Here is a 72,089-nt window from a genome sequence, read left to right as displayed (position 1 = left end):
CCCACCTGCTCCCCATTCACACCTGAGACCTTGTAACACTAGCAAGCCACCAGACATCGGGGAGGGAAAATGGCTAATTGGGCCCAATTTGGACATTTTCACCTAGAAGTGTACTTACTTTCGTTGCCAACGGTTTAGACATTAATGGCTGTGTATTGAGTTATTTTGAGGGGACAGCAAATTTACACTGTTATACAAGCTGTACACTCACTACTTTACATTGTAGCAAAGTGTAATTTCTTTATTGTTGTCACATGAAAAGATGGTATAAAATATTTACAAAAATTTTAGGGTTGACCCTAGCCTAATTGATTGAAGGCAAACAGACAAGAACTGTTGTTCAATGTTAAGCCTCGTACACACGATCGGACATCAAACAAACTTTCCCTTGGATTTTTGTCTGAAGGGAGTTGTCCGGTCACATCCATAGCATACACACGCTCTGACTTTTTCGGCAACAAACACGAACATAGTGACGTTTCAACGTACTGACGTGAGTTTAAAAGAGGAAGTTCAATTCTCCAGCGTCACCCTTTGGGCTCCTTCTGCTTATTGAGAATTAGTAGCGGTTTCGTCTGTGTGCATTCACGATTTTCAGTTTTGTGCAATTTTGTTTGTTTCTGAACGTTCGTTCATCAAGCAGACATGTTGCGCAATGGGGTTGTGATAACTTGACCCACAAAAAAATATATAAAAATATGTTTAATTCATATAACCAAAATACACTAATGCAAAGTAAAGACATTTGTTTTTACTCCATCAGTATCACCAGCAAAGCAGCTTTTAGTATTATCACATTATAAAGAAGAAGAGAATGTGCGCTGCTTTTCTTGATTTCAGAACTTGCCGCATCACGAATGTGCTCTTTAAAATACGAACGCTAGTTCTACCAGACAGAACGCTTCCGGCTGGTCTTTGCTTCTGAGCATGCACATTTGTACTTTGTAAAAAGTCCGATTGCTTGCTGTACACATGGTCGGACTAGGCACCATCGGACTTTTGTTGACGTAAAGTTTGTCCGTTTGCAGACCGAACTTTTTGTCCGATGAAACCCGAAAAAGTTTGTCCGATGGAGCGTACACACGGTCGGACTATTTTGAAAACTTGCTCATTTTGAAGTTTGTTGGCAAAAAGTCTGACCGTGTGTATGGGCCTTTACACTTTAAGGTCATCTAAACAAGATTTGTTTTAATCTGTTACATGTATGGCCTTTAGACACACCACAGCTTTGGAAAAATGTCCTTACCTAAAAACGTAAGGTTGATGGTAAAGTGGGTTTCATAGCACAAATTGCTTACCACTTTTATGTTATCAATATAACAGGCAGCTAACATTCAAAGCCGATTTTAGCCATAGATTACATCATAATGTATGTAGATTTGACCTTTTTTCCCACCCCATGTCAGCTTCTGTGTTGCCATTACATATTTTTTGGTATTTTAAATGCACACCTTTGTTAGTTTGGTTGAATTTACAAAACCTGTTGATAATAATGATACTATATACAATCCGAATAGTTGTTTTTTAATATATTGTATTCTTCATTATAAAGATTTTCATGAAAATTATGTATAGGAGAAAGAAGAAAAAGGATGATGCCTGAATGGATTGCTCAATAATTAATCACCCATTTGCTGTTCTTCAGTTGTTCTTTAAAATGTTTGTTTATTTTTTTAAATCAGTTGGTACATTGAACGATCATATTGTAACTTGCATTTGAAGAATTAGAATGCTGTCTTTGTTCCATATTTATCCTTTAAAGTGTGATAGGATTGATCTCCCTAATGAATCAGCCCTCTTTTACACACAATAAATATTTGCAATTGGTTTACTACCACTGGGCTCTATTGTTATTGTTGTTAAAAAGCCCTCTCAAATCCTTTTCTAACAATGTGAATACTGTGAATCAATAGTAGAAAGTAATATGATTGTTCGTGCACAACTGCTTAACCACTTCAGCCTCGCTTCATTTGGCTGGCCAAAGACCAGAGCACTTTTTGCAATTACGCACTGCGTCGCTTTAACTCACAATTGCGCGGTCGTGTGAAGTGGCTCCGAAACAAAATGTACGTCCTTTTTTCCTACAAATAGAGTTTTCTTTTGGTGGTATTTGATCACCTCTGCGGTTTTTATTTTTTGCACTATAAACAAAAATAGAGTGACAATTTTTAAAAAACGCAATATTTTTTACTTTTTGCTATAATAAATATCCCCCAATTTTTAAAAAAAAATATATATATTTTTTCCTCAGTTTAGGTCGATACGTATTCTTCTACATATTTTTGGTAAAAAAAATCGCAATAAGCGTTTGTTGATTGGTTTGGGCAAAAGTTATAGCATCTACAAAATAGGTGATAGTTTTATGGCATTTTTATTATTTATTTTTTTACTAGTATTGGAGGCGATCATCGATTTTTATCATGACTGCGACACTATGGCGGACACATTGGACACTTTTGGCGCTGTTTTGGGACCATTCCCATTTATACAGAAATCAGTGCTATAAATAATGCACTGATTACTGTGTAAATGTGACAGGCAGTGAAGGGGTTAACCACTAGGGGGGCTATGAAGGGGTAAGTGTGTCCTAGAAAGTGATTTTAACTATTAGGGGGCGTGACTACGAGTGACACGTCACTTCCGATGAGAGGGAGCAGACAATCAGTGACCTGTCACTATGAAGAACGGGGAGACATTGAGTCCATGGGTCCCACATAGATTTTTATTGAAAAAAAAGTAGAAAAATGTACAAGAGGTAAAAAGCAATTTTCATCAAAGCAAAGTTTACATCTCATTACAGTAGTAAAGTAATAAAGTCATTGAAGAGTGGTAAACCGTCTTCTACAATGTCAAAATCTTATCTGAGATACCCTTATACTAATAGCCATGGACCTTAACCAGAGGTAGAGCCTGTCACCCCAATTGGGTACAAACTGTGAGTAGGCTCCTGCATTGACCTGACAGAGGGTAGCCCTCCTGGGACTTTGACGAGGGTCCCAGGTGCTAAGGCATATAGTAATATTTTTTGCACTATAAACAAAAATAGAGCGACAATTTAAAAAAAAAAGTTTTACTTCACAGTACTTTTGATTATTCACACAAGGCTTTGTTCTGTATTCGTTACGCTTGCGTTGCTGCGAGTACAGTTTTTACACCAATGCCGATAGACTTGCTGCTTTGTTGCATTGTGTTTATGTCGGGCTCCCTGATGGGATGACCTGTCAATTTATAGCACTTACACCTTATTGATTCTTTCTTATTTTGTTTGGATAGCATCACTATATTTATTTGTATATGTGTGTACTTAACCTTTTCCCCACCGCGCCATAGCGATTTTACTGCTACAGCGCGGTGGAGTTATTCCGGGACGACGTCCCTGGGACGTCCTCCCAGAATGCTTCACTCGCGCGCCCCCTGCGGCGCGCTCCCGGAATCATCTGTGAGCGCTGGGTCTAGAAGACCCGGCGCTTCACAGATCGCGGTAAATCGCCGCTAATAGCGGCGGTTTACCACGTGATCGCTCCGTCAAATGACGGAGCGATCACTTGTAAACAAACCGGCGTCATGTAATGACGCCGGTTCCTCCCTCTCCTCTCTGTACCGATCGGTACAGTGTGAGAGGAGGGGGGGGGGAGCGCGGGGTGTCAGCAGCAGCTGCTGCGGGCTGGATCTGTGACACATGCAGTCACAGATCCAGCCATCCTTCCCTGCGCAAAACTCTGCAATATCACCCCTACTATGTGCAATACCCCCCATACTATGCAATACCCCCCACACTCTGCAATACCCCCCACACTCTGCAATACCCCCCCACACTCTGCAATACCCCCCCACACTCTGCAATACCCCCCCCACACTCTGCAATACCCCCCCACACTCTGCAATACCCCCCTACACTCTGCAATACCCCCCTACACTCTGCGATACCCCCCTACACTCTGCGATACCCCCCCACACGCTGCGATACCCCCCCACACGCTGCGATACCCCCCCACACGCTGCGATACCCCCCCACACGCTGCGATACCCCCCCACACTCTGCAATACCCCCCCACACTCTGCAATACCCCCCACACTCTGCAATACCCCCCACACTCTGCAATACCCCCCATACTATGCAATACCCCCCACACTCTGCAATTTTTACAGAATTTTCGGTCTTTTTTCTTTTATAGTGCAAAAAATAAAAACCGCAGAGGTGATCAAATACCACCAAAAGAAAGCTCTATTTGTGTGAAAAAAAGGACAACAATTTCAGACGGGTACAATGTTGTATGACTGAGTTATTGTCATTCAAATTGTGAGAGCACGGAAAGCTGAAAATTGGTCTGGTTAGGAAGGGGGTTTAAGTGCCCAGTGGTCAAGAGGTTAATGTTCGCTTATTAATTTACCATACATTTGATCAGTGATAATTTTTTTCTACACTTTAGGTTACAATGTAACAAGTAGACATGTGCATTCGTTTTGTCCGAATGCATTTTCGTCCTAATTTCGTGTATTTTCGTATGTACGAACGCGCAGAATCCAAAATCCGAAAGATCCATCATAAAAAAATGCTTTATTTTCATTTTCGTTGCTACAACAGTTTGATATAGATAGAAGATTCGACATGATGCTGACAATAGCAATCTGTGTCTATCGAACCTGTGGTTGAATGTGCCTAACCTAACACTATTAGTCCAAGCTTATTCTACATAGAGAGAAAAGATTTGACATTATAGAGACAGTATTGGGGTAGGCCATTCGACATGAATGACGAAGATTCGACGAAGGAGCAAAAAACATACAAGCGTCTAATCTGTCATTGAAGGCTTATGGCGTCTGTCCAAAGTTCTAAGAAGATTCGACAAGCAGCTAAACTGTACGACGCCGCAATCGTATATTTCCAGTCAAATGCTCGGCCCATAGGCTATAGAAGAATTCGAATGTTGGTTGACTAGTAATAATAATTTATAAATATAATTATTACTAGTGTCATACAACATTATATTTCTTCTATAGCTTGTAGGCAGAACATTCAACAGGAAATGTACGATTGCGATTTAGCTGTTCCATCAAATGTTCTTAGAACATTCAACAGACACCATAAGAGTAACTAAATAAATTTATTTTTCGGACGAAAACGAAATTCCAAAACAAAATATTTCAGTGTGCACATGTCTAGTAACAAGAACACAAAATGTCAAATGTTTGTACCATATATCATATACAGTGTACAAAGAGTGCTAAATAAAGTGACATATTACCTATACATGCCTGTGCAGAAGGCCTTATAGTGTTTCTTGTAATAAAGGCCCTTTGTGAAATCTCTTCAATGATTAATCATGTTTTCAACAAGTAGTAATCCAAACCGCTACCCTTAAAATGAATCAAGAGCCTCTAATCTCTACATTTACTAACCTAATCCCTAACCCTAAATAGCCTTTCTGTATATTCACCTCTTCCTGAACTGGAAGCCTCTGCTACTAAAAGCCATTCCCACAGCACCTTAAGCTATTGCTAAGTAGCTGTGTCATTAATTAGTCTAAACTTCTTCTGGTATGCTCTCAGTACACCATGATAGAGAACAGCTACCCCAAAGGGAGCTTTAATATTAGTTATTTGCATCTGGCAGCTAAAGATTATGAGCTGATCATACACAACATTATTTGTGAACTGTGCTCAGATATAAGAGTTGGGACACCGGTCTCTTTGCATAAGAGAGGTTAGCCTTTGGTGCAGATGATCGCAGCAGCAGGAAAGGTTAGCATGGAAACAAGTGATTAGCTTTAAATACAAGAGGTTTAGTATGAGGTGTTTAATATTAGGGATACAGAGATTGGTGTTAGGGTTACCGTTAGGGTAAAGGAAAATTTAGAGTGAGCGTTAGTGTTAGGCATAGTGCTACAAGGAAGGATAGTGTAAAGGGTAATGCTACAGGAATAGCTAGTTTGAGTGTTAGGCCGCATACACACGATATGTTCGCCAGAGGAGAACGGTCTGAAGGACCATTTTCATCAGTCCAAACCGATTGTGTGTAGGCCCCATCGGTTATTTAACCTTCGGTAAAAAAAATGAGAACTTGCTTTAAAATTGAACCGATGGACTGGTAACCGATAGGTCAAAACCGATCGTTAGTATAGAAAACCATTGGTTAAAAACCCGCGCATCCTCAGAATCAAGTCGACGCATGCTTGAAAGCATTGAACTTCGTTTTTTTTCAGCACGTCGTTGTGTTTTACGTCACTGCGTTCTGACACGATCGTTTTTTTAACTGATGGTGTGTATGCACGACGGACCATCAGTCAGCTTCATTGGTTAACCGATGAGAACGGTCCGAAATCGGATGGACTGATGGTGTGTACGAGGCTTTAGTCTTAGGCCCCGTACACACGACCGAGTTTCTCGGCAGAATTCAGGCAGAAACTCGATCGGAGCTGAATTCTGCCGAGAAACCCGGCCGTGTGTACACTTTTGGCCGAGGAAGCCGACGAGGATCTCGGTGAGGAAATAGAGAACATGTTCTCTATTTCCTCGTTGTTCAATGGGAAATTTCGGCTCGCCGAGATCCTCGGCAGCTTCACAAGGAACTCGACGAGCAAAACGATGTGTTTTGCCCGTCGAGTTCCTCGGACGTGTGTACGGGGCTTCAGGGTTACATGGGGCAATGGGGGGTTGGTGAAGGGGTTAGAGTTAGGTTTAGGGTAACAGGCAATTATTGTGAGCGTTGGTGGTAAGCGTTGGAATTATAGAAGATTACTGTTAGGCCCCATACACACGATAGAATCCATCCGCTGAAATTTATCCGCGGATCGGTTTCAGCGGATCGACGGATTTATCTGTTGATCCGCTGGAACGTACACACTAGCGCCCAAAAATCTCCGCGAACCAGAACGTATGCAACGTAAACCACGTAAGACGTCACTATAAAGGGGAAGACCAAAGTCAACGGCGCCGCCCTCTGTTCCGCTTTTGCTAGTTCCGTGTGACCGCGTGCTAGTGAAGGTTTGGTTAGAGCCGATTCGTGCTTTTCATTCTCCGCGTTTTGACAGTAGGTATTCTCGGGTTCAGTGCGTTTGCTTGCGGGTTTGCAGTTGGCATTCGGGCACAGGCTTTCAGCACGTTTCCGCGTACTGTGCGCTCGTATCTGTGTGTCGTGCGGGCTTAGCAGGTTGTGCTGGATTTGCGAGTGCTTTCTGTTGGAGTGTGTTCTTGACTGACCAGCCGGCCGGTTTGAATCCATGATGGAGCAGCAGCGTCGATTCTCGCGAATTGGTGCTGGTTATGGGATTGCTTATGGACAGGCTCAGCGAATCAGTTGTTTGGCCAGGAACAGTGGGAGGAGGCGTTTCTGGGCCAAGAATTGGTTGCGCCAGCGTGACCAGTTTTCTCATATGCCTCTGCTTAGGGAACTCCAGGAGAATAATCCGGATGATTTTCGAAATTTTCTCCGCATGACGGACCCCGTATTCAACCGTCTGCTGGAACTTCTGTCCCCCTATATCACGAGGCAGGACACTGTGATGCGCGATGCCATCACGGCCGAGCAGAGGCTTATTGCCACGTTGCGGTACCTGGCGACTGGGAGGAGCCTGCAGGACCTCAAGTTCTCGACAGGCATCTCTCCCCAGTCACTTGGGGTCATCATACCGGAGACGTGTACTGCCATCATACATGTTCTGCAGGAGGAGTATCTTAAGGTAAGTTCCCTAATTTGAACAACACAATTTTGTTTTTTTAAATGTGTGAGAAAGTCATTTTTTTTTTCTTCCCTAATAACCATGAGATTGTAATCTGCTGTGTGTGGGATGTTCCCTTTTCTCCCCAGGCATGTTGTTAACCTTTACATGTTTGTTTTGGGCCTAGCTGCATATTTTGTCCTTACCCACCATAAACCTGTCCAGCATGCTTTCCTAGGCCCAAACCCACCTAGCCTAAATTGTCGGTTATTTTTAGGATAATCAATTGTAGCTCTGCCCCCCCCCCCCCCCCCCAAAATAGTTTCTTGCTCTATCATCAGAGGGATGTGGAGTCTGATAATTAAGTGGGTCTATATTTTTTCCAAAAAAAAATCAATTCACAATGCTTGTGTGAAATGTGAATCCTGTTGTTGATGTTGCACAATGATGGATTTTCGATTATGTTTGCAATGTTTATGTGCCAAAGTAGTAAATCTCATTTTTTGTTTGTCCCCACAGCTACCCTCCACCCCACAGGAATGGCAGTCTGTGGCTTCCCAATTTGCCCAGCGGTGGGATTTTCCTAACTGCGGTGGAGCAATAGATGGGAAACACGTCCGCATTGTGCCCCCACGCCACTCGGGGTCCTACTATTTTAACTACAAGGGTTATCATAGTATTGTGTTGATGGCGGTGGTGTCGGCACAGTATGAGTTTCTATATGTGGACGTGGGGAAGAACGGCCGGATGTCAGATGGGGGAGTGTTCTCACGGACTGAATTCTACGATCGTCTCCAAACTGGTGATCTGGCACTGCCACCAGATGAAGACAATGTGGAAGGACTTCCGTTTGTGTTCCTAGCGGACGAGGCTTTCGGGCTTGGACCTCACCTAATGCGGCCTTTTCCCCAGAGGACCCTCACCTCAGAGAGGAGTGTGTTTAATTATCGGTTGTCCAGGGCTCGGAGGGTAGTCGAGAATGCCTTTGGGATCCTCAGCAACCGGTTCCGCCTGTTCCTGACATCGATACATTTGGCGGAATATAAATTGAACACCGTTGTATTTGCCTGCTGCATTTTGCACAACTTTTTACGCAGGCATTCCCAGACGTACCTATCCGACAGCGTTTCTGAGGCAAGACTACTCTCAGATCCTCTCCCTGGGCTGGTCACTGGTCGCGCTGGCACTGGCACCCAATCTGCTCGTGAGGTACGCGACAAATATGTTGAGTACTTCATGGGTCGGGGGGCCATTGCTATGCCAGATCATATTTCTTTCTAATTTGGCCCCCCAAAGAAAGGAATATTCACAGAAATAATAAATAATTAGACCATTGGACTTTATACAGTTGTTTGTCATTCCTGCTTTTTGTATTTTTTTCTGTCTTCCTGGTTAGCCCAAAAAATAGTGCACTTCTAGTGCCAAATGTAGGGTTCAGGTTTTAGTAAATAAACACAATTGCACATTATTCACTCATCTCCAAACTGGGTATTCAGCATCTTAAATAATCAAGCCACTCCTTGTAATGTTTTAAAACCAACTTTTTTTATTGTCAGCTTTTTTCTGGATTTTTGCCAAAAGGTTTTTTTTTGCTCTTAAACATGCCAACATTTTTAAGTTTCACGTTGATTATTTATTTTTTATTTTTTTAGTAAGTATCCATTTTTTTTTTTTTGGTTCCAAACAATTTCTTCAATATTTTTTGGCGTAATTGTGTCTAAAAATATTTTCTAAATTTTTTAAACATATTTGTTCACCAAATAATCGTTATTTTTTTTTTTTGGGAAATATTTTATAACAATATATTTTTTTTTTTTTTGGGTGTTGTGTTTTTTGGAAATCAATTAAAAATATTGATCATATTTTTGGGATCGATGTGTTAACCAATCTTTTTTTTGTTTTTTTGGTTTAATTTTTTTTATTTTTTTACATTATTTTTTTTAATTTTTGTTTACTTTTTCTGTTTTGTATGGCTTGTTGAATGGAAGCCATTTTTAAACTATACAATAGAAAACATGTCCCAAAAAATACAAACCCAAATGTGTCACTTTTGCATTCCCAAAAACAGTCATGGTGTGAGGTCACACCGGAACACGCCAAAATTTGAAGATGCACACATTCAGTGCTTTTCGCCAAATGTCAGTTATACCACAACAAAAGACTTTAAAAAGGCGACATGTGCTATCTGCCATCATGGGTGAACAATGTCTGGGTTTTGTGGGAGCAAACCTTTCCTCGAAAATTATTTAATAATCGAGGAGGGGGTTGTACCCACAAAGCACAGATATTCTATATTCTGTGATGGCAGATAGCACATGTTGACACACTGTGTGTGCATCTTCAAATTTTGGCGTGTTGCTGAGTCAGACATAAAAACAGGTTGGGGATGGGCGGGGGGGGTTGGTTTAGTCTTTCACACGGCCCATCATGTCAATGATGTTCTTATAGTTTTGCTCTATAACCACCATTCGTTGCCGCATAGTGTCCAGCTCGGCACAGCAGTCGACTATTATATTGCGCACATTCTGTTCCATCTGAACCATCTGTTGACGCATATTTTCCATTTCGCTGCTGCACTCCATTACTTGCTGGATTATAATTCCCGCACTTGCCCGAGAAAAATGGGGAACAGCATCTTCATCCCCTACAAAATTAGTAAAAAATATAAAATTAGACATTTGACCGGCCGAGATACATCTAGGGTTGCCACCTCATCACTTTAAACCAGAACACATATTAATTACACAGGTTCTGTGGCTGATTAAAAGGTGGTAATTTTACTCACCTGGTGCCATATCAGCATTACATTAGCCACAGAACATGTGTAATCCATATGTGTTCTGGATTAAAGGGATGAGGTGGCAACCCTATCTACATCTGTTTTGCCCTATCAAGCTGGGATGACACTGACCTGATGTCGTGTTGATTTCCTCCTCCTCCACCACTTCTCCATCTTCAATAACTCCTCCTTCTTCTTCTTCCACCAATCCACCATCTTCAAAATCAGCAAAATCATCTTCTTCAATTTCATCTTCCTCCTCAACAACTACCAGATCTAAAATTACGCCATCATCCTCTCTTCCTTCCTCCTCCTCCTCCACATCCTCCTCTCTTCCTTCCACCTCCTCCTCAACATCCTCATCTCTTCCTTCCACCTCCTCCTCAACATCCTCATCTCTTCCTTCCACCTCCTCCTCAACATCCTCCTCTATTCCTTCCTCCTCCTCCACATGGCCAGATGGCAGATCCCGGGCATGTCTGGCCCTCTCTGCCTCCTCAAATTGCTGGCGTCTTCTTTCCCCTAGAAAAAAGAACAAAACAAAAGATATTGTAGAGCATAAATCGCACACATTGCATAGAAGTTTAGAGGCTTTTTTTAAAAATATTTAGTTGTCTTATGAACACAAACCTATATTTTAGGATGACTTCTAGGCCAAGCTCTGATTAATTCCATTTTTAGCAAAGTGACACACATGGATGTCCCCCCCTTATAATTTAGAGCAGAGACCATCCAAATTTTCTGGTAAGATTTTGAGGGAGACACAGGTGCTATGGATTACAGATATGGAAACACCTGCTTAGTAGCACTGTTTGCATTTCCCATTCTTGGATTTAATTGTTCAATTAATAAATTTGACCACAATGTTTACAAACAATGTTTTTGGCAAGAGAGGCATGTCCAGGTGTGTTGTTCCTGGGCCAACATCGTATTTTTGCGAAGCAACCTGATGTGAACAAGGTTTCCTATTAACAGTCGTTGGCCAAGCAAATGAGATTTTGAGAAATACAATTATTTAAACATATTTTCAGAAGTACAACCAGGCCAAGGATACAGATGTAGAAATGTACCTGACCAAACATTCAAAGAATAAAATTGTCCCCACCCCTCAAAACAAAAAATAACTTACGTTTTTTGAGTATTTTTTTTATTTTCTTTAGTTGATGTGGCTCACGAAGCTTTAAGTCGGACCACCGCTTCCGTAGCTGCTCCTTGGACCTTGCGATGCCAAACATCCTCTGCATTTTACGTGCCACCTTCTCCATAATTTTCCCCTTCCTGCGGTTGGGGGTCTTGTATGGGCCATATTGCCCATCATAGTCCTTCCTCCGCATAATGTCTACCAGCTCCACCATTTCGTCAAAGGACATATTAGTTGCCTTATAACGTTTAGGCCGGGATCGGGACGTTCCTGCCTCTGTCCACTCACTTCTGGCCTGAGAGCTCCGTGCATGCTCGCCTGTCATCGCCATCTTTCATCCCCACAGAGATTAGGGGCGTGGAAATCTGGAAATGTCCCGTCATGGGCGGGGACCAGGGTGGCGGGTACTACATACGCGGGGTCTAGAGAATGAATAAGACGTGATTACGTAGGTTACGCAGAGATTATGCGCCCGTTTCTGCTCAGTTGCTTACGCGGAGATTAGTAAAACATTTGACTGCAGTAACACAGTTAACGCCAGACTTACAGAATTAACATTGAGTAGGGGGCATGACGAGGTGTCACGCACACGCGGAGTCTATAAAAGGGAACCAACGTGATTACGTAGGTTACGCGGAGATTATGCGCCCGTTTCTGCTCAGTTGCTTACGCGGAGATTAGTAAAACATTTGACTGCAGTAACACAGTTAACGCCAGATTTACAGAATTAACATTGAGTAGGGGGCATGACGAGGTGTCACGCACACGCGGAGTCTATAAAAGGGAACCGACGTGATTACGTAGGTTACGCGGAGATTATGCGCCCGTTTCTGCTCAGTTGCTTACGCGGAGATTAGTAAAACATTTGACTGCAGTAACACAGTTAACGCCAGATTTACAGAATTAACATTGATTAGGGGGCATGGCAATGGTGACGATGTGTCACGCACACGCGGAGTCTTTTAAAGGGAACCTACGTGATTACGTTGCTTACGCGGAGATTTGTAGAACATTTGACAGCAGTAACACAGTTAACGCCAGATTTTGAGAATTAACATTGATTAGGGGGCATGGCAATGGTGACGATGTGTCACGCACACGCGGAGTCTTTTAAAGGGAACCTACGTGATTACGTTGCTTACGCGGAGATTTGTAGAACATTTGACAGCAGTAACACAGTTAACGCCAGATTTTGAGAATTAACATTGATTAGGGGGCATGGCAATGGTGACGATGTGTCACGCACACGCGGAGTCTTTTAAAGGGAACCGACGTGATTACGTTGCTTACGCGGAGATTTGTAGAACATTTGACAGCAGTAACACAGTTAACGCCAGATTTTGAGAATTAACATTGATTAGGGGGCATGGCAATGGTGACGATGTGTCACGCACACGCGGAGTCTATAAAAGGGAACCGACGTGATTACGTTGCTTACGCGGAGATTATTTCATTGAGCTGCACGAGGAGCTAGAGATAAGGTACAAACTTGAAACATGGGATCAGCAGAGGCCTAGAAACTTGAGAGCCATGGGATTGTGGTTTTGTCTGTTGTTTGCAGCCTTTTAACGCAAATTAGTATGTTTATTGTGTCCCCCCAAACTGAATTAAATTCTCACAATGCTTTTACACATCACTTAAATCTAGATGTGAAGAATGCTCTACCTAGTTTTACTTTTTGCCAGGTGTATTGTGATCATGCAAGTATTGTTCTGTGTTGGTTGGCCAGAGGTTATTAGGAAGTGTATTTAGATTTCCGGAATGATGAGTGGCAGGCTAAGTACACATTAAATACTGCCTTCATGAAAGGTCTCAATCTGTAAATTTGTGGATGGGTCTAGATTACACGTATTTAGCAAAATGATTTTAAAAAGGGTCTGCATGTGAACTAATTTTGGGTCACAACAATGGGGCAGAGCTGGCCAGCATTTTGGCTGCAGGAGACACTGTGTTTGCATAGTACAAGATCAATCTGGGGCCACATATGAATACAATGTGAATGATGGGCATTTTCTAATTTTTTAAATTTTTGGTTTAACAGTGTTCATCAGAAATTTACATTCTAAAACTCACAAATGGAAAATATCGTGGGAAAGGAGATCATTTCTCGTCTCATAGAGAAGTTTAGGGAAATGCCCCTACTTTGGGATTCAAAACATCCTCATTATTCAAACCGGGACCAACGAAAGGCAGCACTTGCTGAAATAGCTAGATATATGCAGACATGGGTTCCCGGCTGCACAGGCAACATGGTGAAGAACAAAATGAATAACCTGAGGGCCGCATACAGAGCAAAAAGAAGAGAACTTCGGGAGCAAAGATCAGGAGCAGCAGCAAGACAGTCCACGTTGCCAAGTCTGTGGTACTACCAGGAGATGGAGTTTTTGGGGGATCAAATAGAGGGCCGGCAATCAATGTCAAGCCTTCCACCCAGACAGCAGGGCAGCAGACCTTCCACAGATCACCCCAGCCAGGAGGAGGACGGTGAGGGGCTGGCTGGCAGGCCGGAAAATCTGCGACTCTCCACTTCTGATGAGGTAGAGTATTTTAAAAAATGTTTTTGGCCTGCTAATTCTTGTTTGTTTATTGAGTTGATATTGTAATCCCAAACAAAAAAATGGACTTGAAAAGTCATGGTCATAAAAATAGGGGTGATGGATGCCAAGTGCAGGGATCAGAAGGAGAGTCTATTCAAGTTTAAAGTAAGATAAAACAAACCAGTCTAGAGCATGAAAATGTGTGTGATTTGCTTGTGCCAAATTTTTAAACATGTCACTTTTTTTTACACAGGAAAGATTGGCTCATGATGCTGAGCTGCCTGCCAGCCAGGAGGAAGGGGTCATTGTCAGCCAGGAGGAGGAGGCCGGGCCCAGCACCAGCCAGGAGGGCCCCAGGCCCACGGTCAGCCCCACCAGGCAACTCCCTCCCCCCAGGGTCAGGCAAACTGGCCTAATGAGGCGCAGGAGGCAGGTGGAGGATGAGAGCCTCCGAATGATTAGGGAAGCTAGCGCCTTAATGAGGGCCCCCCTCAACCCCACTGAGGCCTACAGTGCCTATGTGGCCCATGAATTGTCCCAAGCGGGGGAGGACGGTCAGAGGCGTGCCAGGAACCTCATGAACCAGGTGCTTTTATGGCTGCACCAGGGCTGGCTGACCGATGACACTGAGCTGAGTGACCCGGCCTATCCTGCACAACACCTGCTAACTCCTCCTGCTGCCACATCATCCCGACCTGCAAGGGGCCGTGGACGGGTCCGTGGAAGATCTGCTGCAAGGAGTGTTCCAAGGAACAGGAGAAGATGATTGCCGGCCTTCCATTTGATCCCCCAAAAACTTCATGTTTTTTGGAGTACCACAGCCTGGGCTCCATTGGCTCACTTGCTGCTGCTCCTGGTTTTTGTTTTTGTTGTTCTTTTTTAGTTCTCGGTATGCGGTCCTCAAGGTTCTTCATTTTGTCCTTGACTATGTTGCCTGTGCAGTCTGGAACACAAGTCTGCATGTATGTTGCTATCTCAGCAAGTGCTGCCCTTCTTGGTAATTTAATTTTGTTTATGTACCAAATAAATGGTTATTTGATTTACTGAAAGACCTTGTCTATTGTGTTTTAATACTGTGGTGATTAGGCATGAAACATTTTAGCAAATAATATGTGTCATTTAGAAAGGACACCAACTCCTTGGGGGGGGGGGGGAATTTGGCGTACCAACTTGGGAAAACAAAAGAGGAAAAACACACGCCTACATAAAATGGTGACATAACTTTACCAAAACGAAACAAAAAAAAAGGGTAAAAAAATGGCCAAGGAAAAAGAATGGGGAAAATAATTTACTAAACATAAAAAAAAGGGTAAAAAATGGCCAAGGAAAAAGAATGGGGACATAATTAGCTAAACCCAAAAAAAAGGGTTAAAAAATGGCCAAGGAAAAAGAATGGGGACATAATTAGCTAAACCAAAAAAAAAGGGTAAAAAAATGGCCAAGGAAAAAGAATGGGGACATAAATTGGAAAACCAAAAAAAAGGGTAAAAAAATGGCCAAGGAAAAAGAATGGGGAAAATAATTTACTAAACATAAAAAAAAGGGTAAAAAAATGGCCAAGGTAAAAGAATGGGGACATAATTAGCTAAACCCAAAAAAAAGGGTTAAAAAATGGCCAAGGAAAAAGAATGGGGACATAATTAGCTAAACCAAAAAAAAAAGGGTAAAAAAATGGCCAAGGAAAAAGAATGGGGAAAATAATTTACTAAACATAAAAAAAAGGGTAAAAAAATGGCCAAGGAAAAAGAATGGGGACATAAATTGGAAAAGAAAAACAAAGACATTCACATGTGGATGCAAAAAATAAAGTTCAAACATCTGGATAGATGGCATCAGCAAGAGAACGGGTTTATTCTAGCAAGAGAACGCTGAAAAAACAAGAGGAAATAAACGACACACTATATAGTTAAAATGACGAATGTGCCATATCACAAACAAACGAGAGTTTTACCTGAACGAGTGCTCCCATCCCCTTATTTTGTCTGAGCATGCGCGTGGTTCTTATCCGCGGATAATGTGTACTAACCAACGGATCTATCCGTCGGATAGATTCGCAGCGGATAGATTTGTTTAACATCTCAACAAATATTCGATCTGCTGAAAAGCCATTCGACGGATAAATATCCGCGGAAACAGATCCGCTGGAGTGTACACACCATAGAATATATCCGCTGAAACCCATTTGCACGGATTTATCCGCGGATGGATTCTATCGTGTGTATGGGGCCTTAGGGTTAGCACTAGGTTTATGGTTATAGGAGTTAGTGTGAGGGTTAGATAAGTGTTTCTCAACTCCAGTCCTCAAAGCGCCCCAACAGGTCATGTTTTCAGGATTTCCTTCAGATGAAACAGCTGTGGTAATTTCTAAGGCAGTGGAACTGATCAAATCACCTGTGCAAAATAATGGAGAGCCTGAAAACATGACCTGTTGGGTCACCTTGAAAACTGGAGTTGAGAATGAAACACTGGGTTAGATTTAGGGTAACTGCCAATTAGTTTGCAGTGAGACCTTAGGGTGGGACATTGCTTTGTGCTGGGAGCTGCATATCTAACACTACCAGTACCAAAAGAAAAAAAGCTATCAGGTAATTCAGAACTTTAAAAATGAGTGACCAGTGATATGTGACAAAACATTGAGATATTTTCCCCATACAGTTCACTAAAATCTAGCGGTACTGTCCAATAATTTTGTTTTCAGTCTGTCTTTAATAGAGCTACACTATGTAACAATGCAAGTGTTTTCCGTCCCGTAAGCTGGCCATAGACAATTCTCTTTTTTTTTTCATTTAGTCTGTGGGCTAATGAAAAAATATTAACAGATTCCTCCATCCATCCATACATTCCTAGGACATTGTATTCTGGCAGCAGGACTTTCCACTGTCAGAATATACTGATTAGCGGCTGCAGCCAATTGACTGCAGCTGGATGATTGAGAAACATTTTCTAACAAGCCCTTTGGACAAAAGTCGATGTTAAGATTGAATTCTCTCAAGCAGACATGGCCACACATGAATCACAATTCAGACAGTCCCTGCTGAACTGGCAGAACTTTGATCAATCTATGGCCAGGTTAACGCTTTACTTGATAATGCTGCAAAATTTAACTAATCACGTTACAGGCTAAATTGCCTGTAATTTATTCTGCCAATAGTATCCCTTTACACAGTATTAACAGTTCAGTTTTTGGATGCATCATCTTCACATGTGGAAATTTACTTATATATGTTTGGACTTACTCTACACGTTGGTAGAGTTGGGCAAACAGTTTGAGCCCAGCAAAAGTTTGGCCCCAACATCGCCCGTTCACCCATTTGGGGCGAATTCAGCGCACTGCTCAGGGCATTCTAAGCCCTGATTGGGGAAAGTTATGCCCAAGCAGGGCATAGTAAATAGCTGGTTGTTAAGGAGCCCGGCTGCTGTGTCCTTAACAACGGATGAGTCATCAGCTGTCAATGGGCTTTCCCATTGACAGCTGAATGAAAAAGAAACATTGCCCTATGGCAAGGGAAAAAAACCTAGATGTCTCTTTGCTACAATCATTAAACACAAAATAGTCGGAAGAATGGAGCTCCCAGACTTACACGACTTCTATGTAGCAGTACTGCTGGACCAACTTAATTATTGGTTCACACCATTTCCTGACAAACATTGGAGAGTTATAGAACAACATTTTGTGCCCAAGGGCCCACTAAATTCATTCCTTCTAGCCCAAACATTCCTTAAACATAAAAAACAATTATACACCCACCATTTCGGCATCTGCTTATGTCTGGCTATATTTCCTTGGATCTACATCCAAATCCCCCCTGTAACAGGGGTACCAATTCAACTGGATCTTTTTCAATTACTGATCCCCAATATCTCACTTGAGAAATGGCAATCTGTGCAGGATAGCCAACCTGCGCTGTATTACGACGGTGGCTGGTCGGTAAGTGATTAATGTTTTGCTTTTTTCAATATATGTATTTGTTATAAAAACACAACAGGAAGTAAGAGGGAATCTCCCCAAAATAAGAGGAACCAGAGTGACAAGAACAATTGTCTGCATCAAGAGATTTCCTCACGCCTCCAATTATAGTGGAAATAGTAAAATTTTAGATCTAGATTTTAAAATCCTTCTCCCTCTTCCTCTCCCTCTTCCTCTTCCACTCCCTCTCCTCTCATCTCCCCTTCTTAAACTTTTAAAGAAGAGGCTTGTTGGTCTGGTTTCGCTCCATTAGCACATGCAGCCAATCGACTGCAGCGCTTCTCAGGCCCCGTACTCACGACCAAACATGTCTGCTGAAACTGGTCCGCAGACCAGTTTCAGCAGACATGTTTGGCCGTGTGTTGGCCCGAGCGGACCATTTTGGGACGGATCGGACAGGTTTCCAGCGGACAACTGTTTCCCGGACTTGTTTTAAAACAGTCCGCTGGAAACCTGTCCGCCCGGACATGTACGGTCGTCTGTACAGACCTACCGTACATGTCCTGCCGCCCGCATCCCTCGCATGCGTCGAATGACTTCGACGCATGCGTGGAAGCATATTTAAGGCGGCCCGCCCACGTCGCCGCGTCATTGTCGCGGCGACACCGCGTCATCGACGCGGCGACACCGCGGACACGCCCCGCGTAATGTTTACGCGCGGGCTTCTGTTCGATGGTGTGTATAGCCATCGAACAGAAGTCCCCGGGCAGTCCCCGGCCAGACATGTCCGATGGAAACGGTCTGCAGACCGTTTTCATCGGACATGTCCTGCCGTGAGTACAAGGCCTCAGTGTATTGTGATAGCGGGGGAGTCCCGCTTTCACAATAGAATGACACAGCAGGGAAGATTTTCCCATCCACTCTGAATGTGTGGATGGGGAAATCAGTTAATTTTTTTTTTTATTATTATTCATCCGTCTGGAAAAAAACTGAACCATGTATGGCCAGCTTTAAACTTGGATCATATTCATAAAGAATAATTACCACATAATGCTAATAAGAGCCACTCACTTAAGGCGGGGCTGCACTTGTCACAGCCATATAATCGAGCTCTTGAAGGAATACTTAGTGCTTAGAATTGTTTCACAGTATGAGCTGCAGGTTTCTAAGTTGCCTTAATAATTCATTTTAACTATTTGCAGAATGTTGTTTATTGCCATGAATATAGTTCAATTCTATTGTGGACTAGGTGTACTGTAGTAGCTTCATCGAGTAATCACAAGAAGTCAATTGTTACACTCCTTAATTACATGTTACAAGTGTCTTGTTTAACCTTACATCACTCCAACACAGTACAACACAGAGGTTACAACAAAGGACTTGCTAACTACTTAAAAAGAGGACATGGGAAATATAGCACTACCGGGATTTTTTAAATGCTGTAAGAAAAAAGCAACGGAGGAAACTAATGTAAGTCATTTTCAAATAATTTATTTTCTATGCATTCTTTTAGAGCATTTATTAGAATTTGTCTAACCAGTGTAAGGATTTTATCTTTCAAAGTTATGTGAGCTATAAATATGACCTTCCTTCCTTCCTTCCTTCCCTCACTCCTTTGCTAGGATTAGAATGGAAAAAAAAGTTTTAAACTTGATTTATGAAGGAAATTTTGTTATAGTTTGTTACATTTATTTGGAACAAATATTTAACACATATTATTGTATCATTGCTATATGAATTAAATGTACTAATGGAGTCATTTGAAAAGAAAGCCATCCCAATCATATAAGATATTATATGTGGGAAATGTACTTGTCTTCAATAGAATAGAATAAAAATGGGAACGTGGAAAGTTGGGCTTTAGAGGGTAGCAACATTCAATTCTTGACTTTATGATTATGAGGTGTTTTGTTGCTGGGCAGATTTAAATTAAAGTCCTTAACTGTTTTTTTTTTTTTTTTTTTTAATTGGTCATAGATAATCTTTTTCTAAACTGTCACCACAATGGTAATAGAGTGATGGAATACTTTTGGAGAGCCATAAAATTTTTCTATGCCATTTACTGTAACACATAGCTTGATAGTTGATCTGTTTCTGTGATCATAGCTGTTAGAAATACGCATGACATAAATCTGCTATTAAGTTGAGTTTTCCCAATTATAAACTATAGGATTAATTTACTAAAGGGATTACACATGTTCACTTTGTAAATTGTATGTACACTTAGCTTGTGTTTAAATTATAATTTTTTTATACGTTTTTATTGAACAATTTACATTTGAAACATAGTTCTGCAAGTTACAAGGCAATACTGGAGGAATGCATAAAACAAAGAAATATGGCTTATACACATATAGGCACATTAGATCAAATAACTTGTTCAGATCGAACAATGGACTCACTGGGCTAGATTCAGATAGGTTAGCGGATCTTTAGATCCGCGTAACCTATCTGATTTACGTTACGCCGCCGCAATTTTTTGAGGCAAGTTCTTTTTCAGAAAGCACTTGCCTCTAAAGTTGCAGTGGCGTATCGTAAACCCCCCGGCGGAATTCAAATTCCGCGGCTAGGGGGAGTGTACTATTTAAATCAGGCAAGTCCCCGCGCCGATCGAACAGCGCATGCACCGTTCGATCAAATTTTCCCAGCGTGCATTGCTCCAAATGACGTCGCAAGGACGTCATTGGTTTCGACGTTAACGTAAATTACGTCCGGCCGTATTCGCGAATGACTTACGCAAACGACGTAAAAAATTCAAAACTTGGCGCGGGAACGACGGCCATACTTAACATAGGATACGCCACACTTACCCCTGCTATAGCAGGGGTAACTTTCCGCCGGAAAAATCCAAATGCAAACGACGTAAAAAAAAAGCGCCGGGCGGTCGTTCGTTTCTGAATCGGCGTAAATGCTCATTTTCATATTCGACGCATAAAAGATATGGAAGTGCCACCTAGCGGCCGGCCTGGAATTGCAGCCTAAGATCCGACGGTGTAAGTCACTTACACATGTAGGATCTTAGGCATATCTATGCGTAACCTGATTCTATGAATCAGGCGCATAGATACGCCATCGTATCTCTGAGTCTGGCCGTCGTATCAGGAGATACGCCGTCGTATCTTCTTTCTGAATCCGGCCCAGTAACTATAAATGAGTGGAAAATGTTAGGTCTACGCTATTCATGAGATTGTACGCTAGAAGAATTTATAGGTTTACGGACCCTCTGGCCTCGTACACACGACCGTTTTCCTCAATAGAATCCATCAAGAAACTTGGTGGGAGAGCTTTTTTGCTGAGGAAAACGGTCGTGTGTATGTTTTTCATTGAGGAAACTGTCGAGGAACTCGATGAGGAAAAAAGAGAACAAGTTCTCTTTTTCCTCGACGGGAGTCTCAATTTCCTCGTCGTGTTCCTCGTCGGGCTGGTTTTCAATGAGAAACACGATCGTGTGTATGCTTAGAAACCCACGCAAGCCTAACAAGGAACTCGTCGAGGAAAACGATGTGTCTTTTCCGACGAGTTCCTCGGTCATGTGTACGAGGCCTCAGTGCATGTGTCTGCGGACTCAAGCCATCTATCCCAGATTTTGTTGTACTTATCTGGACAATCTCTGTTAATGTATATGAACTTTTTGTAGGGAAGTGTGTTATTTACATCTAGTTTCCAGTCGTTGAAGCTGGGGGGAGTGGGTCTCATCCACTGTCTGGCTATGATCTTCCTAGCAGAAAACAATGTTTCATGCAAAAATGTTTTAGTGAATTTGTCTATTTCAGAATGGGGGGAATATCCCCAGTAAGCATTGTTTGGGGTCCAGGGTCAATGGAGATCCCATGTCATCATGGAGGAAGTCCACAATCGGCTTCCACAGACCCTGAAAGACTGGGCACGCCTAAAGTAGATGGAAGAATGTGCCCTTCGCTTGATTGCACATTGTGCACGAGGTAGAAGACTGTTGTCAAAAGCGGGCGATTCTTAGGGGAGTGAGATATGCCCGGTGTACCACATATAACTAGGTCAGCCTGTCGGAGAGCTTGGGGGATACAGTCTTGCATGCGTCAAGTGCTTCACTCCACTCCTCATCCTCCTTAGGGCCCACCTCTCTTTCCCATCTTGGTTTAAGGCTGTAAGCTAGCGTGGTAGATGATGGGGTGAGGAGCATGACGTAAAAATCTGAGATTAGTTTTCGTGGCTCCACACCCTTAACCACTGCCATGATGACATTGGGTGTAGATTGTGGCAGAGGCTGGGAAAACTGAGCTTGGGCTGCGTGACGCACTTGGAAGAATCTAAAGAGCATAGAATTAGGCAGCAGGAACTAATTTTTGAGGTCCTCAAATTAAGTGTGCCATTGGAAAGCTAGTGTTCAAACAACCAATCATGTACAAGAAAAAATACTTTTTTTTTCATTGCACATGATTGGATATTCAAAGTGAACATAGCTACACCTTTTTTGATAAGCTAAGTTAACTTTCACTTTGCAAAATAACTAACCTCTACTAATTTGGTGAAACAATCTTGAAGTCCGGTCTGATTTAGTAAAAATAAGTAGCACGCAAATGCTGTAGGTCATAACAACCAATAGTTGGCTATTATTTTCTGCATGTTACATACCGCATTTATCGGGGTATTGCGCGCTCCGGTGTATAGCACGCACCCCTAATATGGACCCGCAATTCCTGTAAAAAAAACATTTTAGTACTTACAGTTTTGGTGTCTTGCGCGGCGTCCATCGGCGGCCTCGTCTGGTCCGGCGTCCGTCTACGGCTTCGGTGGTGTCCTCCCGGCTTCTCCCGCGCTGTCTCCCCGTCGAATCGCCACTTCCCACGCTCAGTTTGAATGCCTGCGCCGACATATACCGAGTGCAGTACAGTCGGCTACATTCGGCCAGGCTCGGCTTCGCTCGTGCTCACGCTCTGTGACGTTTATGCGTGAGCACGAGCGAAGTCGAGCCTGGCCGAATGTAGCTGAGTGTACTGCACTCGGTATATGTCGGCGCAGGCATTCAAACTGAGCGCGGGAAGCGGGTATCGGCGTATATATCACGCACCCACGATTTTCCCCTTATTTTAAGGGGAAAAAAGTGCGCAGTATACGCCGATAAATACGGTATTTGAATTTAAACTTGTGCTACTTTACTGAATAAGCCTGAAAGTTGAGAGCTATGCTAGGCACCAATATTACACATTAATATGGGATAAACATGAGTGAAACCAACAAATATAATAACATGCAATGTGTCTTATTTATTTTATTTAGTACAGGTATGTATATTGTTAGGCACAGTATATGCCAAAATCATTTAGCTAATGATTACAGACACATTCTAAAACACATTCATTTAAAATCTTACAAAAAAAATGAATGTGATTTGAAGACAATGAAATAAATAGCTGCTGTCCAGGATTAGTATTTTATGTTTTATTACAATTCCCCCAAGTTTGAACAGTAATGGGGGAAACTAGCAATATTTACCATAGTGAGAACACTTTCCTAATGCTTTTGCATCATGTGATTTTCTTTATCATTTTTAAACCCCAGATAATACTATCCAGTCCTTTAGACACATTTTTTAAATGAGGTATAGTTTTTAAGATGTGTGGACATCTCTGACTAGTAGGAAGGAGGAACAAACAGCTTTAGGGGTCATATCTTTATGGGTCCTGGGAATGTTACTATATACAACGTCGTGCTGAAAAAAATGAAGTTCAATGCTTCCAAGCATGCGTCGACTTGATTCTGAGCATGCGTGGATTTTTAACCTATGGACGTGCCTACAAACGATAATTTTTTTTCTATCGGTTAGGTATCCATCGGTTACATTTAAAACAAGATTGCTTTTTTTTAACCTATGGATAAATAACCGATGGGGCCTACACACGATCGGTTGGGTCTGATGAAAATGGTCCATTAGACCGCTCTCATCGCTTTGACCGCTCGTGTGTACCCGGCATAAGGAGCACTTAAACTATTGTAGAATCATCTCTTAAAGTGCCTCCCACCCCCTATAGTTAAGCTGCCCAAACAATTTGTACAATTCTACTACTCAACCCCTGCCAAAAGAAAGGGAATCTCTCTCATCTATAATATACTACAAGAGAAACGTACCTTCTATAAATTAAAAGCCTTCAAGCAATGGGAGGAAGACCTAGGCTCTGAATTATCCCCTTCCCAATGGACCACTGCTCTGTGGTCAGTTTACAAAGCAACACATTGGTGGTTATTTACAAAGGCAAATCCACTTTTCACTACAAGTGCACTGCAGGTGCACTTGGAAGTGCAGTCACTGTAGATCTGAGGGGGACATGCAAAGAAAATAAGAAACATAATGTTCGCTTGCACATGATTGGATGATAAAATCAGCTGAGCTTCCCCTCATTTCAGAGCTTCCCCAGAGATTTACAGCGATCTACAGCACTTGCACTTTCAAGTGCACTTGACAGTGCACTTGTAGTGCACAGTGGATTTGCCTTTCGTAAATAACCCCCATTGTGTACAACATTGGGAGCTGACCCAAACAATCACCCTCTGCTGGTATCTCACTTCTCTCCGCCTGGCCCAGATCTCTTTCTCACAATCCCTTCTTTGTTGGAGGGGCTGTGGGAAGTCAGAGAACCTCATTCAAATGTTTTGGCCCTGAAAATGTATTGTGAGTTTCTGGAACAAGGTATTTTAATGCAGAGGTAACAGGGATTATTTATTATAGCACCCTCTCCACATCTGACAATCCTGAATCTAGGTCTAAAGAAGGTTCCCAGTCAGTTATGTTTGGTAGTTCTGCTTTGACTTATTGTGGCCAGACTCACAATTGCCAAAAATTGGATAGCTTAGTTTGCTCGGAACCTCTCAGAGGTAGTAGCCATCACTAAACCATTTCACCACTCTTATTAACACACTTTGGAGGTGTGGGGGGGATAACTTCATTTTATTCACTTTGGGAACCATGGTCCACTTGGATCGACAAATGTTAATGCTGAACTTGTGTACCATATTTTGAATGTTACTGATTACTGGTTTCACACTACCTGCTCCGCCCTGAGTATCACTTGTTGTGCTACTTTTTGTCACTGCTAATGTTCCTATCACAGTTATGTTACTTGTTACCCGCTACTATCTATGCATATGTATCCATCCATAGAGGCACCTTTATATATCATATAAACCTAATAACAATCTAATGAGAATAAAAATCTGTCTGAATATTGACTTCAATTATCCAAGCAAATGGGAAACAAATTCCTTTTCCCTTTAGATACACAAACATGTATACATCTATACAGGACTGAATAATTAAAGTGAATACTTACCCAATGTTCTTGCTTTTGTTTTCAGTATTTTTCTTTGTAATTATGTCATTAATTGAATATGCTTAAACATTTTTTTTTCTTTTTCAGGATAACACAAGTGTGAAAAGTACAAGTGAAAATCCAGAACGAGAGTTTTGGTCTAGCAAAACAGATTACTTGCTGTCTTTGGTGGGGTACGCCGTAGGACTTGGAAATGTCTGGAGATTTCCATATCTCGCATACAAACATGGTGGAGGTACTGTAAAGAATACACTGTCTGCAAATTCTATGACTGAGCAAATAGGTGTGACATTTGTGTACAATTTTAAAAAACTATGCACATTAAAAATTGCCTGATAAAACTATAAAAAAAGTAATTTAAGCGCAATTTATTTATTGAATACATGTATATCCATCAAAATGTATTCAATAAGAATTTTCTGCTTTTTTATCCAGAGAGGTCCTTTCATTTTTTTCACACATCACACCTAAAGAATGAAAATGAGCCATTGAATTCCCCCCTCTTAATAAGCATTGTGTTTGATATTTGCTTTGATACATAAACCTCAGAGTAAACAGGTAGGATCAATGTCTTGCCATCTTCCTTATTAGGATCATTGTAGTAAACTTTTATTGCTTTCCTGTTTGCCTTTATTCGTCTACAAAACAATTTTCTAAAATACATAATCATCACTGCTGATTTTGTTTCATGCCTCTTATATCTACTTTTTTAAATGGTGTTAAAAAAATCAAACCTGGTCCAAAACTATTAACAAATGGCCTATTTAAAGTCAGACTGTAGGCCATTAAACTAGAATTCCAGCTTTCATTTCACTTACTGTAAAACTGTTCATTGGGCCAAGCTGGCCCAAGCTAACTATTTCCATTGTTCCAGTAAAGGCGACTTCCTGTCTTCTTCTGAAATTAAAGACAGTCAGGCTAAGTGATTTTCCAACAACTAGGAGAAGCCTTGTATTTTTATCAATGAGAAGAAGGCTTCCTCTGATTGGTCAAGGTGTAGAGGAGAGCAGATGAGGTCACGATTTCCAACTTGGTACAATGTCTTAAAGAAGAACGGTAGCCAAAATGTTGTATTTGTTTTTATATAGATCAGAAAAGTGTTAGATCTTCTATAACTTCTTATCATTGCCATCAATGTCCCTATTGGAGAGATTCCCCCTTACCTCCTGCCAGGACAGAAATGATGGGAATTCTCTCCAAAGGGAATACATGCACAAATATTTTGGTACAGAGAGTGAAGCCTCGTACACACGACCGAGAAACTCGACGGGCGAAACACATCGTTTTGCTCGTCGAGTTTCTTGTTAGGCTGTCGAGGATCTCGGCGAGCCAAATTTCCCCATTCCCGTCGAGGAAAAAGAAGATATGCTCTCTTTTTGGCTCGACGAGATCCTCGACAGTTTCCTCGTCGAAAAGTGTACACACCACCGGTTTCCTCTGCAAAAAAAAAAAAATACCAGCAAGTTTCTTGCTGTTTTTTGCCAAGAAACTCGGTCGTATGTACGAGGCCTGAGGGATATCATTTCTAATAATTTTTTTATGGCTATTTGTTGATTTATGTTCTACAACACAATTTTTTGTATGGGTGTCACAAGGACAGGAAGAGAGGGAAAATTGTCTTAGTAAGGAATAACACCTGTTAACTCTTTTCCACTCGAAAAATAAAAAAATAAAAAATAAATTGGCTGGAGTTAGGCTGCATGGTCTATATCAGGGATATGCAATCAGCGGACCTTCAGCTGTTGCAAAACTACAAGTTTCATCATGTCTCTGCATCTGGGTGTCATGCTTGTGGCTGTCAGAGCCTTACTATGCCTCATGGGACTTAGTTCTGCAGCAGCTGGAGGTCCGCTAATTGCATATCCCTGATCTAGATGTTGCTATCAATGATCGAATCTGATGCATGACTATTATCAAGTCTTGTAAATGGCCACCCTAATACTACAGCTATAAATGTTACTTAACCCCGCCCACGCTATAGCAGAATCACGGCTACAGAGTGGGCTTACTTTACCGGGAGGGCATCTTTTGATGTTCTCCTGTGATCGTACTGCCTTCATGTCCTATGATTGTTAAGTCCTTCAGACGTAGCTGATCACATATCAGGGTAAAGGGCCAATTACAGCAGCCTTTTACTACGTGATCAGCTGTGTTCAATAACAGCTGATCACAGGTGTAAACACAAGCTAGTCATCAGCTTTTCTTTCTTCACGCTGACAGTGCGAGGAGAGGAGAAGAGAGCCGATAACTGGCTTGTGTTAAAGGGACATCAGCACTGATACTCAGGGCACTAAAAATGATCGCGCAATTGTCATTGAAGGTGAGAAAAAGCTGAAAGCTGAGAATTGACCTGGGCTGGAAGGGAGTGAAAGTGGTTAAACACCCAGTAAGCCTAACATACAGGTTATTATTATTTGTTTAGGTAATTCAGATGTTAAGACTCAGATACCAAAGGAACTTAAAAATCAGTAACTTTATATTTAAGTGGTTGCAATAATGTGTGTTAAAACAATTAACCTGCTGTTCTCATCTGTTTTAGGTGCCTTCCTGATCCCTTATGTAATAATGCTGGCTCTGGCAGGTTTACCTTTATTATTTTTAGAGTGCTCACTAGGCCAGTTTGCCAGCCTCGGCCCCATTGAAATATGGAGAATTACCCCCCTTTTCCAAGGTAATCTTAAATTTTTCCTCTTTTTATTATCATTAAGAGGTCCTGTTGAGTCAAGATTACTGAAGGGCACCTGACATGAAAGAAATATACTGATCTGGAAAACATTTGCAACCCGGCAAAGTGAAGCAAAATTCCAGATCTGCATCTTTGTTCCAGATTGAATCAGAATTGTGTCAGACAGTGTTACATCAAGGATAATCGACAGGCAATTAGCATTATTTGCATATATATATATATATATATATATATATATATATATATATATATATATATATATATATATATATATATATATATATACACATACACACGCACACATTTCTTAAATGACAGGTGTTCTTCAAGCAAATATAATTTATAAATATAATATATAAAAATAATGATGTAAAAGTTTATACTATGACATATATGCCTTAAAAAATCAATGCAAGTAGCTGTAATAAGCAAGCTCAATCTATCTTTATATTAGCTTTGTGTGGTCTCTTGCAGAACAGGCCTATGAGAGAGAGGGACACATCTGTGTGATAATGAGGCTGTAAAGTGTGACACAGTGGGGATCGCTCCGTTGATCCCCACTGAGCCGGCGGATGACAGGGCGGTCCCCGCACACTGTGCAGGGACCACCCTGTCTTTTCTCTGCTCTCCCCTATGGGGGGATCGGATGATCACGGACCATCTGTCCTTGTTCATCTGATCTGCAGATGGAAAAAAATAGGGTTTTCCTTCGTCTACAGAATCGGAGGAATGCAGAGGCGGGCGAGATCGGTGCCAGCAGATGTTCATCCGCTGACACCCATGATCTCATAGGGACCAATATATGTTTCCTTTTCATCCGCACACGGATGGATGAAAAAGCGGACATACGGTCCGCAAGTGTGAAAGGGGCCTAATCCAAGATTTGACCACCTGTAAGTTCTCCTGCCTGTAGCTGCGACTAGGGACCCACATGATTGCTATAATCAGACAGGAACCGTGTCACTATTTAATAATGTTTCTTCCAGCCAGATCAGGAGATTCTACTGTCCAGCATGTGAAAGTGTGGAAGAGACTTTACCTCTATACCTCAGACAAACTAGACCGCCATCTCTAAATGTTACTCAAATATTTGCTGAAAACTATCAAATGAGTAGCCATCATTATCAGAATAACTCTACCAGGTTTCATAGAGCTATGTAGATAACAATATTTTCAAAAATGCTAAATAATGTAGCAAAGGTAGTTGGATCTCAGAACGAGTGAAACTGGGAGAGTGCTTAATGATGGAGTTACAAGTGCATGGTGAGTCAGAAATAATTAACAAAGGCATTAGGAATGTGATTTTGAATGTAGGTAACCAGGACAGTACAAGGGCGGTACAGACATAGGTTGGAGCAATTCCTGCATATGAACCTGCCAGAGGCTTTTAAAATAAAAAGGAATATCAGGCCAAGCTATTAATATGAAAATTATAGTTTGGTGCATTAATAAATATTTCCTTGTTAATCATCCTCTAATTATTGTAAAAGAAAAATACGGGAAGTAAATTTATTTTTTGCTACTTCCTTAGGCCTCGTACACACGACCGAGGAACTCGGCGGGTGAAACACATCGTTTTCCTCGTCGAGTTCTTGTTAGGCTTGTCGAGAAACTCGACGAGCCAATTTTCTCCATTCCTGTGGAGGAAAAAGAGAACATGCTCTCTTTTTGGCTTGTCGAGTTCCTCGACAGTTTCCTCGCTGAAAAATGAACACACAAAAAAAATCTCCCACCAAGTTTCTTGATGGATTCTGCCGAGGAAACTGGTCGTGTGTACGAGGCCTAAGTTTTAGTCTAAGACAGGCTTACCCCACTTTTAAGTACACAATGGGGTTAATTTACTAAAGTTGTAAAGTGCAAAATCAGGCTCACTTCTGCATAGAAACCAACAAGCTTCTAACCCCAGCTTGTTCAAGTAAGCTTTGGTAATAAAACCTGGATGCTCATTGTTTTTTATGCAGAAGTGAGCCTGATTTTGAGCTTTCCAGCTTTAGTAAATAAACCCCATTGTGTACTTAAAAGTGGGGTATGCCGTATACAGCTAATGCTGGGCATGGTTAGAAATTTGTTTTATAAAAACCTTTTAATCTCTAAACCTCTAAAGATCTGTCAATACGTGCATGCAATAACGTTCTAATTTTATGTAATAATTGATCAATAACAAAAACTGAAAAATTTTGGTCGATCTACAATACAGGATTGCATTTTAACACTAGACATGTACAAGTTTTGTTCCCAATAAATGTTTCTACGAAATTCGACAAATTCATTAATTTGGAAATATTTGAATTAACTAAATACTCTTTAAACAAATTTTTCGGAAATTTGAAAATCTGAAAATTCGAAAACTCAAAAGATCAGAAATGTAAAAATCGAAAATTCAGAAATGTAATTATTCGGAAAATTTGAAAATTCGAAAGTGCGGAAATTCGAAAATCTGAAAATAAGAGCAAATATCTGAAAATTTGAAAACCCGAAAATTAAAAAATCTGAAATAACTAACTAACTAATAATAAATAGCTATTCAATTATAGGTATTGGAATTTCCTTTCAAATTTGGCTGTTAGTGAACGTAATGAATACAAATTTTCTGAAATAACAAATACCGCATCTAAATGAATAGAACATAACTAATTAATAATAATAAAAAATAATAATAATAAAAACTTTTTACTACTATTATTTATTATTAATAATTCATTGCATTCCATTTGTTTAGATGCAGGTTTCTTTATTTCTGAAAATGTGTAACTTTGGATACATTTTTCATTCACTAACAGCCAAATTCAAAAGGAAATTCCAATACCTACAATTTACCAGTTAGTTATTATTAGTTAGTCGGATTTTCAAATTCTCATATTTTCACATTTTCTTTCTTATCTTAGATTCTTTAAATTTTCAGATTTTCGAATTTTTGATTTTTAAATTTCTGTATTTATGAATTTTCATATTTCCAGATTTTCAAATTTCCCAAATTTTCACATTTTTGAATTTCCAAAGTGTCGAATTTACAAATTTACGAATTTATTCGAAATAAAGAATTTCGATCATAACGGATGACCCGGAAAAAAAAAATATGAATGAAACGAAAACTAAATTGAACAATTTGTTTGGCAGTGCCTATTTACAACGTGCATGTGCTGTAGGTTTTTTAGAACTGTTTTCGGTTTGTTTGTTTTTTTACCATAAAACTTTGCATTTCGATAATCGAAAATAGCCCACTAACGTTTCAAAAGTTGAACGATGGAGCTCATCGAACACTTTTTTAATGATTTGCTAACCATGTATGGCCAGCAATACACAGCTTCCCTCTGTTGCTTTGCAAAACCCTGGATGCCATTGCAAATTAAGAAAATCAGGATCCTTGATTTTTTGTCAACTGCTTCAAATGTAAGCATTATCTTGTTTAAACTTGTTTTAACTTTTAATAAAGTTTTCTCCTTTATTACATTGTGTCTTTTCGAATACTGCACTATTGTATTTCACAGATTATTAACGTCACTTACATACAATATGTGCACAAGAGTATAGTATCTAGCAGAGAGATGTCACAATGCAACTTTACAAACGTTGAATGCAGTGGCTGTCTGCCAGTCCACCGGCACTTACCCCATCAGCGGCAAAGATCGGCGGTCACACAGCCGCGGGGATCAACGGGCACATCGGGCAGTGTCTCCTGTGTCCTACTCTCTTCCAAGGTCACGGCGGATTCCTGCCCTCCTTCTAAGCGTTCAATAGGATCACCTGACCTTTCAGCCAATCAGTAACCGGGGACCCGCGCTTCCTGATTGGCGGAGAGATGATTCAGTGTTAGAAAAGCGAATATTAATTTGCTTTTCTAACACACCTGGATGGGCTCTGAGTGCAATGCTCTGCGCTCTGAGTCCACCCCATTTTGAAGCCTATTAGAGGCTATGGCTCTAATCAGGTGCTTAAAAAAAAAAAACCCCACTGTAATTCATGCGCACGGTATCTTGAAAGGTGCTGGACGCATGAAAAGGGCGTGGCCACGGCGGCCATGGATAGATTCATGCTATGCATGAATCTATCAATTAACCATATAAGGGGTGGCATGGATAGAGGGCACCCTTAATGGACAGGCCCCACCCCTGTTTGATTGCAAAGTGAAATCAATGTGCAGCAGTTGAAACTATGGTGTTCTTTATAGGTGCAGCCTTATACATACAAGGGATAGGCTAGGCTTTGGATGTGACTATTTCCTGTGTTAAGCTGTCACATCAGCATTCTACATTGGAAAGAACATGGTTGTTACAGGTATATGTACTGTACATGTGGAGAAATAAGTGACTGTATCTGACAGGGAGTAGAAAAATGTTTCAGATGGAGCTGCCTCAGGCCCAAATACAGCATTCTGGTATGAAGAGGTGCACAGTACACCACAAATATCTAAGGAGGAATCAAAAAATGTTTTGTTCATGGATGCTCAGGAGCCTGTTTTCTAGACCATCCTGTAATAATGTCAATCTGCAGTTGGAATTTAAAGGGGTTGTAAAGATGTGTTTTTTATTTTTTAAATAGGTTCCTTTAGGTTAGTGCATTGTTGGTTCACTTACCTTTTCCTTCGATTTCCCTTCTAAATGTTTTTTTTCTTTGTCTGAATTTCTCACTTCCTGTTTCTCCTCAGTAAACTTGCCACCATCATCCGAGCGGTGGTTAGTCAGCCAGAACAGCTTACTGAGGAGGAACAGGAAGTGAGAAATTCAGATAAAGAAAACAAATAAAAAAACATTTAGAAGGGAAATCGACGGAAAAGGTAAGTGAACCAACAATGCACTAGCTTAAAGGAACCTATTTAGAAAATAAAAAACGAACCTTTACAACCCCTTTAAGGCTAAGCTTCCCCACATTTACCCCATATTTCATAAGTTTCAGTATACTGCTTGTGTACCATACCACGCTTGCTATACACCCTTCTATCCTCATTACCTTTTTATTCATTCACTGTTCTGTTATTACAGACTATTTTATTTTCCAGTCTTCTGGAAGCAAGCAGGCTGGTAAAACTGGTTTGACGAAACAACCATTTTGAGCTGCCAAAATCAGACTTTCACATTTATAAGCATTGTGTTACGAAGTAAAACAATTTACCACTGATTGTAATTATTGAGCATTCAAGTCTATCTTGCATTTACTGTCAGTAATTGCCACATCATGTCATAAGTACCTTGTTGTACATTTTATTTTTAACTTTATTTGACCATTTAAAAGGAACCTTTCAAGACATAAATATGGGAATTGCCATTGTTGACTTGGCGAAGTGAAGATACGTTAGCTTTGCTTTTACTATTAAAGTGGATGTAAACCCAATTTTTTTGATGTCACAATGTAGAGTATACGATTTCCTATCATCTGGGCCCAGTCTTGCCACACAGAGTTAATCCAACTCTGAGCAATCCTCTTTTATTGTTCAGTGAAAATTAACAGACTTCCAGATAAAAACCTGTCTAAATAAAAAAAGTCCTTTCCTCTCTCCTTGCTTTGAGCGACAGGTTATTTACATATCTAGCTTGGACATGTTTATCATATGTTATTTTATGTTTATCATAATATGAGGTGATCCACAGTTCATTTTTATATTACCAGGATGTGTTATATGGGTGAGGGGTGGATTTCTCACTTTTTATACTGGGCACAGATGATAGGAAATCTTATACTCTACATTGTGACATCAACTTTAAGTGAGTAAGTGATCCAGAACAAGCATACGGCCAGTGGCATGTTGTTTACAAACAATTTTTATTATGGAAAAGGCCAGTGGCATGTTGGAGCTCCATATATATATATATATATATATATATATATATATATATATATATATATATATACACACACAGTACTGTTCAATAGTTTTAAACAGGTGTGAATAAAAAGGCTATATGTTAAGAATGCTTTTAGTGTTAATACTTTGGGGGTTATTTACCAAAGGCAAATCCACTTTTCACTACAAGTGTACTGCAATTGCAATTGGAAGTGCAGTCGCTGTAGATCTGAGGGGGACATGCAAGGAAAATAAAAAACAGAATTTTAGCTGTTACATGATTGGATGATAAAATCAGCAGAGCTTCCCCTCATTTCAGATCTTCCCCTCAGATCTACAGCGACTGCACTTCCAAGTGCAGTGCACTTGTAGTGCAAAGGGGATTTGCCTTTCGTAAATCAACCCCTTTGTTAGTTAGTAAAGTAAATGAGCAGAAGAGAAATCCAAATCAAATCATTATTTGGTGTGACCACCTTTTGCCTTCCAAAGGAGCATCTTCAATTCTACAATTCTTCTAGGTAAACTTGCACACAGTTTTTGAAGGAACTCAGCAGGTAGGTTGTTCCAAACATCTTGGAGAACTAACAGATCTTCTGTGGATGTAGGCTGCCTCAAATCCTTCTGCGTCTTTATGTAATCCCAGACAGACTCAATGATGTTGAGATCAGGGCTGTCAGGAGGCCAAGCTATCACTTTCAGGACTCTTCTTTATGCTGAAGATTGTTCTTAATGACATTGGCTGTATGTTTGGGGCTGTTGTCCTGCTGTAGAATAAATTAGGGCCAATCACACACCTCTCCGATAGTATGGCATGATGGATAAGTCACTATTCATCCCGACTAAATCTCTGACTTAATTTGCAGAAACGGAGCCCCAAACTTGCAAGGAACTTCCACCATGCTTCACTGTTGCCTGCAGACACTCATTATTGTACAGCTCTCCAGCCCTATGATGAACAAACTGCCTCCTACTACAGTCAAACAATTAGAATTTTGACTCATCAATCCAGAGCTCCTGCTGCCATTTTTCTGCACCCCACTTCCAATGTTTTTGTGAATAGTTGAGTCGATTAGCCTTGTTTCCATGTTGGAGGTATGGCTTTTTAGCCACAATTCTTCCATGAAGACCACTTCTGGTCTAATTTCTCCAGACAGTAGATGGGTGTACCAGGATCCCACTGGTTCTGTGCTGATGTCACTTCTGGACATTATCCAATGTCAAATTGAAGTAAGCATGATGTGTCTTTTATCTGCTGCATTGTTTCTTTGGCTGAACACTGCATCTACGGTCCTCAGCATTGCCTGATCAATGGTGCCCACAATGCTGAAAAATACAGGCAGATAATTATCCATCATGCCATACAATCAGGGAGGTGTGTGACTGGCCCAAAATCTATTCTGAAGCAGGAGAACATCTCCACACATACATCCAATGTCATTTGGAACTATCTTCAGCATAAAACAAGAACTATGGGGGTAATCCACAAAGATCCAGCGTAACGTAAATTTTCCCATTTAAGTTACACTGCCTTAAAATTTCTACCTAAGTGCCCGATCCACAAAGCACTTACCTAGAAATTTTTGGCTGTGTAACTTAAATTCCGCCGGCGCAAGGCGTTCCTCTTTTCATGGGGGCGATTCCCATTTAAATTAGGCGTGCTCCCGCGCGGGCCGTACTGCGCATTCTCGTGACGTCATTTTCCCGACATGCATAGCGCGAAATTACGTTACACGGAGCTTTGTGGATCGCGACGGGTCAATAAAGTTGCGTCTGGAAAAAAAAAGATACGGCGAAAAAAAAAATCAAAACAAAAAAAAAATCGTGTCGCTGGACAGAAGGGTCTGTTTTTACAAGGTGTAAACAGTTTACACTTTGTAAAAGCAGCCCTAATTTTGCGTTTGCAAACTAAAACTTACGGAGAAAAAACGAAGCATAAAAGCTTTGTGGATCTCCGTAAGTGCTAATTTGCATACCCGAGGCGGCATTTCGACACGAAATGCCCCCAGCGGCGGATGCGGTACTGCATCCTAAGATCCGGCAGTGTAAGTCCCTTACACATGTCGGATCTTCTGCCTAACTATGGAAAACTGATTTTGTGGATCAGTTCCATAATTAGAAACAGGGATACGACGGCGTAACAGCAGTTACGCCGGCGTATCCCTTTTGAGGATCTGGCCCAAGGAGTCTTGGAAGTGATGGTTTGGTCCCAACAGAGTTCTGATTTTAACATCATCAAGTCTGTCTGGAATTACATGAAGAGATAGAGGGATTTGAAGCAGAAGATCTGTGGTTAGTTCTCCAAGATGTTTGGAACAACATGCCTGCCAAGTTACTTCAAAAACTGTGTGCAGGTAAACCTAGAAGAATCAATGCAGGTTTTAAGCCAAAGAGTAGTCACACCAAATATGAATTTGATTTAATTCGCTCACTTTGCATTTTGTAAACTGATAAAAAAGAGCAAGAAACCCCAAACAAAAATTATAGTAGAGGTGTTTTAATTTTAAGAGGGCACTATTATACTAAAATAATATTATATTACATATCTTTTTACTTTATAGTAGATTCCCTGGTAGGTTAAATGCTATGCTATATTATATATTGATTTTATTTGAAATAACCTTAATGATAGGAAAGTAAGCTTATGAAAAGGTAACATGATCAATACAAAGGGGTTAACTTAATAAAACTGGAGAGTGCAAAATCTGGTCCAGCTGTACATGGTAGCCAATTAGCTTCTAAATTCAGCTTGTTCAATTACGTTTTAACAAAACAACCTGGAAGCTGATTGGTTACTATGCAGAGCTGTACCAGATTTTGCACTCTCCAGTTTTAGTAAATCAACTCCAAAATCTCTTATCCAAGAACATATTATCCATAGTATTTAAAAAAGCAGGTACAAGTAAGCGTTTATCACCAATAATTTTTTTTAATGGTGATCATTGAAAATAATTTCCTGGAACAATGTTAGACACTGTTGATAAGGTAAAAACAAAGAAAAAATAGTGGGGTTGAGACTTTAGATGAGGCATAGTGGTGTATAAATGGAATAAGTTAGATGTCATGGTTCCCTAAAGTACAGCATAGTTAACAAATAATAAATCAGTAACCAAAATACATTTATGACACAGAAATGTAATCATAAAAAAGCAATTCATAATAATCATCATTAATTTAATAGCACATGATCAATAAGGGAACATGATTAAAGACATACAAACATGATAATAAAAACATCATCAAATAGTAAACACATGATTCATAGATGGTCAACATATATATAATAGATACGATATAATGATGTGATATAATTGATAGAATGGGCTTATGTAGAGCATCCATGGATGTATACTCGACGCGTTTCGTAGGCCGTATGCCGCTCATCAGGAGTAAGATGCATAGAGGGATTCTAGAGTTAAATGAGTAAAGAGATATGTTTAGGTGGTTTCTGGGGATCCACTACTCTCCATAGACACAACTAAAAACGGAAAGAGGAAAGAAAAGGTATCAGTATAACTTACAAAATATCCCGTATGTTATGGCCACTGTTGGGATGATGAATAAAGAGGTGGTCCAGCATGGATGGCCCCACCCGAGGTTGAGGCGGGAGATACACAAGATAGGATGCACAGGGAGCCATGGGAGGCAGACCATACAGTCGCTGCGTGCCCTTCTCGCCGAGAGATGTGTGCATGTGTAGTTGTTGGCCAGAAAAGAAAATGTAAATAAAAATAAATAAGTGTATGAAAAAAAAAGAGATGTGTGGAGATATAAAGTGTGGCAGTGTAGTGAAGGTGTTAATAAATTGATTGATATGCATGTCAAATGCCTATAAGGGAGCATATCTGTAACAAAAAAAAATGCACCAGTGATTGGATGATGAATAAAATGAATTGGAATATGCAAAAGTGTGTGTGCACATGTCTGGATGTGTATATCTACAGTACAGACCAAAAGTTTGGACACACCTTCTCATTCAAAGAGTTTTCTTTATTTTCATGACTATGAAAATTGTAGATTCACACTGAAGGCATCACAACTATGAATTAACACATGTGGAATTATACATAACAAAAAAGTGTGAAACAACTGAAAATATATTTCATATTCTAGGTTCTTCAAAGTAGCCACCTTTTGCTTTGATTACTGCTTGGCACACTCTTGGCATTCTCTTGATGAGCTTCAAGAGGTAGTCACCTGGCGCAGCATCCCATCATTCTCCTTCTTGGTCAAATAGCCCTTACACAGCCTGGAGGTGTGTTTGCGGTCATTGTCCTGTTGAAAAATAAATGATGGTCCAACTAAACACAAACCGGCTGGAATATCATGCCGCTGCAAGATGCTGTGGTAGCCATGCCAGTTCAGTATGCCTTCAATTTTGATTAAATCCCCAACAGTGTCACCAGCAAAGCACCCCCACACCATCACACCTCCTCCTCCATGCTTCAGGGTGGGAACCAGGCATGTAGAGTCCATCCGTTCACCTTTTCTGTGTCGCACAAAGACACAGGGGTTGGAACCAAAGATCTCAAGCTTGGACTCATCAGACCAAAGCACAGATTTCCACTGGTCTAATGTCCATTTCTTGTGTTCTTTAGCCCAAACAAGTCTCTTCTGCTTGTTGCCTTCTTTAGCAGTGGTTTCCTAGCAGATATTCTACCATGAAGGCCTGATTCACACAGTCTCCTCTTAACAGTTCTAGAGATGTGTCTGCTGCAAAAGGTGGCTACTTTGAAGAACCTAGAATATGAAATATATTTTCAGTTGTTTCACACTTTTTTGTTATGTATAATTCCACATGTGTTAATTCATAGTTTTGATGCCTTCAGTGTGAATCTACAATTTTCATAGTCATGAAAATAAAGAAAACTCTTTGAATGAGAAAGTGTGTCCAAACTTTTGGTCTGTACTGTATATGTGAGTGATAGTGGATACGTATATGCATATGTGAGGTGTAATATATGTGTATGAGAATCAGTGTGAGTGTATGTGTATGGTTTTTAATGGTGATCATTAAAAATAATTTCCTGGAACAATGTTAGACACTGTTGATAAGATGTGTTAGTAATCAATTGATTACATAAATATTCATCCTGATAAGAAGTATTATAAATTATCTGTCAACTAGTGATTATTGTCTTTTTTTTCTAGGTGTCGGGTTTACTATGGTGATTATATCAACCCTTGTATCTATATATTACAATGTCATTATTGCTTACAGCTTATTTTATTTATTCGCTTCATTTCGAAGCTATCTGCCATGGGGTGATTGCTATGAATGGGCAGATAGTAGCTGTCAAGGCACCATAAATGGTAAGTGGGCCTGTTGATTAATTATATAATATACCTTTATAAATCATGAAAGTCCAGATGAGAACTGAATGTTTTGTTTTCCAGGTTTCTGCAACGTCACTTTGGACAATGCTACAATGACTATGAACATGTCTTCAGTACATGAACAAAATCTGACTTGTATTGCAGACAACACAACAGAGCTCCCAAGCAAGCAATACTGGGAGTAAGTTTAATGTATACCGGTACTTTGTTTCTTTATGTAAAGATTGGTTAAGTGACAGTAAAATTCCTCATATGAATGACAGCTATTATAATCTGATAAGCTTGACCTTTTCTCTTTCTCCCTAATGTTCCATTCTACTTTTATTAAAGTGTTGTATAGCTTTCTATGATATGGCATTTCTAGTATAAACTTCAAGACCCACTTGGCCAAAAACCTAAAAAGTTGGCTAGGACCCCAACTGTTGAAGATTGAATTGAAATTCTAAACAGGTATTTTAATTTTCCGATGCCTGCCTATCAAATACGGAACTATTAAGCCTCGTACACACGATCGGATATCTGATGGAATCTAATCCAATGGATTTTTTCGTCGGATATCCGATGAAGCCGACTTTCATCAGTCTTGCCTACACACCATCGGTCAAAAATCCGACCATGCCAAAACGCGGTGACGTAAAACACTACAATGTGCTGAGAAAAATTAAGTTCAATGCTTCTGAGCATGTGTCGACTTGATTCTGAGAATGCGTGGATTTTTGACCGATCGACTACCACACAGACGATCGTTTTTTTAAAAATTTTAAAATTTTAAAATTTAAAACATGTTCTATTTTTTTGCAACGATGGAAAACAAACCGATGGGGCCCACACGATCAGTTTGTCCGATGAAAACAGTCAATGGGTCTGTTTTCATCGGACAAACCGATTGTATGTACAGGGCTTTAGAAGTCACATATTTGTGATGCAAATAGGCAAATTCCAGCCTGAACAAATGTTCACTTTCTGTCATGAAGCAATTGATATATTTCTAACCCTATGCAAAACTTACACCAGATTTGAGATTGCAATACAATTGTACTTTACAAATGTAAAAGCTTAACTGGTTCCCCACCGACTCACGTATAAACACTGAAGCAGAATGGCACCACTGGGCGAACCACCATATGCGTACGCCTTCCCCTTAAAGAGCCACCAGAGGGCCGCTGCATGGCGGGGGACCTGATCGCTTGCATGGCTGCCAGCCACGCCCGATCGCGTGCACGAGAGCCACCACAGGGATTTGTGTGTGTAAACACACAAATCAGTGTTCTGTCAGGGGAGAGGAGACATATCGTTTGTTCCTACTAAGTATTTTTTAACCTACAAAAAAAAAAAGTAAAACATTTTTTGTTTTTAAATTGTTGCGCTTTATTTATTTATAGCAAAGAAAAAAAACCAGCAGAGGTGATCAAATACCACCAAAAGAAAGAAAAAAGGATATCAATTTTGTTTGGGTACAATGTTGCACGACCGTGCAATTGTCAGTTAGGCTGCATTCACACCTGAGAGTTTTGTCGCCTGAAGCGCGACGCTCAAAAACGCTAGAGGGGAAAAAATACATTATTCCCTATGGAGATGGTTCACATCTCCACTCCAAAACGCCTGACGCCGAACGCCTGAAGCTCAAACAAGTTCCGGGACCCTTTTTTGTCCCGCGAATCAGGCGGTTTGGGCGTTTTTGAGCATTTCTTTTTCCCATAGAAAGTAATGGAAACGCTCGATTCAAGCGACTAGCGCGACAACGAGCGTTTGCTACGGGCGTTTTGTCGCTTTAATCAATAGAACATTTCACCCAGGCAGAAGATAAAAAAAATCTACCAACATAGCAACAAGTGATGAAAAGATGATAATTTTTCCTATTGGCTAAAATAAAAAACGTCGAAGTACAAAAACGTCGGACGACCCTGTATGCAAACGCGCAAATAAGCATGAATATGGGAAAATGCAGGAAAAAACAAACAAACGACCTACGTTTAGGTGTGAATGCAGCCTTAAAGCGACACAGTGCTGTATTGCAAAAAATTGACTGGTCATTAAGGGGGTAAATCCTTCCGGGGCTGAAGTGGTTAAAGTTAAAATCCAGGCAGATTAAAAATACACAGATTAATGCAGCTCTGTGGTCAGTGATACGTCATTAAATGTATTCTCAGTGTCATCAGCCTCATGCTGTTCCTGTACAGCAGATGGAAGAAGGTTGAATTTAAGTGTGCTGCAGTGCCAGGAATGTGCTGATAGAAGGCAAAAGCAGCATGACAGAGAGATGAGTTAATCAGTCTGCTGTTTCTTCTTTCACTGTCCAATCACACACTGGGCTTGGGGGGACACAACCTGAAGCTTTTACTACAGCTTTAGGTAGAAAAAAAATGATATTTTACTCTGCCAGGCAGGTCTGTGCTGTGTGACAAAGCTGTGTGCGTTTCATAACTGGAGAGAAATGAATACAAACATTTTGGCAGGTAAACAGCTCTATATGTATTCCATCTGTATAATTACTTGTTTGCCTGGAAGGAATTTTAAGTCACGAGGAGACAGGAAGTTCTGGGAATATTTGTTCATAACATTTGATACACTGAAAGCAGGAATTACCTTATTACATAGCTTTATGTCTTTTTTATGTCACTTGAGAGATCCTTAAAGATGGATCTCTTAAGGTCATTGTCACCTTCTAGGACCAGAAAGTGAAGAGAATATTAAATTGGTTATGTACACTTTTTTTTACAACCTTATGCTACAGGTAAGCCTATATTAAGGCTTACCTGTATCTAACCAGGATATCTCCTAAACCTACACGGTTTAGGAGCTATCCCCTGTCCCCTGCATGTGCCGATGTCATCGGCACATATGCACTGGGGCAAACTGAAGCAATGGCACCTATGTGCTGTTGCTGCAGCCCCCATGCCTTTACCAGTGGCTCCTGCGCGCATGCGTGGAAGTGACGTCATCGCGGCTCCTGCACGCATGCGCTCCAGCCAATCACAGCGTCAGAGCCGTGATACCCGGAAAAAATTCTGGGATTACATGTCAGCGGCCAGAGGGGGAGACAAGGACCACTGCGGGGGCTTCGATCTGAGGTAAGTAATACATAATGAGCATGTATGCTGTGCATGGCAGCTCATTATGCCTTTGTCTTGCAGGGTTTTTTGTTTTTTTAACAAGGGTTTACTTCCTCTTTAAAAAGTAACACTAAGCGATATCCTTATTCTCCCAAAATAACCCTTATGCCGCGTATACACGACCGTTATTCATGTCATGCAAAAAAACAACGCGTTTCTCGACATGATTTGTCGTGATTCCTCTCAAGCCTGCCTTGCATACTCATGTTCATGCAGAAAAAAATGCTCAAGCAAAGCGAGGTGACGTACAACACGTAGGACAACACGTACGACGACACTATAAAGGGGAAGTTCCATTTGAATGGCGCCACCCTTTGGGCTGCTTTTGCTAATTTTGTGTTACCGCTGTTAGTAAAAGTTTGGTGAGAGACGATTCACGCTTTTCAGTCTTCGTGCCTTTACATCATGACGAATGTGCTATCTCCATTACAAACGCTAGTTTTACCAGAACGCGTGCTCCCATCTCATAACTTGCTTCTGAGAATGCGCGTTTTTTCCCCCCTCGTTAAAGTGTACACACAACCGTTTTTCACAACGTGAAAAACGCCGAGAAAAAATAGAGCAGGTTCTAAAAAAAATTATCTACGAGAAAAATGTTTTGGAGCGTACACACGGCCGTTTTTCACGACCAATTTAAAAAATAAAAATGTTCTCATCATGAAAAACGGTCATGTGAACGCGGCATTACACATCTGCTAAGTATAAATCTATATAGTGATCTCGCATAGTAATGTATTAACACTAAAAACACTAAATATGAGATCTTCCGAAAAGGTTAGTGCTCCCTTTGCGAATATTCGGCAAATGTGGAAGGAGCACTCTGATTGGCTCAGAATATTCGTGATATTTTACAATAGAAAATAATTGCGAATATTCGGCAAATGCGGAAGGAGCACTCTGATTGGCTCAGAATATTCTTGATATTTTACAATACAAAATAATTGCGAATATTCGGCAAATGCGGAAGGAGCACTCTGATTGGCTCAGAATATTCTTGATATTTTACAATAGAAAATAAAAAGTGTTTTGCATTGGTGGTGATTCTTTACTCTATCCATCTGTCACAGCCGTTTGTCAATCAAACACCTTGAAGATTGAACACGTTCATGCTGCATGCTTTGGACTTTTTTTCACTTCACATATCAAAGACATTTTTATGAAAGATTATTTTTCTATTATTGGGACTATATTTCTTTATATATTTGTTTCACTGTGTATTTCACAAGTTATTTGCGCTTGCTTATTTTATAATTTGCCCACATGTCTTGTCACTAGACATATTTTTTATTCTTGTAGAGCGACTCCATTTTCTGTCTTGTATTAATTTATGTTGTATAACATTTTTGAGTTGCTGCTGTATTCTCCCCTTTTTTTAAGGTATGCGCAATTTTTTTCTTCTTACAAAAAAAAATAATATCAAACATACAAATATTCATAACAGAAACATACACAAAGCCCCCCCCTTTTGCATCAGAGACAATCAGAGTTCTCCTACCACAGTTATCGAAAATTTGCAATCATTTTCGCATTCGCATTAGCGAAAATTCACAATTTTTTTTTTTTCAATTCGGCAACATAAAAGGATCGCCTCAGCTTAGCTACTCGGCCCAGGGTCTCTAATCATACCAGCAATGCTTTTAGACGTCGATAGGATGTGATCTGTTTTAAAAATAAAATTGAAAAAATGCGAATATTCGGAATTGCGAATATTCACCGCGAAATTCGAAATATATCGCGAATACTCGAATATGCCATATTCGAGCCGAATATTCGCAATACGAATATTCGTGAGCAACACTATTTACATATAGGGCCAGATTCACAGAGGAGATACGACGGCGTATCTCCTGTCGTATCTATGCAGCTCAGGGCCCGTACACACGACCGAGTTTCTCGGCAGAATTCAGCCAGAAACTCGGTCGGAGCTGGATTCTGCCGAGAAACTCGGTCGTGTGTACACTTTTCAGCGAGGAAGCCGACGAGGAACTCGTCGGGCCGAAAAGAGAACATGTTCTCTTTTTCCTCATTGTTCAATGAGGAAAGTCGGCCCGCCGAGCTCCTCGGCGGCTTCCACACTGAACTCGCCGAGGAACTCGATGTGTTTGGCACGTCGAGTTCCTCGGACGTGTGTACGGGGCCTGATTCATAGAATCAGTTCCGCATAGATAGCCCTAAGATCCGACAGGTGTAATTGACTTACACCGTCGGATCTTAGGATGCAATACTTCGGCCGCCGCTGGGGGAAGTTCGCGTCGTATTCCAGCGTCGGGTATGCAAATTAGCAGTTACGGCGATCCACAAAGGTTTTTCCCATCGTTACGTCGGCGCAAGTCTTTTTTTCCCGTCGCAAAGTTAGGTGTGCTTTAACATGGTGTAAAATGACTCCACCATGTTAAAGTATGCCCGTCGTTCCCGCGTCGCTTTTGAATTTTTTTCCCGGCGTAAGTACGTTACGCACGTCGCGATTCACAAACACGTCGGGCCGCCGTAAGTTTGCGCAAAGCACATCGGGAAAATTGCGAACGGAGCATGCGCAGAACGTCCGGCGCGGGAGCGCGCCTAATTTAAATGGTACCCGCCCCGTTTGAATTGGGCGGCCTTGCGCCAGACAACTTTACGTTACACCGCCGAAAGTTTCCAGGTAAGTGCTTTGAGGATCAATCACTTACACTGAAAACTTGCGGCGGTGTAACGTAAACGGGTTACGTTACACGGCCACAAATTTTCGTGAATCTGGCCCATAGTTTTTAGACTATACACATTTAATTATTATTCATATTTTTGTATTCTCTTTTATAACACACATTTTGGATTTTTATTCATCTTTTTTGAAGCACTAACCTTTTCAGAAACTCTCATATTTAGTGTTTTTAGTGTTAATACATTACTGCGCGAGATCACTTTATATATTTATACTTATTTTGTGTATTGTGAACACTATTAGATTTTTCTGAATGTTTTGAGTTACAGTGGAACCTCGGTTTAAGAGTAACTTGGTTTGAGAGCGTTTTGATTTGCGAACAACTTTTTTTTAAAATTCTGATTGCGAGTGTTGACTCGCAAGACTAGCAGAATTCAAGCTAAATATGCCTGCAGTACCTCATTTGGCCTGAGGTACGGGGACGCAGAAGCCGTACAGAGCCGAAAATAGGCATGCAGTACCTAATTTGGCCTGAGGTACGGGGGCGCAGGTGCTGAGAAAAGCCGAACATTGGCCTGCAGTACCTCATTTGTACGGGGGCGCAGGAAACGAGCCAAAGTGTCCTCGGTCCTTTTCGCCCGTTCCGGCACTCTCTGGCGCCCCCCCCACCTCTGGTCGCATTTGGTATTGCATTCCATTGAAGTCAATGTGGAACAAATTATTTTCATTTCCATTGACTTCATTGGGAAAACTCGCTTTGATATGCGAGTACTTTGGATTACGAGCATACTTCTGGAACGGATTATGCTCGTAACCCGAGATTCAACTGTATTATTATCACTTTTTCTGTCACTTTAGAACATTCTAAACACTTACTCCTAGTAGCGCGAAGGACACCTTTACACTCATACAAATCTGCTGCTTAATGGTTCTTTAACCCCTTCACGCCGACCTAATACAAATATGCAGCCTCACTGGACTGGGCTTTTTCCGTGGAGACGCATATTTTCATATCTACCTTTGTGCTGGAAGCGCACCACACGGGGTGAGCTGACAACACACAAAATTTTGGTGGATGGAATGGTGTCAGCCTTCCCAGTTGTCTTTTGTTAAACTACTCAGACCCACCCCCTCGTCTATTGTACACAACATACTGTATACACTAATCATTCTGTAATCCCAGATAATAACTAGGTGAAATCTTTGAGAATGAGTGTCAGATGACAGCTCTTTTTCTGACATTATCAAAGGATATTTTTTTTCTGTGCCTATTGAACAAATATAACAAAACAGTGTCAATTGTATATTTAACAGATCCAATAATCATTGTTAGTGTTTAGATCGGGGTGTCAAACTCAATTTCATGGCTGGTCGCATCAGAATTATAGTTCCCCTCAAAAAGCCGGTTGTATCTGTAAGACTATATGCAGTATCTCACAAAAGTAAGTACACCCCTCACATTTTTATTATATCTTTCACATAAAAAGATATAATAAAATATTTACAAAAATGTGAGGGGTGTACTCACTTTTGTGAGATACTGTACGTGTATCTAGTCTTTATCATATTAAATAAGTCTGAAAAGGAGGGTAGCACTCCACTGGTATAATCCTCAAGAAACTTTGATGGAGACTTCTCAGACAGAACATGGTTCTTTCTCTGGTGTTCTGTCTGAACAGACTCCAGTAAAGTTCTTGTGGATGATACCTACCATTTCACTACACACAGACATATTATACTACTAAAAAATAAAGAGGGAATGGCTAAATTTCAGTGCAACTGCAAAGGTTTCTTGTAACTCCTCTTAAATGCCATAGCCAGGCCCGGACTGAGACAAAAAATAGGGGGGGGGGGCGGCGGTTAATGATGGAATGTGGGGTTTCAGCACCTTGTACCTCTGGACCCCTTTACATTACACAACACCCTGCACCTCTGGACCCCTTAACATTACACAGCACCCTGCACCTCTGGACCCCTTTACATTACACAGCACCCTGTACCTCTGGACCCCTTTACATTACACAGCACCCTGCACCTCTGGACCCCTTTACATTACACAGCATCCTGCACCTCTGGACCCCTTTACATTACACAGCACCCTGCACCTCTGGGCCCCTTTACATTACACAGCACCCTGCACCTCTGGACCCTTTTACATTACACAGCACCCTGCACCTCTGGACCCTTTTACAATACACAGCACCCTGCACCTCTGGACCCCTTTACATTTCATAGCACCGCACCTCTGGACCCCTTTACATTACACAGCACCCTGCACCTCTGGACCCCTTTACATTACACAGCACCCTGCACCTATGGACCCTTTTACAATACACAGCACCCTGCACCTCTGGACCTATTTTCATTTCATAGCACAGCACCACTGGACCTATTTACATTACACATCCCCCCACAGTTTGTTACACAGACACCCCCCTAACAGTTCTGGACCCCCTGCATGTTACACAGACCTCCCTACAATACAGACCCCCTCCCTACAGTACAGACCCCCTCTCTACAGTGCAGACCCCCTCCCTACAGTACAGACCCCCCTACAGTACAGACCCCCTCTACAAAACTGACCACCCTACATTACAGACCCCCTATACAATACAGCCCCCCTACATTACAGCCCCCCTCTACAATACAGCCCATACAGACCCCCCTACATTACAGACCCCCCTACATTACAGACCCCCTCTACAATACAGACCCCCTCCCTACAGTACAGACCCCCTCCCTACCGTACAGACCCCCCTACATTACATACCCTCCTCTACAATACAGACCTCCTCTACAATACAGACCCACCCTACATTACAGACCCCCCCTACAATAGTACTGGGGAGACATGACATGTGGCCCGCAGGGTATATGCCCGGTATGCCCTATGGCCAGTGCGGGCCTGGCCGTAGCACTCCTATCCCATTCATTTCTACTCCCTAAATTCTGTTTAGTTGGTCAGGGGGGGGGGGGGTTTAAAAAGTAGAAACTCAGATATTTACTGGGAACTTTTGGGTGCAGGCTAAATACAGCAGTTTTTTTTTCCACTTTCAGTAAAGTAGCTCTGAAGCGATCAAGTGGTATGGATGAAACAGGCATAGTTGTTTGGCACTTAGCGCTCTGTCTGCTACTGGCATGGATTATAACTGCCGCTGCCCTGGTCAAAGGAATAAAATCTTCTGGAAAGGTAAAAATGTTTATTGTGCTATTGATTTGTGTACTGACAATACTGAGCTAACTGCAGGGAAAACACTGGCAAACACCAGCATTCAAAATGTGTTATCGGAAAATTTTAAAGCATGCTATTCAACATTTGTTGTCGGAAAATCCGACAACAATTGTCCGATGGAGCATACAAACGGTCCGATTTTTTTACGTCAAAAACCTGTCACACATTTGTTGTTGAAAAATAGTGTTTATTTCTGGAAAAAAATCCTACTTAGTTCTCTTTGTTTATACTGGGCTGGGAAACTGTGTTTGTGATAATTAACCATGTCTATACTGTGCTGGCAGATCTCATTATCAGTCGTACCTGATGTACCTGTGTCTGTCCTAACAATAGGTTAAAGTGTTGGTAGCTCAGCCACGCCATTGTATGTTAACCACATCATGTAGATGTATGGTGTCAGAGTTGTCTGTGCCAACTTGGTCCAACCCATCAAATACCAACTATCTACAAGTGTATCCTCCCTAGAGAAATACCAGGTTTGTTCACATGTTATCTTCCTGGTTTACTGCAGGAGTATGGAGGCTATAGCTGATCCTACCGAACATCCATTGAGCCCTAGGCTCTTTCCTATGTTGCCATTTGGATAATGCAACTCTGAATAGTATCACTGTACTATGTCTTCAAAATGTTTTGAATAAGCGCTATAAATTGTCTTTTTTTAACGCTGCAAAATACATCTTTGTCATAAAGAGTGAAAGTTTCACTGATAAATGCACATGAGTTAATTTTGGCACGCAGGTTTTCCTATGTAAATTTCTTTTGAGAACTGAAAATAACAAGGCTTGTATTGCATCACTTTTTGTTACCATATTATTTTCTCATTAATATCAATCTGAATGTATCTATTACTGTGATAAGATCGTATTTATTATTGTGATTGGAGATAAGCTCAGGCATGTTTGGGTGCACTTCCAAATTCAGAGAGGTGAGCCTGCCAAGACGCTGTCCCCTGTATGGGCCAATCATTTGCACCAAGGCATTCTCCATGTGTATACATGTGGCTGTGTACTAGACATGTGCACACTGAAATATTTTGTTTCGGAATTTTGTTTTCGTCCAAAAAATACATTTATTTAGTTACTCCCGAAATTCATTTTTATCTACTTTGTTTTGTTCTAAAATGCATTCGTCTAAAAATCCGAATTAATTAAGGTCGAAGCTGTCATTGAAGGCTTATGGCGTCTGTCGAATGTTCTAAGAAGATTAGATGGAGCAGCTAAACTGTACGACGCCGTGATCATACATTTCCGGTCGAATGTTCCGCCTACAAGCTATAGAAGAATTCTAATGTTGTATGACGAGTAATAATTATATTTATGAATTATTATTACTAGTCAACTAACATTCTAATTCTTCTATAGCCTATGGGGCGAGCATTTGACCGGAAATGTATGATTGCGGCGTCGTACAGTTTAGCTGCTTGTCGAATCTTCTTAGAACTTTCAACAGACACCATAAGCCTTCAATGACAGATTCAACGTTTTGTATGTTTTTCGCTGCTTCGTTGAATCTTCGTCATTCATGTTGAATGGTCTACCCCAACACTGTCTCTATAATGTCAAATCTTTTCTCTCCATGTCGAATCTTTCCTCTCTATGTAGAATAATCTTGGACTAATAGAGTTAAGGTTAGGCACATTCAACCACAGGCTCGATAGACACAGATTGCTATTGTCAGCGTCATGTCGAATCTCCTATCTATATCTAACTGTTGTAGCAACTAAAATGAAACTAATACCCAAAATTCGGAAGAAAACAAATGCACATGTCTACTGTGTAGTGGGAAATGCCTTGGCTGCAAATGATTTGCCCATTACAGGTGACAGCTTCCTGGTGGGCTTGGACAAATGGGTTTGGAAGTGCATCCATACATGCCAAGTTCATCTCTAGTCATGATAGTATACATTTTGCAGGAAGTGTTCCTTTTCAGGCATGCTAAGTATATAACATGATAACAGCTCTCAGTGCTGAAAAATTCCACACCACAAAACAAAGACATCAATTTTCAGAAGCCCAAAACTAACATACCAAAAAAATGACTTTACGGGTCTCTTCTGCAATAAAGCAAAACTTTAGTTCTGCTTTAATAAATAGATATAACAAAAAGCATTTTCAATGCTATATTTAACAAGAGAAATGTATTGTTCGGGCTTACAAACACTTTAATTAGCATGCTGCCAAGAGTTCTACTTGACATAGACCCAAATAGCAAAGCAAATATTTGTTACATGCCACAATAGTACAACAAAAAAAATGTCAATATTGTCACATAGTATAACTAAAAATAAAAAAATACTGTTTATTTCTGGAAAAAAAATCCTACGTAGTTCTCTGTGTTTGTGATAATTAACCATGTCTATACTGTGCTGGCAGATCTCATTATCAATCGTACCTGATGTACCTGTGTCTGTCCTAACAATAGGTTAAAGTGTTGGTAGCTCAGCCACGCCATTGTATGTTAACCACATCATGTAGATTTACGGTGGCAGAGTGGCTCTTCTGTGCCAGACCATGTACCAACAGTATTAGGTGATCTTGGACCTCCAGGGTAGGGGGCACGTGTGCCGCAGCGACCCAGCGGTGCTGTGATTAGGCACAGCACAAGCCAATCAGCGGGTGCCAGCCAATAGATGTTCGCCGTCACCCACTGATCACCGAGGACTGAGACAGGACAGAGCTCTGTTTACATTAACAAGGCAGAGCTTTGTCCTGTCAGCGGGGAAGTGGTGGATTTTTGATTCCCCTAAAGTAACACAGTGCCATATTGCAAAACAAATTGCCTGGTCATGAAAGGGGGTAAATCTATTGGTGATCAAGTGGTTAAAGAAAACTGGATTATGCCAGTCCCCAGCCTTTCTATTGAGACAGATCACAGAAAACATATTGAACAATTCTTGGAGTCTGTAATGACACCTTCTCCTCACAAATATCTAAAAGGCACGAAATATATATAACAAATGTATAGTTGGATTTTCTCAATACAAAAAACACAGTCACTTCCAGCGCTAATAGGTCTTCCAAGGTGTGGCGTAACAGATAAAATGGTGGTGTGAAAGGTATATAGGTGGGTGCTGCCTTCCACAGATGGGGTAATCCAAAAGGAACTACAAGAAAAACAGAAATGGAAGGTGCGCACACCTAGTGCATTACCAGAGATACACGGGGTAACACAGGGTGCAGCTACATGTTTCAGGCGTGCACCGCCTTCCTCAGAGCTAGAGCCTAGCTCTGAGGAAGGGGATGCGCCCCCAAAACACGTTATCTGTACTGTGTTCTGTGCATGTCCATGCACCATGTTTATGGCCTTTTGTCAGTTGCATTTTGTGAGTACCCACTTTTACACAAAAATTTCTTATTATTAAATTATCTCTGGTAATGCACTAGGTGTGCGCGCTTCCTATTTCTGTTTTTCTTGGATTTTCACGTTTGACTGCAAGAGTGAAAATACAGTTTTTTGTATGATAGTTTTCATTTCAGTATTTAAATATTTCCTGCAATACCTTGTGGTCTGATGCGAAACAAAATGATAGTAATAAAAGAGTGAAGCTGTAATAATTGTTTTTCAGGTGGTATATTTCACAGCCGTGTTTCCATATATAGTCCTCATCATACTTCTTATTAGAGGAGTCACACTGGAGGGAGCAAGGGATGGTATTGAATACTTTATTGGACAACAGTCTGATATTTCAAAGCTTTCCAATGGAGAAGTAAGTGTTTTGATTGTTTTTCCAGTCCCCCAAAGGAGTTCAATCTAACGTCCCTTCTAATATACACCTAGACAACATAGAGCCAGTTTTCAGAGGAAGCCAATTAAACTGACAGTATGTTTTTGGATTGTTGGAGGAAACTGGGGAACCCGGCGGAAATCCATGTAAACTAGGACAAAACTACAGTCAGAGCAAACCATGCAACTCTTATAGAGCACACCACTATACATTTGGATAAAAGTGGTTGTAAACCCTTTACAACCACTTTAACTTATGTAAGCCTAGATTAAGACTTACCTGTAGGTGCTTGAAATATCTCCCAGACCTACACGGTCTAGGAGATATTTGCAAATCGCCGTACAACGGTTTGTTCTGCGCATGCGCCAGAGTTAGAAAGGGCACGCTGTGCTGTTTCTAAATCAGGTCATGCCATGGAGTGATGTCACGCGACGTCACGTGAGTGACGCGACTCAGGCCACTCACAGAGCCGGAGTTCGCAGCCCCGGAAGGAAGAGGGGTAAAGAATGGCCTGCTCGCTACTCGCGAGGAAGACGGGGACATTGCAGTCTTCTCCTGCAGGTAAGTGTCACATAATGGGCTACTATGCGATGCATAGTAGCCCATTATGCTTTACCTTTGCAGGGAAACAAAGAGGAAGTAACACCCATCTGGGTTTACTTCCTCTTTAACTAATAAACACTAATAACATCTATACAGTTGTGTGTAAAATAAGGTATGACTCTATTTCTACTGATAATAGATGTTACAGCTAAAAACAGCCCCAGCCGCCACTGACCAGGCCTAAATGCACTTATAGTACACGTACAATTTTTTTGTTATTTCATTTTTTTTTTTTGAGAATAGGTTAGTGATGTAGCTGGGGGCAACGTTGTGGATGGCTTCGTAAGTTGTATTGAATTTGTTGGGTGAGTGGAAGCCAGTGTAGGAATTGTCGGAGAGGGGTAGCAGATGTTGAATGGTTGGTCTGGGTCATTATGGACTGATGCTTTGGCTTCCATACTTTCTGACCTGGAAAAGCATAACAAAATATATTCAGATTTTTTTTTCAATTGGTGCATGCGTGTTCTGGGTCTGCAATGTGGATAAAGTGGAGTGCCACCCTATTTAGCCACCATGGCTTCACTGGTAGATGATCTCTGTGCAATTAATCTTTGGATTTTTTGGGGGGTTTTGTTTAATCCCTTGGCGCCATCGGCAGACAATTATGTGACCTCTCGGCAACTGGACCTTGGCACCGAGGGACCACATGTTTGCGTGAATTGCTGTCCAAACAGCTTAGTGTGCACTCCCAACCGAAAGCTCCCAATTGCTGCTTGCGATCGGGATTTTTTGGATCACGGGACTGCCATGGCTGGTGTGATCATGTGCTCTTAAGCCCTGCCCCACCCTGTGAAAAGGTTAAATACCTCTTTTTGTTCAAAAACCCCACCTCTTCCGGCCCACCATGCCATGGCGTGATACATAATTTCTACTCTACTTTTGGCTCCTGGGATATTAGTGTCATCAATCCCAGGAGTCAATGGACATCCGCCACTTCTAGCATCGTGTTATTTCAAAACTGGAAATTACACAATGCCAGGCGGCACTTCCCTTCCTTCCGGATTGTGTTGCCATAACTATGAGAACTTCTGTTGACGTCGCCATCACTACAGCAGCCTGCAATCAACACAATGCACCGCGCTGTGTCCTGACTGCGCAGGCGCGAGATCGGGAGGTGCATGCTGGGTAGCCAGCTGCACCAAATCCTGGAAGCAAGTAAGAGCAGAGTTTCAGATTCCCAAAGTAAGAATGGCCACTGTGAGTAAATGGAGATTTATAAGCCACATTAATGATTACACTGTTAACAGTATCCACTTTCAACTGTAGCATCAAAGAAAATAAAAGGGGTGTTTTTTTAAAAGAATTCACAAGGAGATGAGAACATATATGCAATTAGCATATTCAGAAAAAGGTCATCAGCTTCAACCCTATATTTCTCTTATGATAGGTCTATAAAATACAGTACTATAGTTTGCCTTTAAATCATTCTGATGGCTAAGGGATGGGTCAACAGAGGCATGTAAACTTTAGGGTGTCAAGCAGGGGTCAAGTCCTGGGGAAAAAAGTGTGGGAACTCCCACCCAAGATCCACTCCCCCACCAAAAAAAAATTATACGCTCATTGGCTGGGGCGGCTGGGCTGCTCTCGGCTGCTCTAGTCCCTCAAAGGGAACTCAGTTCCTGCTGTGAAAAAAGTGCAGGAACTCCGTTCCCACGCGTTTCCGCAGGACTTGAGCCCTGGTGTCAAGTACAGGGCTGCATATAAGCTGTTCTGCCAAAGCTAGACCATAATTAAGAGCCTGTAAAGCCAAAACTGTTTTGGATACAGAATCGAAGAATAAAACTCCCTACCAGTTTATTTTTTATGCATCCTGTTGGGGAGTAGGGATGAGCTCACTATTTAGTCCAAACACAGTTTTGGACCAAACTTTGCTTGTTTGGGACTGGAGTATTGTTTTTTCAACTGATATTATTTATGACAGTTTCTGCTGTCAATGGTTGTTAGGAAAGCAGTAGGTGCCAGCTCCCACCATGTCCTTAGAAACCAGAGATGTCACTCAGCTCCATTCATTTGCTGTCCGGAAATCCATGGAGATTAGGAATAGCATTGACATTATGGACCAAATATCAATGATCTCCTTGCCCACTATAAAAATAAAAATAGAATGAAAAAAGAAAAAGTTCGGAGACACTTTTATTGATTTAGATATCTAACCATTTGAAATCAATACTGTTAGTTACTGTTACTATTTAGGTTAATTTAAAAGTTGTCTTTTCTTTTCTAGGTGTGGAGAGATGCTGCTACCCAAATATTTTATTCTCTTAACACAGCTTGGGGAGGATTGATTGCTCTTTCATCCTATAACAAATTCCAAAACAACTGTTACTGGGACTCCATAGTGGTTTCCGTTATAAACTGCCTGACCAGCATCCTTGCAGGATTTGCTATCTTCTCCATCCTTGGTCACATGGCCCTAGTGTCAGGCAAGAAGGTTCCTGAAGTTGTGGATGAAGGTAATTCACATTTGTATTGATTCTTAAAGCAGCAGAGTGTATATTAGCAGTAAATGGATTTTCATGCAGCAGTCCTTTTTTTGGACTGGTATTTTTCTACAAAGTGGTATATGCAAAAAGAAAAAAAAAACATACACGTCCTCAGTAATTCTTTGCCTTGAGTTCTTCTTTAATAATTTCAGCTATCCCATCCCTCATAGACCGATCCTGTTTTCCCTTTATTGAGTCATAATAAGTTTTATGGTAAATGTATTTTCTTTATTTTCTTTAATTAGATCCCCTTAACTCCCTGCCCCCTAGTGCTGCCCACTCAGTCTTAAGATGCATACACATGAACGGATTTTTCTTTGGAAAAAAATCGGATGGTTTTTCTGACGGAATTCCGCTCAAGCTTGGCTTGCATACACACATAGTCACACCAAATTCCGACCGTCAAGAACGCAGTGACGTACAACACTATGACGAGTCGAGAAAAATTAAGTGCAATGCTTCTGAGCATGCGTTGAATTGTTTCCGAGCATGCATGTTTTTTTCCGTCGGAATTACATACAGACAAACGGATTTTCCGATAGGATTTTTTTTTTTTTGGAAAAATAGAGAACCTGTTCTCCATCTAAGTCCGTCGGAATTTCCAAGGGAAAAAGTCTAATGGGGTATACACACCGTCGGAATATCCAAATAAAAGCTCCCATTGGACATTTCCATTGGAAATTCCGACCGTGTGTACAGGGCATTATACTTATCTTCATCTCCAATACAGCAATCTTCATTGTATTGTCCCACTCAGAAAGCACAGCCTTACCTCCAAAATAGTTGCTTCTCACTGCACATGTGTACATCAACCCCATTCATTCCTAGGGGAAAGCTGTACTCATGACAGGCTTATGCCGAATACACGCGGCTGGAATTTACGACAAGAAAAGTTCAATGTGAGCTTTTGGTTGAAAATTCCAACCGTGTGTAGGCTCCATCTGACTTTTTCTGTCAGAATTTCTGAAAAGCAAAAAAATTGAGTGCTAGTTCTCAATTTTTCCGACAAGAAAAGTTCTTGTCGGAAATTCCGATCGTCTGTATGCAATTTCCGAAGCGCAAAAAAACACGCATGCTTGGAATCAATTTAACGCATGCTCAGAGTCATTGAACTTAATTTTTCTCGGCCCGTTGTAGTGTTCTACGTCACTGCGTTCTTGACGGTCGGAATTTTCAAGCTGAAAGCCCCAGTCACCAATCAGTAGTTCCCATATTTACATTTTTAACGGGTTGACTTTAATACACCTAACATGCACAAGAATACATTTTATTGATTAAAAAATATATCCTCTAGTGAATGCAGCCAAATCCCTTATTCCAAGCCATTGGAATACGACTCGCTCCCCCTCTATATTAGAGTGGTTGCACAGAATTTCAGAGATCCACGAAATGGAGGACACACTCGCTCAGTCCAAGGAACTGGTAGAAGGGTTCCATGAGACTTTGCGACCCTGGATAATTTTCAGGTATTCGGAAGCCTATTCCGAAGTATCAGGTTTACAGATTGAGGATGATGAAAGTCCCACTTAATTATATGGCGTTTCAAGATAACCGACCCCCACACCTGGGTTTGATGTGCACGCCCCACGACCGATCCACATTCGAACGTAGTACTCTTTCTTTTGATCTCGCTCCTCCTCATACTCTTTCTCTAAGTTTCCAATCTTTCCCTCATCTCGTTTCTTTTTTCTCTCCCTTGATATACACTGCTTTTGTAGCAAACATAACAGGACATCATTTAAACAAATATATACATGATGATGGTCCTGTCCAGACAAGGTTATGTGCATAATTAGCCTACAGTGACTGTGTTGAAGGAATTTTTATTTTATTATTTTTTGTGTGCCCTGTTGACTTTTACCAAGTTTATCGCTGGTATGACACACGATTGTACATTATGTAGATTTGATACTACATTCTTTCTGTACGATAGTCATGCTCTGTACTGTTATGACTTGATCCTTTTTTTTTCAATAAACTTCTAATGTTAAAAAAAATATATATATCCTAATATTATCTATCATCTTACAGGATTTGGTCTGGCATTCATTGCCTACCCTGATGCATTGGCCAGGCTTCCAGTATCTCCCCTCTGGTCTATTTTGTTCTTCTGTATGCTCCTGGCATTAGGACTTGACTCTCAGTTTGCACTAATTGGTGAGTTACATAGATATTCTATGACTTTTTTTATGTAAATACTGTGTTCACTTCAATGTGATTTTCCTTCGAGTAAATAAGTCTGACCAATATGTGTGTAGCACCCACAATGCCGCTTCTTAAAGGCAACGTACCTGTACGCCCATATGCCCAGCCGAGCCATTGTGCCGACGTAGATAGTCATGCGCTGGTCAGCAAGTGGTTAAAGAGTAACATTTTGTTGAGAAAAAAACTTTCCCCTCTGGGTGATCTATGTACATAACAAGGATTTTAACAAACTTTGTTGCAGATTCCTACCTTTTGTTATTCTGAAGAAATCCCTGTGTGTTTATCTGTGTCCACATGGAAAGTTAATCTTATGGAAGTGGTTTCATAATTATCAATCAGCTGCTACACCTGCAGAGCTCTAATGAGGAAAACTGCAGGATCTGCATCCCTTTAGATGTATTTTCCTATTGGGATTGGGAAAATGAAATTTGTGTTACCTGATATCTAACTTGTATCTTAGTGTAGACTTCTGGGAAACTCAGTGAACCAATTACACAAGCAGGAAATTATGTTTCTGGGGGAGGGAGGGGGGTGTTATGTACACACTCCAGGTAGCCATATTGCATTGCATTTTACAGAAAATTACAGAGCTGTAGCTTCAAAAAGAAAGGTACTTTTTAAGAACATTAAATTACAATATGATTTGTTTCACAATTGTATATTCTATATTATTATTATTTTTTTCCCACCAAAGTGGAGTTACCCTTTAAATCTTTTTCTTTCTTGTGTTAGAACCTCTGCCAGTTTTTATGTGTATGCCTTGCGGAGATTTCTCCTCATGTCCTCTTTCAGAGACATAACAGGAAACAAGAAAGAAAGAAACAAACTGAGGGCAGATTCCAGTATTAACAGTTGTCACTGGAACAGTTTTCTCCCTCCTCTTGTTCTGGTGACAATTGTGACATTTTGGATCACCTGAATCACCTTCTCATCTGTCCTAACACTAAACCCATCTGCTCATCTGCCCCACCACTGTAACCCGCTTTCTAATCTGCCCCACCAATGTACCTCCAGCACATCGGTCTCACCTCTGTACCCCTTGCTCTTTTACCCCACCTCTGTTCCTCCTGCTCTCCTGCCCCACCACTGTAACCCCCTGCTCATCTGTCCCATCAATATACCTCCTTTCACATCTGCCTCACTGCTCTACCCACCTGCTTTTCTGTCCCACCACTGAACCCCCTTCTTAACTGCCCCAACACTAAACCCCCCTGCTCATCTGCCCCAACCCTAAACCCCCCTGTCCATCTGGCCCAATCCTAAACCCCCCTGTTCATCTGGCCCAACACTAAAAACCCCTGCTCATCAGGCCCAACAACACTGAACCCCCCCCTGCTCATCTGCCTCAAACTGTACCCCCCTGCTCTTCTGTCCCACTGCTGAACCCCCTTCTCATCTCTTCCACCATTGTACCTCCCTGCACATCTGCCCCACCGCTGTACCCTCCTGCTCATCTGTCCCACCTCGGAACCCCTCCTGCTCATCTGCTCCACCGCTTTACCCTCTTCTCATCTATGATATGCGTGATATGCAGAGTGGTGAAAGGAAGCAGAGATGAGACACATCTACCTGTCCTGGCACACTTATCCTGCTGATCCAACTCTCGCATCCAGCCCACGTGCTTGTATGGCATGTATGTGATGTCAGATACAAGCATCTGGAATAGATGCGCAATGATGAGCTCAGGTCAGAAGCATTTTCTGAAAGCAGTGGGCCTGTGTTCAGGATCATAAGTTGGGCACCCACAGCTGAGGAAAAGTACGGCGCTCTGCGCCACAGGAAAAGTTGGGTGTTATTTTCATTGCGCCGAATAACTGTCTCTGGCTTAAAGGGACACAGAGTGCAGGAGTTCAGTAGTAAGTGATGCAAAGGTTCAGGAATATTGTCAATAAAGTTCTCAGAAGCTCAACAGTAATTCCACAAACTGTCACCTAATTGTGGTTTTCTCAATCACAGTGAAATCCCTTCTTTCTGAGATTGGTAGTGGCAACCAAGCTCGTCATCTTCCTCCCAGATGGTGGACAGGGCTAGCAGGACTGTAATTGGCTTTAGCAGTGGCCAATGACAGTCCTCCTCCTCCTGGAAACAGGGACCGCCTCCCCTAGCAGAACTGCACCCAATCTCATCCCCATCACAAAAGCTGACGGTCGCAGCTACAGTAAATTTAGAGAACAAAACAATGTTTCCCATCTTTTACAATGTGTAAGGGTACAGTGCCTCCCCCTTAGTGCAGGTGCGGCATGGGGAATCCTGAAATTGGAATGCATTAGTGTATCGCTGACACTTCTCTGAACTGCTCTGCTGATGGGGAGGGAGTCGAGTTCCGGCAAAAGAGGCTTTGTGTGCCCGGGGTTGCCTACCACTGTACTATGCTATACTTAATGTTGACTAATTGGTTGGATATGGTCATGGTATGTTTAATCTACTTTTGTTTATTTCCTTATCATAGAAACTCTTACAACAACAATACAAGATGTTTTCCCAAAAGTAATGAAAAAATTGAGGATTCCCTTGACAACTGCGATATGCGCTGTGTTATTCTTACTAGGGCTCCCGTGTGTTACACAGGTAAACTTTTGCCTGACTGTTGCTGCATGTCTGAAAAACAAATTAATTTGATGATTAGTAAGACCAGGAACATTGAGAGTTGTACCAGGACCAAGAAACACTCAGGCCCCGTACACACGACCAGTTTCCTCGGCAGAATTCAGCTTCCGACCGAGTTTCTGGCTGAATTCTGCCGAGAAACCCGGCCGTGTGTACACTTTCGGCCGAGGAAGCCGACGAGGACCTCGGCGAGGAAATAGAGAACATGTTCTCTATTTCCTCGTTGTTCTATGGGAGCTCTCGGCCTGCCGAGGTCCTCGGCGGCTTCAGGGCTGAACTGGCCGAGGAACTCGATGTGTTTGGCACGTCGAGTTCCTCGGCCGTGTGTACGAGGCCTGAGGCCCAGATTCTCAAAGGAGAGCCGTCGTATCTCTGAGTCTGAGCTGTCGTATCTATGCGCGTGATTCTTAGAATCAGTTACGCATAGATTTCTATTAGATCCGACCGGCGTAAGTCTCTTACGCTGTCGGATCTTAACTGCATATTTACGCTGGCTGCTAGGGGCGTGTACGCTTATTTACGCCTAGAAATATGTAAATCAGCTAGATACGTGAATTCACGAACGTACGCCCGGCCGACGCAGTACAGATACGCCGTTTACGTTAGGCTTTTCCCGCCGTAAAGTTACCCCTGCTATATGAGGCGTACATGCGGCGTACCAATGTTAAGTATGGACGTTGTTGCCGCGTCGAATTTTGAAAATTTTACGTTGTTTGCGTAAGTCGTCCGAGAATGAGGCTGGACATCATTTACGTTCACGTCGAAACCAATACGTCCTTGCGGCGTACTTTGGAGCAATGCACACTGGGATATTTCACGGACGGTGCAAATGCGCCGTTCGTGAAAAACATCAATCACGTCGGGTCACAAGTTATTTACATAAAACACGCCCCCCTGTTCCACGCCTACTTACGGAGCAAGTGCTTTGAGAATAGGATACGTTACGCCCGCACAAAGATACGCCGATCTACGAGAATCTGGCCCTGAGAGTTGTATATATTTTTTTCTTGAAATTGTGGATTCTTTCCCATCATAAAGATCATAAATTAAAAAGATCTAAATAGATATGAATAGATCTAGATCAAACAGTTTTCTTGGTACACTAATCCTTAATCAATGTTTCCCTACGATGGTCTTACTGAATGGAAATAGCTACAAAAACCGAGGGGCAGATCCACAAAGATCTGCCCCGGCGCATCGTATCTGAGATACGCTATGCCGCCGTACCTTACTTGGCTTTGGTTCGAATCCATAAAGATTTTGCGCCGTAAGTTATGGCGGCGTAGTGTATCTCAAGCGGCTTAACGGCGCGGAATTCAAATGCGGTGAATTTAATTTAAATGAAGCGCGTCCCTGCGCCGAACGAACTGTGCATGCTCCGTTCCTAAATTTCCCACGTGCATTTCGCTAAATGACGTCGCAAGGACGTCATTTTTTGTGACGTGGACGTAAATTACGTCCATCCTGATTCACGAACGACTTACGCAAACAGAATTTTTTTTTTTATTATACGCGGGAACGACGGCCATACTTAACATTATGCTTAACTATATGCCGAAAAAAGCCGACTAGAGACGACGTAAAAGAATGCGAAGGCCGCTCGTACGTTTGCGGATCGTCAGAAATAGCTAATTTGCATACTCAACGCGGAAAACGATGTGAACGCCACCCAGCGGACGCCAAAGAATTGCTTCTTAGATCTGAAGGCGTACGAAGACGTACGCCGGTCGGATCTAACCCAGATGCCGTCGTATCTTGTATTGAGGATTCAAAACAACGATACGACACAGGAAATTTGAAAGTACGCCGGCTTATCAGTCGATACGCCGGCATACTCTCTCTGTGGATCTGCCCCCATGGGTGTGGCTTGGTTACACGGGGTGTCCTTTGATCTCATAGTTGGAAAGATTTAGCAGCATCCTTGTTTTAATCAAAGGGACAGTCCATCCCAAAAGAAATTTTTTGGTTCTAGGTGAGCTGAAATATCATTCATCTTATTGAACCTCTTGTAGAGTAATACCTCCATACCAGATTTGCCAAATACTTTACCTCCCACCTTGGAGTGTTGGGTTTTTCTTTTTGGGCAATTCCAGTCCTTTTGCATTTTTATAGAAAATAATATAAATAAAATAAAAAAAAATTAATACAGAGAGCAGAACCCCCAGACAATCGGTTCCGTAGGATTGCTAACCTGTGATCTCAAACATGAGTCTGCCAGCTTTGCCGTTCCCAAGCCATTTAATGGTTTTACTCTCCATGATTTACCAAATACTGAAATATATACGCTTTACATTAATTTAAAGTATTGAAAAAGAACATTTTTCCTCAGTTAAATTCCTATACTAAATACATTCCTGGTACAAATATATATTTTACTTTCTGTTGGTTACACTCAGGCTACATTCTATAGGTACAAAATAAATAAAATATTTAAACGAATAGCAGACAGACATTTATCTGATTATGTCTACAGGCAGGAATATATTGGGTAAACCTCATTGACTCATTTTGCGGTGGATGGGCTCTTCTATTTGCTGCCGTTTTGGAGCTGGTGGCTGTAATCTGGATATATGGTAGGTACTTTAAAATGTTCTCACCTATTAAGGCTGTGCTGTGTACATAACAACATACTAGGATCAATTCACAAAGCTGCTAATCCTTTGAGTGGATGTAATTTTGTTGGATACCACACTTTATACAGTTCATATCTCTAAAATCTCAGTTTTAAAGGTCCATAACACTGTTTAATTACTCTGCTCTGCAAGTGGTGATGAATCAACCCCTGTGTATGTTAGTATTTGTTTTGTAACAAATTCTCTAAGCAGTGATGGCAAATCTTGACACCCCAGATGTTTTGAAACTACATTTCCTATGATGCTCAACTACACTGCAGAATGCATGAACATCATGGAAAATGTAGTTCCAAAACATCTGGGGTGTCAAGGTTCGCCATCACTGCTCTAATCCTGCGTACACACCATCGTTTTTCACAACGTGATTTCTCTCCAGCCTGACTTGCATATACAAAAAAACGTCCGACCAAAGCGCGGTGACGTACAACACGTACAAAGGGAATATAAAGGGAAAGTTCCTTTCAAATGGCGCCACCTTTTGGTCTGCTTTTGGGCTGCATACTTGATTCTGAGCATGCACGTTTTTTTTCGCCACAGAAAAGCATACACACAACCGTTTTTCGCGATGAGAAAAAGACTGACGGGAAACATGACAAGAAAAAAGAGAGCTGGTTTAAAAAAATTGCGGGCAGTTTTTATATTGAGAAAACTGTTAGGGAGCATACACACGACCGGTTTTCTCGACCAATATAAAAAATGCCAGTTTTCTCGTTGTGAACACCGGTTGTGTGTACAAGGCATAAGCCATAGCTGTCCAACAGGGATGAGACACTTTTCCAAAGTGACTATTCCAAAGTGAGACAAACATAAAAATACCAATTAATAAACCAATAAACATAGATCCTGATGGAAGTCGACCACCTATATGCAAAACTAGTTATTTGTAGGAGCGTTCCACCACCATTGTTAATCTTGCCATATGTTTCCACTTGTGAATGACAATAAGGCATGGTACATGGTGCAAATTTCTTTCCTGCAACCACGAATTGCAGGAAATAAATTTGCACGATTCCCTCACCAACACAGACATTGCATACAGAGGAATCCCTCCTGCTGAGCTATTGTCTGTTCAGGCGGGGGGAAGCCATCCTTGCCAAGAGAAGACAGTGATAATTGCTAGCAGCTATTGCAGCTGCTAGTTATAATCATAAGATAATCCAGCAGGCTAGTTGTACACAAGTTGATCGATCAACTTGGTGCATTCAGCCTGCCCATTACGGGTCTAAGCAGCCTTGTGAATTGAATCCCACCATCAAGTGCAGCCTTTTACCAAATGATAAGACCCAAAATTATAGGTGGTCTTATAACATCATGTTCTCAGTAATCATACATCTACATCCTTGGAACCATATGGGATATCACGTCAACAGGTTATTCAATGGCACTTCAGGAACTCCAAAGTACATCAGCAGGAATTCCCTGTTTGCACCTTCGCTCTGTCATGTACGGTATAAGCGAGCATTCCATAGTGCAACCCACAGACTTATTGTAATACAACCACCACGAAATGGGGGATGAGCACCCCTTCATGAACCATACTAGGCCACATGCCCTCAACATGGGAGGGTGCTTTGGGACAGAGGGGGCCCTGCCCCCCCAACCCCAAAGCACCTTGACCCCATGTTTATGGGGGCAAGTGCCTCTTCCCATCTGCAGGTGGGGGGCTTATCAGAATCTGGTATCCCCCTTTAAAAAATAGGGCTCCCAGATCCAGCCCCCCCTATGTGAATGAGTATAGGGTAAAAGTGAATAAAGACAGTACAAGAGTTTTTGGCAATTCCAAAAGTGGCTTGTGTGCATTGGGGGGTCGCACACACAGGGTTTTTTTCTTTTGCCAGTGATCTGCCGATATGGTTCCGGCTATCGTGAAAGTTCCAGGCGCAATCTGATCTGCCGATATGGTTCCGGCTAACGAGAAAGTTCCTTTAAGGACTGCGCAGGCGCAAACTTGCCGACGGAAATCTCCGAACCTCGGCCGGCATCCAGGGCGACGTGGATTTCGAGGAAAGTGGCCAGTCGGCCTCACGTCCTCGCTTCGCACGAACGGCTCGCTCCGCTCGCTCGGCCTCCTGGCTCTTATTTTAACATCCTCTAATCCACGGGGATGTTAAAGAATGAGCCTGGATGCCGGGCGAGGTTCGGATATTTTCGTCGGCAAGTTTGCGCCTTGAAGGAACTTTCCCGTTAGGGGAACCTTAAGGAAAAGTCACCGGCAATGGTATTGCATTTCCAGAAATTTTAAATCCCATTTTCTTTCTTTAGAGATGTCAGTTTTCCAGCAGCAGGTTCTATACACTGTACAGATGCGCCACTTTACGGGTAGACTAAGGGGACCCCCGCCAGGCACTATATTTAAAGCAATTTTTCCTTTTTATTGTTTCACTTTATGCATCATTAAAATCACTGCAGTACCTGCAAGATTTACAATGGTGGTGAAACCCTCCTACACCTAACTATTTTATTTGGACATTTGCTTAGTTTATTGATTTATTAATTGGTATTTTTGTGTGTCACTTTGGAATAGTGGTGTCACCCTCTGAATTGTCTTATTTTTTTTCAATTGTGTTTAGATTTATGACGGTACACATATCACGTTTATTTTTGCTAATTATATGATCCTTTATAGTGGGATACATATAAATAAGACACATTTAATTTAGTAACAAAATGCAACATTTATATTCCTTTTAATGTAAAAATGTAAGTCACATCACAACTTTAGTTTGGGTAAAAGTAAAAAAATCTATCCTGATGCATACTTATTGAAAATACATTACAGTTTTTTACCTATATCTTATGATAAGACTAAAGTGGTTATAAATGCTCAAGATTTTTACCTTTACGCATTCTATGCATGAAAGTAAAAAACCCTCTGTGTGTAGCAGCCCTCTCAGCACCCACTAATACTAACCTGAACCCCCTCTCAATCCATCAATTTCCGCAAGAGCCTTGGCTCCCTGGAGACTCTTAGGCCCCGTACACACCATAGAATCCATCCGCTGAAAAATCCCAGCAGATGGGTTTCAGCGGATAGATCCTATGGTGTGTACACGCCAGCGGATCTGTTTCCGCGGATATTTCTCCCCTGGGATGGATTCCAGCAGATCGAATATTTGCTGACATGCCAAGCATATCCATCTGCTGGAATCCATCCCAACGGATGGATCCGCTGGTCTGTATAGACTCACCGGATCCATCCGTCCGAAGGGATCCCCCGCATGCGTCGTAATGATTCGACACATGCGTGGAATTCCTTATATGACTGCGTCGCACACGTCGCCGCGTCATAATCGCGGCGACGGCGCAACACGTCATCGCCAGAGGATTTCAGCGCGGATTTCAATGTGATGGTGTGTACACTCCATCGCATGAAAATCCGCGGAAATCCTCGAGAGGATTTATCCGCGGAAACGGTCCGCTGGACCGTATTCGCGGATAAATTCTCTCGTGTGTATGGGGCCTTAGTCCTGATAGGCTGAGGCAGAAGCGGAAACCATTGACTTCCGCTGCTGTCAATTACAACCAGTGAGCCAATCTGGAGAGGGATGGGGCAGGCCAAGTGTAAATGGACATGCAGAGCTGCGGCTCAGGAGCACGCCTGCTTGGGTGTCAATAGAGAAAACTGCTTGCTCTGGGGGCACCCGGCAGGAGGAAGGGGCCAGGAGCGCTGGCGTGGGACCCTAAAAGAGGAGGATTCGGGCTGCTTTGTGCAAAACCATTACACAGAGCAGGAAAATATAACAGGTTTGTTTAAAAAAATAAAAATAAAATAAGACTATTACACTTTAATTTTTGCACGTCATACATTTGACAAAGGTGATGTATGTTATTTCCGGTTTTACTACCAACAGGTGGCAATAGAGTTATCTTGGATATAGAGATGATGCTTGGGAAGAAGCACTGGATATTCTGGTTGTGGTGGAGAGTATGCTGGTATTTTGTATCCCCGGTATTGCTAGCAGTAAGTTCTATTATGGCTTTGTCTAATTAGAATAACCACACAATGCAGTCATATATTGAAGCACATATTGAGGTAAAGTGATCACTTCACTTTGGACAGTGGTAGTCTGTAATGCATGTATTTGTTCACTGTGGATGCTTTTCTTAATTTCTGTGTCCAGCATTAACATTTAAAACTTAAATATACAGTATTTTGCAAGTAAATATTATATAGTGCATGAAAATACACGACTTACACTTAGAAGAGCAAAGACTGTGCCCCTTTTCACAGTGCACCTCTTAACCTAACATGAAAATGCAAGGTCACAAAATCCAGCTGTTCTTTTGAATGGCAAGAACGCGGTAACGTCAGCCATACAATGGGCCGGTGTCTCGTCACATTTGATTTCGTCGCCGCCATCTTGCTGCACCCCACACTATCGTTGTATGCTACCGCGCATGCGTCCTGCAGGTTAGCATACAGACAGACGCAGGAAACACTCTGCCAGGAAACCCGACGGGAAAATAGAGAGCAGGTTCTCTATTTTCAGGTCGGGATTCCCAGCTGTTTTCCTGACAGAAAACTGCTAGGGAGCATACACACGGCCGGGATTCCCAGTCAAAAACGGTCGTGTGTGTGTACGAAGCTTTATACTGGTGCTTATGAGCTCCAGTTCTGAAGTACCCCAGAAGGTCATATTTGATAATATCACATAGTGACAAAAGTTGTGGGAATGAATGATCCAAGAACTTAAAATAAATTACTATGTATAATTTAACAACTTCAGCCCTGGAAGAATTGGCTGCTCAATGACCAGGCCATTTTTTGCGATACAGATCTGCGCCATTTTAACTGACAATTGCGCGACCGTGCGACGCTGTACCAAAACAAAATTGACATCCTTTACCCCCACAAATAGAGCTTTATTTTGGTGGTATTTGATCATCTCTGCAGTTTTTATTTTTTGCGCTATAGCCAAAAAAGTGCGACAATTTTGAAAATAACACAGTATTTTGTACCTTTTGCTGCAATAAATAGCCCCAATTTTTTTAAAAAAAGGCAATTTTTTTCCTCAGGCTGATATGTATTCTTCTACGTATTTTTGGCAATAAAAAAATCGCAAAAAAGCATATATTGATTGGTTTGCGCAAAAGTTATAGCGTCTACAAAATAGAGGGTAGATTTATGGCATTTTTATTATTATTTTTTATTAGTAATAGCAGCGATCTGTGATTTTTTATTGGGACTGTGACATTATGGCGGACATATCGGACTCTTTTGACACATTTTTGGGACCATTGGCATTTATACAGCGATCAGTGCTATAAAAATGCACTAACTACTGTGTAAATGTCACTGGCAGGGAAGGGGTTAACACTAGGGGGGTGATCAAGGAGTTATCTGTGTTCCCTATGTGTGTGTTCTAACTGTGGGGGATGGGACTGACTATAGGAGATGAGAGATCATGTTTCTCAGCTTAGAGGAACTCACAATCTCTCTCTCCTCTCCTCACAGAACTGGCATGTGTGTGTTTACACACACACACGTCCCTGTTCTGCCCCTTGTGCCTACGATTGTGCATGGCTGGCGGCCATCACGACCACTGGTCACGAGCATCGCCCGTGCCTGCTTTCCCGCTTAAAGGGACGACGTACAGCTATGACGGTTCGCGGGATCATGACGACCTGACGCAGTATAATGATGGTGGCTGGTCGGCAAACAGTTAAAAGGATTGTAAAGTCAGAAGGTTTTTTTATCTTAATGGATTCTTTGCATTAAGAAAAAAAGCCTTCTGTGTGCAGCAGCCTCTCCAGCACCCCCTAACACAGACCCGAGGTCCCTCTCTGTCCAACAATGTCCACTAGTGTCTCAGCTGTCTGAGATTCTCCCCTTGATTGGCTGAGACACAGCAGCGGTGCCATTGGCTGCCACTGCTGTTAATCAAGGTCAGCTAGCCAATCAGAAGAGAGGGGGGGTGAGGCCGGGTCGGGGTTCAGTGTCTGAATGGACACAGGCAGCTGTGACTCAGCTTGGGTGCCCCCACAGCAAGCTTCTTGCCATGGGGGGCACTGAACAGGAGGGAGGGGCCAGGATCACAGAAGGGGGGCCCGAGAATAGGAGGATCTGGGCTGCCTTGTACAAATCCTCTGCAACAGGGCAGGTAAGTATAACATGTTTGTTATTTTTAAAAGGGAAAATAATGAATCTTTAAAAAATCACTTTAAGAAATTCTGGAAAATTGAGGTCTGGAGTTGAGACATTTTTTAAAATACAGTTTGTAATAGCTTCTTGTTTTTCCAAACACAAATCATTGTACTTTATTTTTTTATTTCTTTGCAGGCTATTTTAATCTGGTCTTTGGTCACATACGAAGCTGCAGGATATGGTGGTGTAGTTTACCCGAAATGGGCAATTATACTAGGATTTTTAATGGTCGTCTTCTGCCTTATATGGATTCCCATCATTGCTATTGTGAAGGTCATTCAAGCCAAAGGGAACATTTTTCAGGTGTGAAAAAGCATTTCATATGCTTGATCTGGTTGGAGTATAAAAAATGTGCTATCCTATTGTTACTGATTTTGAACTTACACCATATACAAATATTAATATATGTTTTGTCATACTCTACCTCTACCTCCTTGAAAGGCTATACCTTGGCTATACCTTGTAGGATTGTATTGATGCACTGTATGAAATTTTTAAATTTGATCACTCAATAAACTTGATTGTAACAAAAAACTTTTCCAATCCAAAAACAAACCCAAAAAAGCTGAACACAGAAGGGTTTGCCAATGAACTTTCACACTGACAGAGGAAGCAGGTAATATGCCACCCAGGTGTACTTCAGGTAATACAGGAAGAGCTTCAGTGACTCCCGAATTTGTGAGAGACCAAATAAGGCACGGGAAACAGGCTTGAGTGTGTTCATAAGATCTCTGACCTTTACCGAATACTACCATGGCTTATATGCAAAATAAAGAAGGGAGGGACTGTGTTTTAATGCATATGTTTCTAAAAGTTATACAAACTCAGTACTTTTCTTATCATGATTTAAACATGCTTACTTTAGTTAACAAAAACTAGCTGATAATTTACTTGCACAACAGGCTGCCCCGTGAATCAAATAACTTGCAGGGTGTGTTTTTATGCAAACTGTTAGTTAAGCTAATCATGTCAAAACACATATATTCAAAAGTGAATTTCTACTTAAAGAAAATTAAGTCAGTCATTTATACATTCTATTACACACACTAAACTAATTTTCTTTTGTTATTGCAGCGTATTGCAAGTTGTTGTAGACCAACTGAAAACTGGGGACCTGCCCTGGTGAAGAATCGTGGGGAGAGGTACAAAGATATGAAGGATGACAGAGTCAAGGAGGAGGACAAAGGAGTGGAAATTCCAGATATTAAAGGAGTTGATAATGTTTCATTTCAGAGAGACTAAGACAACCCATATGTACAGACCGTAGAGATTGACCATCTCTATCAGACTGATGAATCCATAGACTAACTGCTAAATGGCATCAAGAGGTTTGCTAAAGTGACAAGTAGCCTAATCAGAGCTGCGTAAACATGCACAAGTCACATTTCTTGTATGGATACACACATTAGGCAATGGAAGTGTAAAATACTGCGTGAACAAGTGCTAAATAAAAAGAAAATATACGACAATAGCCAAGGCTTGGAAACAGCCCAAGGTCTCCTTTTTGGCTGCCAAACGCAAAATTCCATGGATTATGTCCCAGAAGAAGTTGGCCAGCATTTTGCTTGACTCTAAAGCCCAATTTGAATCTACCTGGGAACCCTGGGCACATCACATGGGCATTACTCTCCTCCCTGTGGTACCGGCATAATGAACACACATCTCTTACCCATCTTCGGCTCACTTCCTGTTGATTGACTTCTCTTCTCTCCCCTCTTTTCCCCTCCATGCTCTGTTCCCCTCCCCTTCGCAGGTACAATATGGCCCTCCATTACATCCGCAGTGACCTTGTAGACCAAGTACCTTGGAGTTTTTAGGTCAAAGGGCCCTACACTCGAGGCATGTAGTCTACGTACCTAAACCACTCTACCAGACGCAAAACTCAATGCCAAACCATGGAAAAGGTTACACTCTGGGAACTCAGGGTGGCTATCAGGGCATAGTATGTTCCCATTTAGGGTGCCGGGAGAGCCTCACCGGGATCCTGGAACAGGTAATCTAGCAGCATGAGTGCTCAGCCGAGAAGACAGTACCAATTTTCTATCCTCGCCACCACACCACTGCTTTTCTTTTCTGCAAGATTGTAGGCTCGTTTAATGCCCTGTGAGATTTTTGAATTCCATGTATGTCTGTTTCAAACGAATAAAAATATTTGAAAGTAAAAAATAAAATGTACATAAAAATACTTTCTATTAATAAAAAGAAAACACTTTTTTGTATTGGTGTTTTTGAGGTAGCCATACAGTAAATCTTAGAATAAAATATTGCATGGAAATGTTAAACGGATTTCAACTTTCAATCAAGGTTAATGCAAAACAAAATTAGGTACGTTTTTTTTGCCATCTGTGGCCCATTGGGGAAATGTTTCTTTACTTCCTGTCCCATAGCCACTGTAGGAAGTAATAGAGGATCCCTCCAAAATAAGAGAAATCTCTGGTAAACTCTAGTCAACAGAACTAGTGTCCCAGTTGGAAGATTTTCCCTCAATTCCCATTAGATTAATGCCATTCAATTAATTATATGTCTCTTCTAGAACCACACCCATACTAAATTAATGCCCCACCCCTAATAAAGTAAATTCTCCACTTATAATGGCTTGCTAAATGCACAGCAAGAAATTATGTTTCTTTTTAAATAATGGCGACTATGGCATTAGCAGTATCACTCTGTGTGCCAGTGGGCAGATGGGAATGGTCTCCCACCAACTGACTATGTTTCCGTACTTCGTTTTCACTGTGTCGGTGGGAAGATAGGAAAGATCTCCCACTGAGTAGCTCTGCTTATAAGAGAAGAGTGATTGGAAGCACTTCTGTTACATTTTAACATTTTTGTTCACATGTATTCATAAGATTGTGTGTCTGTGTAAGGAAGTGTTGCAAACCACTGCCTCACAAGAATACACAATCTCTTCATTTATAGATAAAATTACATCTGATAGGCAGAATATTAATCTGTTGCAAGAGAAATATACACTCACCGGACAGTTTATTAGGTACACCTTGCTAGTACCAGGTTGGACCCACTTTTGTCTTCAGAACTGCCTTCATTCTTTGTGGCATAGATTCAACAAGGTGTTGGAAAAAAAATTCGGATGCAAATCTCTTGTTCCACCAAATCCTAAAGGTGCTCTATTGGACTAAGATCTGGTGACTGTGGAGGCCATTGTCATGTTTAAGAAACCAGTGGTGAGATGGTTTGAGCTTTGTGACATGGTGCATTATCCTGCTGGAAGAAGCCATCAGAAGATGGGTACACTGTAGTCATAAAGGAATGGATATGGTCAGCAACAATACTCAGGTGGGCTGTGGTGTTTAAACAATGCTCAATTGGCACTAACAGGCCCAAAGACCCCTTTCACACTGGGACATTTTTCAGGCGCTTTAGCATTAAAAAAAGCTCTTGTAAAGCGCCTGAAAGAAGCTGCATCTGCAATCCCAATGTAAAAACCTGAGTGCTTTCACACTGAGGCGCTGCGCTGGCAGAGCGTCAAAAAAAGTCCTGCAAGCAGCTTCTTTGCAGCGCTTTAGAGAGGTTTGCAGGCGCTATTGCGCTAAAAATATCGCCTGCAAACAGACCCT

General features: G+C 41.4%; 1 protein-coding gene across 2 annotated transcripts; it reads left to right on the top strand.

Annotated features, from left to right (window-relative positions):
• The first annotated feature begins 19,138 nt into the window (after positions 1–19,138).
• On the top strand, positions 19,139–70,723 carry LOC120913604 (sodium- and chloride-dependent neutral and basic amino acid transporter B(0+)-like). Of its 2 annotated transcripts, XM_040323675.1 has the most exons (14): positions 19,139–19,492; positions 25,414–25,561; positions 27,866–27,997; positions 38,940–39,101; positions 39,186–39,306; positions 47,937–48,069; positions 51,677–51,817; positions 54,663–54,891; positions 56,953–57,078; positions 59,576–59,694; positions 62,207–62,306; positions 66,218–66,327; positions 68,647–68,814; positions 69,586–70,723. In XM_040323675.1, the coding sequence occupies exons 1-14, from the start codon at positions 19,427–19,429 to the stop codon at positions 69,751–69,753; spliced, it is 1,923 nt and encodes a 640-aa protein (XP_040179609.1). In that variant the 5' UTR covers positions 19,139–19,426; the 3' UTR covers positions 69,754–70,723. The 2 variants fall into 2 exon arrangements, with proteins under 2 accessions (XP_040179609.1, XP_040179610.1); XM_040323676.1 differs by lacking the exon at positions 27,866–27,997 and having other exon boundaries at positions 19,140–19,492.
• Positions 70,724–72,089: the final 1,366 nt, after the last annotated feature.

The sequence above is a fragment of the Rana temporaria genome, chromosome 9 (assembly GCF_905171775.1).
Source record: "Rana temporaria chromosome 9, aRanTem1.1, whole genome shotgun sequence".
NCBI lineage: Eukaryota > Metazoa > Chordata > Amphibia > Anura > Ranidae > Rana > Rana temporaria.
The sequence above is the reverse complement of the archived record's forward strand: the minus strand, read 5'-3'. Positions and strand labels throughout refer to the sequence as shown.

What these genes read in the sequence shown, in the direction of transcription:
- LOC120913604 (XM_040323675.1), top strand. Translation starts at nt 19,427, where the DNA reads ATGGGAAATATAGCACTACCGGGATTTTTTAAATGCTGTAAGAAAAAA. An exon ending in AATTACCCCCCTTTTCCAAG is followed by an intron (nt 27,998 to 38,939) that starts GTAATCTTAAAT and finishes TTTTTTTTCTAG; the next exon opens with GTGTCGGGTTTACTATGGTG. An exon ending in GGCTGTAATCTGGATATATG is followed by an intron (nt 62,307 to 66,217) that starts GTAGGTACTTTA and finishes TACTACCAACAG; the next exon opens with GTGGCAATAGAGTTATCTTG.